This window comes from Carcharhinus amblyrhynchos, unplaced genomic scaffold (genome assembly GCF_965287045.1).
Source record: "Carcharhinus amblyrhynchos unplaced genomic scaffold, sCarAmb.v2.hapA scaffold_538, whole genome shotgun sequence".
Lineage (NCBI taxonomy): Eukaryota > Metazoa > Chordata > Chondrichthyes > Carcharhiniformes > Carcharhinidae > Carcharhinus > Carcharhinus amblyrhynchos.
The window spans coordinates 100-70,994 of record NW_027650278.1 but is presented as its reverse complement, the minus strand read 5'-3'; the positions used below and the strand labels follow the sequence as shown (position 1 = coordinate 70,994).

Genomic DNA, 70,895 nt, shown 5'->3' with positions numbered 1-70,895 from the left:
GGTCGGGAGCTGTGATCCCGATGGAAAGCAGCGTGGGGTTCTGGGTTTAATCGATGTGATCCTGGATGGATTGGGTCTCCCACTCTACTCTACCACTCTGGGCTAATCACTTGTTCATTTTTTTTCCCCCCCTCTCTTTGCTTCTCCTCTGCCTCCCCCCCCCCCGACTTTTCTACCCTCATTCCATCCTCCCTCCACCTCTCCCACTCTCCGCCCCCCCCCCCCCCCCCCCCCCCATGAGTGCCTCCGTGTGTGTGTCTTGCCACGGCCATCTATCGCTCGCTGTCTTTGTCTCTCTCTGCGTGTCCTCTCACCCTCTCTTCCTGCTTATCAGAGGACTGGTTCTCGAGAGGTGAGTTAAGCTGCCTTGTTGCTCTTGGGTCTACTGGGCTCCCCCCTGTTGCTGCGGGGCTTGTGTGTGTGATGTGACTGGGCTGTCTGGCTGGAGAATGCTGTTCACCTGTTGCTGCTCGCTCTCTCTCTCTCTCTCTGTGTTCAGCACTGATCCAGTGGTTAACAACAGGAGGGATATAAATATCACAGCTCCCTCCATTACCCAAAACAAACATGTCTTCCAACATAGGATAAGGTTCCCAAGCACTGAAGGATGTGACATCTCCACATGCAATAACGGAGCTCGAAGAACGAGTTTTTAAATGTCCATCAGTTAGATGGAGATGTTTAGGGAGGGAATTCCAAGCTCAGGGCCACCCCCAGGCAGCTGAAGGTATGGCAGCCAATGATGGAGCGATTATAATTGGGGGATGTTTGAGAGACCAGAATTGGAGGAGCGCAGAGATAGGGAGGGGTGTAGGGGCTGGAGGAGGTTACAGAAATAGGGAGGGGTGTAGGGGCTGGAGGAGGTTAGTGATAGGTTACAGAGAGGCTTTATAAGGATTTAAACACCAGGGCAAGCATGTTTGAGCTGCAAAGCTGATGTATTTCAGCAAGAAAATAGAGTTGGCAAAACCGTGTCAGTAATCCCAATGCATTCCTCAGCAACAGGTACAGCACGGGTTAGATACAGAGTAAAGCTCCCTCTACACTGTCCCCCCATCAAACACTCCCAGGACAGGTGCAGCACAGGGTTAGATACAGACTAAAGCTCCCTCTACACTTTCCCCCATCAAACACTCCCAGGACAGGTACAGCACGGGGTTAGATACAGAGTAAAGCTCCCTCTACACTGTCCCCCCCATCAAACACTCCCAGGACAGGTGCAGCACAGGGTTAGATACAGACTAAAGCTCCCTCTACACTTTCCCCCATCAAACACTCCCAGGACAGGTACAACACGGGGTTAGATACAGAGTAAAGCTCCCTCTACACTGTCCCCCCCATCAAACACTCCCAGGACAGGTACAGCACGGTGTTAGATACAGAGTAAAGCTCCCTCTACACTGTCCCCCCATCAAACACTCCCAGGACAGGTACAGCATGGGGTTAGATACAGAGTAAAGCTCCCTCTACACTGTCCCCCCATCAAACACTCCCAGGACAGGTACAGCACAGGGTTAGATACAGAGTAAAGCTCCCTCTACACTGTCCCCATCAAACACTCCCAGGACAGGTACAACACGGGGTTAGATACAGAGTAAAGCTCCCTCTACACTGTCCCCCATCAAACACTCCCAGGACAGGTACAGCACAGGGTTAGATACAGAGTAAAGCTCCCTCTACACTGTCCCCCCATCAAACACTCCCAGGACAGGTACAGCATGGGGTTAGATACAGAGTAAAGCTCCCTCTACACTGTCCCCCATCAAACACTCCCAGGACAGGTACAGCACGGGGTTAGATACACAGTAAAGCTCCCTCTACACTGTCCCCATCAAACACTCCCAGGACAGGTACAGCACGGGGTTAGATACAGAGTAAAGCTCCCTGTACACTGTCCCCCCATCAAACACTCCCAGGACAGGTACAGCACGGGGTTAGATACAGAGTAAAACTCCCTCTACACTGTCCCCCCATCAAACACTCCCAGGACAGGTACAGCACGGGGTTAGATACAGAGTAAAGCTCCCTCTACACTGTCCCCCCCATCAAACACTCCCAGGACAGGTACAGCACGGGGTTAGATACAGAGTAAAGCTCCCTCTACACTGTCCCCCATTAAACACTCCCAGGACAGGTACAGCACGGGGTTAGATACAGAGTAAAGCTCCCACTACACTGTCCCCATCAAACACTCCCAGGACAGGTACAGCACGGGGTTAGATACAGAGTAAAGCTCCCTCTACACTGTCCCCCCATCAAACACTCCCAGGACAGGTACAGCACGGGGTTAGATACAGAGTAAAGCTCCCTCTACACTGTCCCCCCATCAAACACTCCCAGGACAGGTACAGCACGGGGTTAGATACAGAGTAAAGCTCCCTCTACACTGTCCCCCAATCAAACACTCCCAGGACAGGGACAGCACGGGGTTAGATACAGAGTAAAGCTCCCACTACACTGTCCCCATCAAACACTCCCAGGACAGGTACAGCACGGGGTTAGATACAGAGTAAAGCTCCCTCTACTTTACCCTGGCAGTTCCCCCTCATCTACTTTATAGTCAGGGTCAGCAATTGGCTTTCCCAGGATTCCTTCCAGTCTGGATATTCCCACTGTTCCTGGAGTTAGTTTTGTTGCCGAGAATAGTTTCCAGTCTTGTTTCAGTCTTCTGGTTGAGTTTGCGTGTGGGCCCCTGTAAGTGGTGACCTTTTCTGTACCCCCAGGGTCACTGAGGGTGAAGGGTCAGTTTATGTCTGACCTGCAGTCTTATCTGTCGGCCAACAGGGGGCAGTCTGGCTCCATTCGGCATTGCCCCCTCTTGGTCAGACTGGGGAACTGCTGCACCATTAACCTGTTGGAGGGTGTGGGGCAGTGGCGAGTGAGCGCCCCATTTCTCTGGATACCAGAACGGGGCTAGGGGTCAGCTCAGAGGGGCAGTGACCCCCCCCCCCCTCCCCGATAGCCCTGCCCTGTGTCACTCCCGCTGTGGCACCTGAGCTGTCCCCCTCGTCCAAGGGAAGTGGGGAGATGTTGTTGGCGTGAGGGAGGGAATAGCGATGCTTCTGCTCACATCTGCCTCTTTCTCTGCTGTCCAGGTAGGAAAGGCATCGATGACCCCGGGGTGGATGTGGAAATTCCCAAGAGGGCTACCCCAGCGAAAGGTAAGGAGCCGCTCTGATTGAGCTTGGTCGGGGGTGGGGCGGGGAGAGGAGGGAGAGATTACTATTGTCACGTGGACTGGGATACAGTGACAAGTATTCTGCACTATACAAATAAAGCATATTGTTCGTAAAGTACAGAGGGGCGAAGGAAAAGGATTTGATTTATTATCGTCATGTATTGGGATACAGTGAAAAGTATTGTTTCTTGTGTGCTACACGACAAAGCATACCGTTCGTAGAGAAGCTGAAGGAAATTAGCATCAGTAGAGAAATGGTTTTGGGGAAATTGATGGAATTGAAGGCAGATAAATCTCCAGGTCCTGATAATCTTCATTCCAGAGTACTTAAGGAAGTCACCCTGGAAATAATAGATCATTGGTTGTTTTCCAAAATCACGGCACGATGGCGCAGTGGGTTAGCACTGCTGCCTCTTAGCGCCAGGGAACCGGATTCGGTTCCCAGTCTTGGGTCACTGTCTGTGCGCAGTCTGCACGTTCTCCCCGTGTTTCTGTGGGTTTCCTCCGGGTGCTCTGATTTCCTCCCACAGTCCAAAGATATGCAGATTAGGTGCATTGGCCAGGTGCATTGACAGGTTAGGTGCATTGCCCCTTAGTGTCCTGGAACGCATAGGTTAGCGGGTTTAGCGAGGTACATACAGGATTATGGGGATAGAGCTGAGATGGTATTGTTGTTGGTGCATACTCAATGGACTGAATAGCTCCCTCCTGCACTGTAGGGATTCTGTGGTTTCTAAAATTCTTTGGGCTCTGGAACAGTTCCTGCAGATTGGAGGGTAGGTACTAATATTCTAAAAGGGAGGTAGAGAGAAAACAGGGAACTATAGAGCAGTGAGCCTAACGTCAGTACTGGGGAAATTGCTGGAGTCCGTTATCAGGGATTCCATGACTCAGTATGTGAAAGGCTATAATCAGACAAAGTCACATGGATTTACAAGAGGGACATCCTGCTTGATGAATCTATTGGGATTTTTTGAGGCTGTAACTAGTAGAGTTGACTGAGGAGAACCAGTGGATGTGGTTTATTTAGACTTTCAGAAGGGGCTACTATGCAGAGTTAAATCACGTGGGATTGTGGGGAGTATCTTGAGATGGATAGAAAGCTGATTAGCGGATGGGAAGCAAAGAGTTGGGATAAATGGGTATTTTTCTGATTGGCAGGCAGTGATTACGGGGGTTCTGGGGTCTGTGCTTGGACCCCAACTTATAAAATTCACACAGGATTAGACAGGGTAGATTCAGAAAGAATGTTCCTGATGGTGAGGGGAGTCCAGAACGAGGGGGTCAGAGTTTGAGGATAAGGGGGAAACCTTTTAGAACTGAGGTGAAGGAAATTTCTTCACCCAGAGGGTGGGGAATGTGTGGCGTTCACTCCCACAGAAAATAGTTGAGGCCAAAACGTTGTGTGATTTCAGGAAGAAATTAGATATCGCTCTTGCGGCTAAAGGGATCGAGGGATATGGGGGGGGACGATCAGGATATTGAATTTGATGATCAGCCATGATCAAAATGAATGGTGGGCCAGGCTGGAAGGGCCGAATGGCCTCCTCCTTTTAGTGTCTATGTTTACAGAGGGGAGAAGGAAAGGAGAGGGTGCAGAATGTAGTGTTACAGTCACTGCGAGGGTGTAGAGAAAGATCAATTTAATGTGAGGTCGGTCCATTCAAAAGTCTGACAGCAGCAGGGAAGAAGCTGTTCTTGAGTCGGTCGGTACGGGACCTCAGACTTTTGTACCTTTTTTCCCGACGAAAGAAGGTGAAAGAGAGAATGTCCGGGGTGTGCGGGTTTCCTTAATTATGCCGGCCGCTTCTCCCGAGGCAGCGGGAAGTGTAGACAGAGTCAATGGATGGGAGGCTGGTTTGTGTGATGGATTGGGGGCTACATTCACAACCCTTTGTAGTTCCTTGCGGTCTTGGGCAGAGCAGGAGCCCAGACTGAGCTGTGATAGATCCAGCAAGGATGCTTTCTATGGTGCATCTTTAAAAATTGGTGAGGGTCGTAGCAGGTATGCTGAATTAACCGCCTGAGAAAATAGAGGTGTTGGTGGGCTTCCTTAGCTTCCTTAACTATTGCATCAGCGTGGAGGGACCAGGTTAGGTTGTTGTTGATCTGGTCTCTGGATAGCTGGGCAGAGAAGCAGCAAATGCAGTTTAATCTGCAGAAGTGGGAGCTGCTGTGTTTGGAGAGGGCGACTGAGACAAGGGGATACATCATAAATGATAGAATAAGGAAAAGTGTGGACAAACACAGGCACCTTGGGATGCGTGTCCACAGATCTCTGACACTATCTGGACAGGTTGATGGCAGACGGGATGAATGTTGTGTTCTGGCCAACATTTGGGCAAAGGGGATTGATGGATGGAGCACGTTCACAAGTCAGGGAGGGGGAGGGGAAGAGGGGCTTCCCTTTTGGGTTTTGCTCTGACCGTGTGTCCCCCCCCCTCCCCATGTTGCCGCAGGTTATGAGCTGCTGTACCAGCCTGAAGTAGTGCGTGTTTACCTCTCACTAATGAAGGAGTCGAAGAACGCCGCGGTGCTGGAAGCGGTGGCTGGAGCTCTGCAGAACCTGTGTGCGGGTCGCTGGACGGTGAGTGTGCTGGGATCAGGGGGTGGGGGAACGGGGAAATGAATCCCGCTGTCAGCCTTGCCAAAGAACCTTGACCTCGGTCACCTCAGCCCAGTGAGGGCTGGGCGTGCAGGGTGGGGGGGATGCTGGAGACCCCAAATGGGAAGACTGGGACACAACAGAGCTCTCGGAAGAGGGTGTTGGAAGAAAATGATGGCCTTGTGGTATAACGCCACTAAACTCCTCATTCACAGCCCAGGCTAAAGGCTCAGGGTCAAATTGGCCGGAGGAGTTCAGCTTCCGTTCATAAAATCTGAAATTAAGAGTTAGTCTCGGTGATGGCGAACGTGGAGCCATCATCTGTTCTCGTTTTAAAAACTCATTTGGGTCAATAAATCAGCCACCTTTACTCAGCCTGACCTACGTAGAGGTCTACAGCACGGAGAGGGCATCCACTGATCAAATTCAAACCCCGCAACTTCTAATCCCATATCCCAATCATTGTTGCTTCATAGCCTTGTGGGCTTTGGCATTTCAAGTGCTCATCTAAACACTTCTTGATTGCTGTGAGAGTCAGCACCCCCTCTCTAGCCCTGAGAGCTGCAGACACTCAGTCTCTGGGAATATCAGAGACTGAGATGGAGAGGTTTGTTTTGGATGCCGAGGGTATATAAGAACATAAGAAATAGGAGCAGGAGTAGGCCATCTGGCCCTTCGAGCCTGCCCCGCCATTCAATAAGATCATGGCTGATCTGTCGTGGCTCAGTTCCACATTCCCGCCCTCTCCCCATAACCCTTAATCCCCTCTCTTATCAAAAACCCAACAACCCTCTTCTTAAAAATATTTAGCGAGGCAGCCTCCACCACTTCAACAGGCAGAGAATTCCAGAGATTCGCCACCCTTTCAGTGAAGAAGTTCCTCCTCAACTCCGTTCTAAACTGCCCCCCCTTTATCTTGAGGCTGTGCCCCCTAGTCCTACTGTCCTTTCTGAGCGGGAAGAGTCTCTCCACCTCTATCCTGTCCATCCCATTCATCATCTTATACGTCTCAATGAGATCTCCCCTCATTCTTCTAAACTCTAACGAGTACAAGCCTAGTTTATTCAGCCTCTCTCATAGCTCAACCCCCTCAACTCCGGTATCAGCCTAGTAAACCTCCTCTGCACTCCCTCCAAGGCCAAAATATCCTTGCGTAAGTACGGCGCCCAAAACTGCACACAGTACTCCAGCTGCGGCCTCACCAATGCCCTATACAGCCGCAGCAAGACCTCCCTACTTTTATATTCAATCCCCCTCGCTATGAAGGCCAGCATCCCATTCGCCTTCCTGACCACCTGCTGCACCTGCAGGCTGGGTTTTTGCGACTCATGCACAAGGACCCCGAGGTCCCTCTGCACCGTCGCCTGCTGCAGTTTTTCGCCACATAAGTAATAATCCTTCCTACCATTATTCCTACCAAAGTGGACCACCTCGCACTTGCCAACATTAAATTCCATTTGCCAGTTCCTGGCCCATTCGCCCAGCCTATCTAGATCCTTCTGCAGACTCTCCACACCCTCCGCACAATTTGCCTTTCCACCAATCTTGGTGTCATCAGCAAATTTCGACACCATACACTCGGTTCCCTCCTCCAGATCATCTATATAAATGGTAAATAGCTGAGGCCCCAGCACCGACCCCTGAGGCACTACACTAGTCACCAACCGTCAATCCGAATAGCACCCATTGACCCCCACTCTCTGCCTCCTATTTGACAACCAGTCCTCTATCCACGCTAACACCCTACCCCCAACTCCATGTCCCCTGACCTTCTGCAATAACCTCTTGTGAGGTACCTTGTCAAACGCCTTCTGAAAATCAAGAAAGACCATATCCACCGGCTCTCCTCTATCCACCGCCCTAGACACATCCTCATAGAACTCCAGTAAATTTGTCAGACACGACTTCCCCTTAATGAAACCGTGCTGCGTCTGCTCTATCAAGCAATTCCCCTCAAGATGTCTCGGTATTTCCTCCTTGATGACGGATTCCAACATTTTACCTACAACAGACGTTAAACTAACTGGCCTATAATTCCCCGCCTTTTGCCTGGCACCCTTCTTAAACAACGGCGTAACATTAGCCGCTTTCCAATCTTCCGGCACTTCCCCGGAATCTAGCGACGTCTGGAAAATAACCACCAAGGCATCCACTATCACCTCCGCCATTTCTTTCAGAACCCTTGGATGCATTCCATCCGGTCCTGGGGACTTGTCCACAATCAGCCTCTCCAGTCTGTCGAGCCATGGGATGCGATTACTGTCACTAGAGAGGTAGTGCTTGATAGACTAATGGGACTGAAGGTGAACAAGTCCCCGGGACTGGATGGAATACATCCCAGGGTTCTGAAAGAAATGGCAGAGGTGATAGTGGATGCCTTAGTAATTATTTATCAAAATTCGCTGGATTCCAGGGAAGTACCGGAAGATTGGAAAATGGCTAATGTTACGCTGCTGTTTAAAAAAGGTAGCAGACAAAAGGCAGGGAATTACAGGCCGGTTAGTTTAACGTCTGTAGTTGGAAAAATGCTAGAATCTGTCATCAAAGAAGAAATAGCGAGGCACCAAGAAAAGAATGGTTTGATTGAGCAGACGCAGCACGGATTTGTTAAGGGGAGGTCGTGTTTGACAAATTTATTGGATTTCTATGAGGATGTGACTAGTGCGGTAGACAGAGGGGAACCAGTGGATGTGGTGTTTTTAGATTTCCAAAAGGCGTTTGATAAGGTGCCTCATAAAAGGTTGCTACAGAAGGTTAGGGTGCATGGAGTTGGGGGTAAGGTGTTAGTGTGGATAGAGGATTGGTTGTCTAATAGGAAGCAGAGAGTTGGTATCGATGGGTGCTATTCTGGTTGGCGGTTGGTGACTAGTGGAGTGCCACAGGGATCGGTGCTGGGGCCTCAACTATTTACCATTTATATAGATGATCTAGAGGAGGGGGCTGAGTGTAGGGTGACAGAATTTGCTGATGACATAAAGATGAGGGGAAAAGCAAATTGCGCGGAGGGTGTAGAAAGTCTGCAGAGACATCTGGATAGGCTGAGCGAGTGGGCGAGGACCTGGCAGATTGAGTATAATGTTAGCAAGTGTGAGATTATCCACCTTGGCAGAAATAATAGTAGGAGGGATTACTATTTAAAGGGTGAAAAGCTGCAGCATGCTACGGTGCAGAGGGACCTGGGGGTCCTTGTGCATGAGTCGCAAAAACCCAGTCTGCAGGTGCAGCAGGTGATCAAGAAGGCGAATGGAATGTTGGCCTTTATAGCGAGGGGGATAGAATATAAAAGTAGGGAGGTCTTTCTGCAACTGTACAGGGCATTGGTGAGGCCGCAGCTGGAGTACTGTGTGCAGTTTTGGTCGCTGCACTTGTGAAAGGATATATTGGCCTTGGAGGGAGTGCAGAGGAGGTTCACTAGGCTGATACCGGAGATGAGGGGGTTGGACTATGAAGAGAGACTAAATAGACTGGGTCTGTACTTGTTGGAGTTTAGAAGGATGAGGGGGAATCTTATAGAGATATATAAGCTAATGAAGGGGATGGATAGGGTAGAGGTAGAGAGATTCTTGCCGCTTAGAAAGGACAGCAGGACTAGAAGGCACAGCCTCAAGATAAGTGGGGGGGTGCCGTTTAGATCAGAGTTGGGGAGGAACTTCTTCACTCAAAGAGGGGTGAATCTCTGGAATTCTCTGCCCATTGAAGTGGTGGAGGCTACCTCGCTAAATATATTTGAGTCACGGGTGGATAGGTTTTTGATAGGGGAATTAAGGGTTATGGGGAGAAAGCAGGAAAGTGGAACTGAGCCACTTCAGATCAGCCATGATCTTATTGAATGGCGGGGCAGGCTCGAAGGGCTAGATGGCCTACTCCTGCTCCTATTTCTTATGTTCTTATGGGAAGCGAGCGGGAAAGCTGATTGGAGGTTGAAAATTAGCTGAAGATTGTGTTGGATGGTAGAGCGGGCTCGAGGTTCCGAATGGTTGCTGGTAAGTGTGTGAACGGGGTGCAGAAGCCGGGGACTGGGCTACAGGTCAGGTATGCTGAAATTCCAGCGTGACGGGAAAACGGGTAGGTGGTCACCGCTAGGCTTTTGAGGCGTGTCTTCTGTTCACGTTTTGATGTTTGTCCTCTCTTTCCCACTAGTATGGCCGCTACATCCGATCGATGGTCAGGCAGGAGAAAGGGTTGTCCAGCATCGCTGAGCGTCTCACGCATGAGAATGACCGGGTGGTCAAGGCCGTATCTGGCGCACTGCGGAATCTCTCACTCGATGCACGGAACAAAGAGTTGATAGGTGAGCTCGTCCACCGCATCTCCCGAAACAGGAAGAGAGGTTCATCTTGGAACTGGGACCCAGCCATATAAACACAGTGGCTCCCAGAGCAGGTCAGAGGCTGGGGATCCTGCGGAGAGTAACTCACCTCCTGACTCCCTCCCAAAGCCTGTCCACCATCTACAAGGACACAAGTCAGGAGTGTGATGGAATACTCTCCACTTGCCTGGATGGGTGCGGCTCCTAACAACACTGGAGAAGCTCGACACCATCCAGGACAAAGCAGCCCCGCTCGATCGACACGCTAACCACAAACACTCACTCCCTCCACCCCCGACACACAGTGACAGTCGTGTGTACCATCTACAAGATGCCCTGCAGTGACTCACCAAGGCTCCTTAGGCAGCACCTTCCAAACCCACCACCTACAGGGTGAAGGTAAAGTTGCCACAGTCCCAGATGCCCATACCTTGGGTGAGGGTCAACGTTGAGAGGGAGGGGTCTTCATGAATAACATCGGTCAGTAAATTGAACACAGGCTATTGGCATTGCTCTGCATCACCAACCAACTGAGCTAAACTGAGAAGGAGTAGGGTTCTGGGTGCATTGGAACAGCATCACCTGTAAGCTTCCATCCCAGGTTGTTCACTACCCTGCATTTCAAAAGAGCTGTATCCCTGAGAACTCAAAATTCTAAACTCAGAACTTGTACCTAATCCCTTAACTGTCCCATCGAAGCCCTTCCCTCTAATCCCCTAACTGTCCCATCGAAGCCCTTCCCTCTAATCCCCTAACTGTCCCATCGAAGACCTTCCCTCTAATCCCCTAACTGTCCCATCGAAGACCATCCCTCTAATCCCCTAACTGTCCCATCGAAGACCATCCCTCTAATCCCCTAACTGTCCCATCGAAGCCCTTCCCTCTAATCCCCTAACTGTCCCATCGAAGACCATCCCTCTAATCCCCTAACTGTCCCATCGAAGACCATCCCTCTAATCCCCTAACTGTCCCATCGAAGACCATCCCTCTAATCCCCTAACTGTCCCATCGAAGACCTTCCCTCTAATCCCCTAACTGTCCCATCGAAGACCATCCCTCTAATCCCCTAACTGTCCCATCGAAGACCTTCCCTCTAATCCCCTAACTGTCCCATCGAAGCCCTTCCCTCTAATCCCCTAACTGTCCCATCGAAGACCTTCCCTCTAATCCCCTAACTGTCCCATCGAAGACCTTCCCTCTAATCCCCTAACTGTCCCATCGAAGACCTTCCCTCTAATCCCCTAACTGTCCCATCGAAGACCATCCCTCTAATCCCCTAACTGTCCCATCGAAGACCATCCCTCTAATCCCCTAACTGTCCCATCGAAGACCATCCCTCTAATCCCCTAACTGTCCCATCGAAGACCTTCCCTCCAATCCCCTAACTGTCCCATCGAAGACCGTCCCTCTAATCACCTAACTCTCCATCGGAGATCAAGCCACTAATCCCCTAACTCTCCCATCGAAGACCTTCCCTCTAATCCCCTAACTCTCCCATCGGAGACCATCCCTCTAATCCTATACACTCCATTGATGGTGCTTCATAGCTCTGTCTTATTGGTGTTACCTTACTTTCTGTGTTACCAGGCAAACATGCAATGCCCAATCTAATCATCAATTTGCCTGGGAGCCAGGATTCTGGGCGGACTAGGAATGAGGATACTGTGGTGTCGATTCTCCAAACCATCAATGAGGTTGTCATTGATAATGTGGAGGCCGCAAAGAAGTTGAGGGAGCTACAAGGTGTGGAGAAACTGGTACTGATGAACAAATCCAGGTAAGACTGGGGCATGGCAAGAAACGCACAGGCCCAAATCCCTCCCACTCCCATTGCACCTAAACTCAATTGAATGGCGGCCTCCTCCTGTTCCTGTGTAACAGGCTGGAGAAGGGGCTGAATGGCCTCCACCTGGTACTGCACTGATTTTGGTTTTGACTCTTGTGTTCAGTAGCCGCTCTGAGAGGGAAGTGAAAACAGTGGGGACAGTTCTCCAGACGCTGTGGGGCTACAAGGAGCTGAGGAAACAGCTGGAGAAAGATGGATGGAAGAAAACGGACTTTCAGGTAAAGGTGGTGGATTCGTCTCGATCTGATTTATTGTCATGTGTATTGGGATAGAGTGAAGAGTATTGTTTCTTGAGTGCTATATAGACAAAGCATACCATTTATAGAGTACAGAGGGGAGAAGGAAAGGAGAGGGTGCAGAATGTAGTGTTACAGTCACAGTGAGGGTGTAGAGAAAGATCAGCTTAATGTGAGGTAGGTCCATTCAAAAGTCTGACAGCAGCAGGGAAGAAGCTGTTCTTGAGTCGGTCGGTACGGGACCTCAGACTTTTGTATCTTCTTCCCGATGGAAGAAGGTGGAAGAGAGAATGTCCGGGGTGTGTGGGGGGGTCCTTGATTATACCGGCTGCTTTTCCCCGAGGCAGCGGGAAGTGTAGACAGAGTCAGTGGATGAGAGGCTGGTTTGTGTGACGGATTGGGGGCTACATTCACCACCCTTTGTGGTTCCTTGCGGTCTTGGGCAGAGCAGGAGCCCAGACCGAGCTGTGATACAACCAGAAAGAATGCTTTCTATGATGTGGGTGGGTGGGAAAGGCTCTGATTGGTGAGGGAGGAGATGAGTGGGAGGTTACCAACGGAAGTCCGCCCTCCCCCGCAACGGGGGTTACGACTGTGGTAAGCTGAGGAGCGAGATCGTCCTCCTCGGAGCGGTGAAGGTTAAGGGGGAGATTGAATCGAGGCATTTAGAAATTGGGGAGGGATTTCCATTGAGTGTCTCCAGGGACAGGAGCAGTGGGTAACCAGAGGGGCGCAGATTGAAGAGAGTCAACAAAAGTATCGGCAGGAGAGAGTGGGGGGTGGGGAAATGAGGTGACGTGTTAATATTGAAGTATGGAGCTGTGACCTGGAACACACTGTCTGAAAGGGAACAGATTGAATCAGTTAAACTTTATTATTGTCACAAGTAGTCTTACATTAACACTGCAATGCAGTTACTGTGAAAATCCCCTAGTCGCCACACTCCGGCACAGGCTCGGGTAAATGCACCAAACCAGCCCGCTTTTCAGGCTGTGGGAGGAAACTGGAGCACCCGGAGGAAACTCTCTCAGGGGCGGGAGAAAATGCAGACTCTGCACAGACAGTGACCCAAGCTGGGAATCGAACCCAGGTCCCTGGTGTTGCGAGGCAGCAGAAGTGCTAGGTGCTGTGCCAGTGTGAACACTCAAAATGCGGAATTGGAGAAACATTAGAGAATTATTAGGTGTGGAGGGGAGCACTGTAATGGGCCGAATGGCCGCCTCCTGTCTCTCTACCTGTCTGATGTTACTGTATCTCGGACATAGATGGTGAGCGCGAACCGTGGACCTTCCGGAAACGTTTACGATGACAGCACTCTGCCACTGATCGAGAAAAATCAGCGTGGAGGTAAGGGCCGAGGGGGAAGGAGCTGGGGTCTGAGGTGGTGGGGGGGGGGGTACTTGGGGGGAGAAAGAGAGAGAGAAAGCCAAGGTGGGGTGGGGACAGGAGCCCGGGGGCCGGGGAGGGGGGCTGAGAGCCAGGGCCGGATTGAGGAGATGGGGGTGGGAGGGGGGAGAGCTGGGGTGGGGGGTAATTCAGTGGGAGGTTTGGAGTTAATCTGGGGTTTGAGGGGCTGGGGGGGGATGTCTCATGCTTGGGAGTGGTCTCTGGGTCAGAGGGTCGTACTGGGTCTTTGGGGAGTGGTTGTGCATCAGGGGTCACGCTGGGGGCTGGGGTTTTGGAGTCACGGGGTCACGCTGGGTATTTTGCAGGGGGGGGGTTAAAGGGACACACTGGGGGTCTAGAACATTTTACTCTGTCTCAATCCATGCTTCAATCGTATTCTCATTGAGTTTTTTTGCCCTCTGTAGGGGACAAGAGAGAGATGATTCCAATGGATGATCTGGGACCAGGTTTGTGCTGTTGACTAACCCTTTGCCCTCTGACCAGAGGCTCCCGTCTCTTTCACACACTGACCCTTGCCTTCTGACCCAGAGACTCCCATCTCCCTCACACTGACCCTTACCCTCTGACCCTGAGATTCCCATCTCCCTCACACACTAACCCAGAGATTCCCATCTCCCTCACACTGACCCTTACCCTCAGACCCAGAGACTCTCATCTCCCTCACACACTGTCCCAGAGATTTGCCTGCCTCACACCCTGACCCTTGGTTTTGTGAAGGGGAGGTAGTGTCTTGTGAACTTGATCGCATTTTTCGATGAAGTGACCAAGATGATTGAGGGTAGGGCAGTGGATGTTGTCAACATGGACTTCAGTAAGGCCTTTGACAAGGTTCCTCATGGCAGACTGGTGCAGAAGGTGAAGTCGCATGGGATCAGAGGTGAGCTGGCTAGGTGGATACAAAACTGGCTCGGTCAAAGAAGTCATGATGTGGGTATGCTGGCGTTGGACTGGCGTAAACACAGTAAAAAGTCTGACAACACCAGGTTTTAGTCCAACCTATTTATTTGATAATATACTCACAAGCTTTCGGGTTAGCCCCTTCACCAGGTGAATGGAGGGCTAACCCGAAAGCTTGTGAGTATATTATCAAATAAATAGGTTGGACTAAAACCTGGTGTTGTCAGACTTTTTACTCGGTCAAAGAAGACAGAAGGTAGCAATGGAAGGGTGCATTTCTGAATGAAGGGCTGTGACAAGTGGTGTCCCTCAGGGATCAGTGCTGGGACCTTTGCTGTTTGTAATATATATAAATGATTTGGAGAAAAATGTAACTGGATTGATTAGTAAGTTTGCGGACGACACAAAGGTTGGTGGATTTGCAGATAGCGATGAGGACCATCAGAGGATACAGCAGGATATAGATCAGTTGGAGACTTGGGCAGAGAGATGGCGGATGGAGTTTAATCTGGACAAATGTGAGGTAATGCATTTTGGAAGGTCTAATGGAGGAAATATACAGTAAATGGCAGAATCCTTAGGAGTATTGATCGGCAGAGGGATCTGGGTGTACAGGTACACAGGTCACTGAAAGTGGCAATGAAGGTGGAGAAGGTAGTCAAGAAGGCATACGGCAATGCTTGCCTTCATCGGCCAGGGCACTGAGTTTAAAAATTGACAAGTCATGTTGCAGCTTTATAGAACCTTAGTGAGGCTGCACTTGAATATAGTGTTCAATTCTGGTCGCCACACTACCAGAAGGATGTGGAGGCTTTGGAGAGGGTACAGAAAAGATTTACCAGGATGTTGCCCTGGTACGGAGGGCATTAGCTATGAGGAGAGGTTGGAGAAACTTGGTTTGTTCTCACTGGAGCAACAGAGGTTGAGGGGCAACCTGATAGAAGTCTACAAGATTGAGGGGCATGGACAGAGTGGATAGTCAGAAGCCTTTTTCCCAGGGTGGAAGAGTCAATTACTAGGGGACACAGGTTTAAGGTGCGAGGGGCAAGGTTTAAAGGAGATGTACGAGGCAAATTTTTTACACAGAGGATGGTGGGTGTCTGGAACTCACTGCCAGGGAAGGGAGTGGAAGCAGATACGATAGTGACTTTTAAGGGGCATCTGGACAAGTACCTGAATGAGATGGGAATAGAGGGATATGGTCCCCGAAAGCATAGAGGGTTTTATTTCAGTCGGGCAGCATGGTCGGTGCAGGCTCAGAGGGCCAAAGGGCCTGTTCCTGTGCTGGAATTTTCTTTGTTCTTACCCTCTGACCCAGAGGCTCCTGCTTCCCTCACACACTGACCCTTACCCTCTGACCCAGAGGCTTCCACCTCCCTCACATGCTAATCCTCTCTCTCCCTCTCCCTCTCTCTAGATGCTTATTCCACACTCGATCACCGGGAGCGTAATCGTACTCTGGATCGCACTCTCGACCGATCGGGGGAATATTCGGAGCGGGAACCACTAAAGGTGAGTGCCCCTCCACCCCTCCACTCACGCTTCTGCATTTCCAGCTGTATATGAGGGGGAGGGGAGAGGAGGGGGCATGGCATGGCAGATCCCAGCTGTCACGCTCTGCCCTGAGGCTGCAATGACCCTTAGTGGTAGACTGTGGGTAGAAAAGTTCACAGGGCCATGTTTGACTCTTGTCCTCCGCCGTGCATCCCTATTGCAAGTTGTCACCTGCTAATCGTTGTGTGGGGCATGCTGACCTTCTGCTAGAGTAGTATCGTTCTTGTCTGCCTCACCTGCCCAGTGTTGGCACTTGCTGTGAACAGGTGACCTTACCAAAGCTGCATACTGATAGACTCTTCACCCTGTGGCTCCCAGAGCAGGTCAGAGGCTGGGAATCCTGCAGAGAGTAACTCACCTCCTGACTCCCTCCCAAAGCCTGTCCACCATCTACAAGGACGCAAGTCAGGAGTGTGATGAATACTCTCCACTTGCCTGGATGGGTGCAGCTCCCAACAACACTCGAAGTTCGACATCATCCAGGACAAAGCAGCCCTGCTCAATCGACATGCTAACCACAAACACTCACTCCCTCCACCACCGATACACAGTGACAGCCGTGTGTACCATCTACAAGATGCCCCGCAGTGACTCACCAAGGCTCCTTAGGCAGCACCTTCCAAACCACCTCTACCATCTAGAAGGACAAGGGCAGCAGATACCTGGGAACACCTCCACCTGGAGGTTCCCCTCTGAGTCACTCACCATCCTGACTTGGAAATATATCAGCTGTTCCTTCACTGTCACTGGGTCAAAATCCTGGAACTCCCTCCCTAACAGCACTGTGGGTGTACCTACACCTTGGGGACTGCCACGGGTTTGAGAAGGCAGCTCACCACCACCACCTTAGGGGGCAATTAGAGATGGGCAATAAATGCTGGTCTAGTCAGCGACACCCATGTCTCAAGAATCAATTAAAAAAGGCCTTTGGATAACTCTCCTAAAGTCTTAGATTTCAGAATCCCTACAGTGCAGAAGGAGGCCATTCTGCCCATCGAGCCTGCACCCACAACAATCCCACGCAGGCCCTGTAACCTTAACATATTTACCCCGCTAATCCCCCTGACAATTCAGCATGGCCAATCCACCTAACCACACATCTTTGGATTGTGGGAATCTATGTTCTGTGTAGTATTTTATTTCCAGAACTCCTGGGAATTTTGGAAAAAGGGGAGCAATGGAGACGATCCTGCCAAGGGGTCAGCACTTATGTGATGGGATGAATGACCTATCACCTTAAGTTGGAGCCACATAGGGAGATATTAAGACAGGACCAAAAGCTCAGCCAACGAGGGCAGTGTCTCGAAGGAGCGACGGAAAGGTTTAGGGACAGAATTCCAGATTTCAGACCCCACCCCCTCACCCCCTCAGATGCTCAAGAGGCTAGAATTGGAGGAACCTGAGATCTGAGGCTGGTAGAAGGTTACAGAGATGGGGAGGGATGTTCAGGCTGGAGGAGGTTACAGAGATAAAGTACCGGGAGGGGCACAACTCTGTCAGGGTAATGTAGAGGGAGCTTTACTCTGTATCTAACCCCGTGCTGTACCTGTCCTGGGAGTGTTTGATGGGGGGACAGTGTAGAGGGAGCTTTACTCTGTATCTAACCCCGTGCTGTACCTGTCCTGGGAGTGTTTGATGGGGGGACAGTGTAGAGGGAGCTTTACTCTGTATCTAACCCCGTGCTGTACCTGTCCTGGGAGTGTTTGATGGGGGGACAGTGTAGAGGGAGCTTTACCCTGTATCTAACCCCGTGCTGTACCTGTCCTGGGAGTGTTTGATGGGGGGACAGTGTAGAGGGAGCTTTACTCTGTATCTAACCCCGTGCTGTACCTGTCCTGGGAGTGTTTGATGGGGGGACAGTGTAGAGGGAGCTTTACTCTGTATCTAACCCCATGCTGTGCCTGTCCTGGGAGCGTTTGATGGGGACAGTGTAGAGAGAGCTTTACTCTGTATCTAACCCCATGCTGTGCCTGTCCTGGGAGTGTTTGATGGGGGGACAGTGTAGAGGGAGCTTTACTCTGTATCTAACCCCGTGCTGTACCTGTCCTGGGAGTGTTTGATGGGGGGACAGTGTAGAGGGAGCTTTACTCTGTATCTAACCCCATGCTGTGCCTGTCCTGGGAGTGTTTGATGGGGGGACAGTGTAGAGGGAGCTTTACTCTGTATCTAACCCCGTGCTGTACCTGTCCTGGGAGTGTTTGATGGGGGGACAGTGTAGAGGGAGCTTTACTCTGTATCTAACCCCATGCTGTACCTGTCCTGGGAGTGTTTGATGGGGACAGTGTAGAGGGAGCTTTACTCTGTATCTAACCCTGTGCTGTACCTGTCCTGGGAGTGTTTGATGGGGGGACAGTGTAGAGGGAGCTTTACTCTGTATCTAACCCTGTGCTGTACCTCTCCTGGGAGTGTTTGATGGGGACAGTGTAGAGGGAGCTTTACTCTGTATCTAACCCCATGCTGTACCTGTCCTGGGAGTGTTAGATGCTAGTGCTGGGTCTTTTGTGGACAGGCAGTTGGGAGAAGGGGTTCACATCCTGCATGTGCTATTGTATTTAATGGTGTGATCAGTCTAACCAAGTGTTTAAATCACTAATTCTGCATGTCTGCACTCACAGGGAGACCCTTACCCAATCAATACTAACATGGACAGCAGGGGCAGTCTTGAGCTCCTTGCCGCTTACCAGGATTAAGTCACTAACAAAAAGCATGTGCCTGGTACGTTGTGCGCGCAAAAGTCTGACCTCCACAGATTAACGCTATACGGTCCTTTGGTTGGGATAGACCTATTTGTGTTAGCAACGGAGTTACAGTCCAGTAACATAACCCCTGTACTACTGTATCGTAATCCCTAAACTACCGTACCCTGGATTATTAATCCAGTAACGTGACCCCGACACTACCGTACCCTGGATTATTAATCCAGTAACATGACCCCTACACTAATGTACCCCGGATTATTAATCCAGTAACGTAACCCCTACACTACCGTACCCCGGATTATTAATCCAGTAACGTGACCCCTACACTACCGTACCCTGGATTATTAATCCAGTAACGTGACCCCGACACTACCGTACCCTGGATTATTAATCCAGTAACATGACCCCTACACTAATGTACCCCGGATTATTAATCCAGTAACGTAACCCCTACACTACCGTACCCTGGATTATTAATCCAGTAACGTGACCCCTACACTACCGTACCCCGGATTATTAATCCAGTAACGTGACCCCTACACTACCGTACCCTGGATTATTAATCCGGTAACGTATCCCCTACACTACCGTACCCTGGATTATTAATCCAGTAACGTGACCCCTACACTACCGTACCCTGGATTATTAATCCAGTAACACGACCCCTACACTACCGTACCCTGGATTATTAATCCAGTAATGTGACCCCTACACTACCGTACCCTGGATTATTAATCCAGTAATGTGACCCCTACACTACCGTACCCCGGATTATTAATCCAGTAACGTGACCCCTACACTACCGTACCCTGGATTATTAATCCAGTAACGTGACCCCTACACTACCGTACCCTGGATTATTAATCCAGTAACGTGACCCCTACACTACCGTACCCTGGATTATTAATCCAGTAACGTGACCCCTACACTACCGTACCCTGGATTATTAATCCAGTAACGTGACCCCTACACTACCGTACCCTGGATTATTAATCCAGTAACGTGACCCCTACACTACCGTACCCTGGATTATTAATCCAGTAACGTGACCCCGACACTACCGTACCCCGGATTATTAATCCAGTAACGTGACCCCGACACTACCGTACCCTGGATTATTAATCCAGTAACGTCACCCCGACACTACCGTACCCTGGATTATTAATCCAGTAACGTGACCCCTACACTACCGTACCCTGGATTATTAATCCAGTAACGTGACTCCTACACTACTGTACCCCGGATTATTAATCCAGTAACGTAACCCCTACACTACCGTACCCTGGATTATTAATTCAGTAACACAGACCCCTGCACGTGAGCTGAATGAACAGTGGCAGACCAAGGGGAAAAGGGACATGTCCGCTCTCTGTTCCAGCCCAGATACCCAGATGATTTTATATTACCTGTGTCCTCCCTGCAATGGAGTGTAATGCTAATTATGTTTTTGTTTATTTGCAGAATGAATAAACCATCTCTCAACTGACTAATTGGTGCAGATGCCACTGCCTATTCTGATTTTTTTTTTAGCTGATATATATATGTATGTAAAGTATATATATATAAAAATATATAGAACTGATGGAGTTGGTGGCAGGAGTCAAAGAACTGAATCTTCTGTGTAAGCATCTCAAAATACCCCGTTGAATGACAGCCTCTCTTTCTACTTAACAATTACACCTTTTTTAAAAGAAATATAAATATTATATCTGGGGGAAGCTGGGATTGATGGCGTGTGTATGTGTGGAGAGGGGGGGACTGCTGTGGTTCTGGCTGTTAAACAAGTTGCTAAGTTTCTTCTGTTTCCTTGCCCCTCCCACCCCCTCTCTCTCCCCCACCCCTCCTTGCCTCCCTGTTTGGAATGGGTGCGGGGTCTGTCTTTGGGAGGGGCGAGAGGGAGAAGATTGTTAATTTTTAAATTCACTTTCTGTTTTGTAAAAAAAAAGTTCCTTTTGACATTCCCCCCGCCACCCCAACCTGAGTGTCCTCTCTCTGCCATTTGAGGCCCATGTCTGGGGTTGGGAGGGGACAATTTGTAAACAAAAAAAATCTGGTTTAAACCCACGCTCCCCCCCCAGCACCCATTTGCACTCCCCTTACCACCGTTCGTTTGTCAGGGGGTGGGGTGTTTATAAAGTACTCCCCGGGAGAGATGCTTCAGGGAAGAGGGAGGGTTGCCTTTACTTCCCGATTAAGTCCCTGACTAGACTCTGAACTCTGGGCGGTTGATGTTTGCAATCTTTGCCATGGTGCTGGGTGTTCCCTGCGGTTTTAGTGATTCCCCCCTCCACCCCTCGCACCTTCGCCAACTCTTCTCTAGGGAGGGTGGATCTTGCTTTCAGTATCGGTTCTCCTTACTAACTGGGGGAGACATGTGTATCCAAACCCCCTGCCCCCTCTCTCTCTCCCCCTCTCAAGAGCCCTTCCTGCAAAATTGCCACCCATACTTCCCTTCATGGAGAGATTGCTGTCAGGAACCTGCACCTTGGCACACTGGGGACTGAGATGGGTCTTTTCTGTGCCCATTGCCTCCCAGAGGGGTAGAGCAGAGGGGAGGGGGCATGCATGTCAGCTTGTGTTTTTCCCACATTGTGTCTCAGACGGACAGAGAGGGGAGAGTCAGAGACATGACTTATAACACTAAAAAATCGCGGGGACCGGAGTTCCCCACTGCACTTTTGAGGGGAGGGCGATTAAATTTTGTTAAAGTTTGCTCGATTTCTCCCCCCCCCCCCCCACTCTTTGGAAATGGGAACAGGGTGGGGGGGAGGGGGAACTGAACTGGTGGCAATGGGGGTGGGGTTAAACTATTTCAGAGTCTTCAATGCAGATTTGAACAGTGAATTGGGGGGAAAGAAAGAGATGGAGAGCACGAGGTGTATCCCGGGGCAGAGGCTTTCCGGTTGGACCCCGGGAATTGCCCGTATCTTCCTGTTTCTTTATTGTTCTCTCCCTGTTTTGATCCCCGGGCGTAAGATGGAGAGTAAATGGCAGTGGGGGGATCGTTTGCTGAATTGGTGAGAGATGGGGGATTAGGCCCCTTTTGAAGGCTTCTCACTCCTCAGGAGGAGGGGTAGGCCCTATTGCTGTCCACCAACATCCCTCTTCGTCTTGAGAACCCCTGGAGAGTGGAAAAGGGTGTCCTACCCCCCGGGACAGGAAAGGAGCCAATGATACGACCCTCACTCGAATGGAGAGATTGGGCGCTGCTTTTGCCAAAGGTTGACTGGGATCCTGCTCTACTTGGTGCTATAGTCTTTGGTTGACGCACAGGGGAGGAATTAAGGGACAGGGTGGATGGACGTGAAAGTAGTGGTTGGTTGGAGGAGGGGGTGGGGGGGAGAGATACTGAACGTACACTCTCCCTCCCCCTCATACTGAGTAACTTGCATTGTTGAGACTGTAACTGCATTATCCTATCTCCCCAACCTTCCCCACCTTTTAGTTTAATCTGCATTCCCCCCCCCCCACCTCTTCCAGCCCACAAATAAGAAGTTTATTGCTGCGGAAAATCGAGAATCAATCAACCACTACAAATAACACTTTCCTTTTTCCTTTTTTTTGTAAATCTCGAACGTAATTATCTTTCGCTATTTGATTCTGGCTTTTTTTTAAGAAACGTATGTGTGTTATTTTTTAAGAAAAAATACAAATGAATAAAGGCTGTGCTCTGGAGGAAGATGCTTACGGCAAGATTTGTCGATGTGGGGAAGCGGGCAAGTCGTCTGATCCCCAACTCTCTCTTTGTCTCTCTCTCTCTGTCTCTCGTGGCAAAAACAAGTGTGTGAACCTTTCAGATGCTTCCCTGAGGCAATATGTAAGCAGAATCAGTGCAGACAGGCCTCTACTCTGCTGGCCAGCCTGAGTGAGGCCCTTGGATTTTGTAGTCAGGGAGCAGGACAGGAAAGGCCCCAGGTCTTTGGGCCTCTTGTTCTGAGCCTGGATCTCGCTCCCCCCAGGATGTGTGTACGTGGGCTGGAGGTGCAGAGCAGGGGAAGGTCCCTGGATCTCGCTCCCCCCAGGATGTGTGTACGTGGGCTGGAGGTGCAGAGCAGGGGAAGGTCCCTGGATCTCGCTCCCCCCAGGATGTGTGTACGTGGGCTGGAGGTGCAGAGCAGGGGAAGGTCCCTGGATCTTGCTGCCCCCAGGATGTGTGTACGTGGGCTGGAGGTGCAGAGCAGGGGAAGGTCCCTGGATCTCGCTCCCCCCAGGATGTGTGTACGTGGGCTGGAGGTGCAGAGCAGGGGAAGGTCCCTGGCTCCTGAGCACTGGAAAAGGGGGCCATTAACCGCACAGTGGTTAGCACTGCTGCCTCACAGCGCCAGAGACCCGAGTTCAATTCTCGGCTTGGGTCACGGTGCAGAGTTTGCACGTTCTCCCCATGTCTGTGTGGGTTTCCTCCAGTTTCCTCCCACAGTCCAAAAGACATACTGGTTCGGCACGTTGGCTGTGCTAAATTCTCCCTCAGTGTACCCAAGCAGGCACTGGAGTTTGGCGACTGGGAGATTTTCACTAACTTCATCATAGTGTTCATGTAAGCCTACTTGTGACACTAACAAAAAAAAATTAAAGCCCTCCCTGTCTCTGTAACCTCCTCCAGCCCCTACACCCCCTCCCTATCTCTGTAACCTCCTCCAGCCCCTACACCCCCTCCCTATCTCTGTAACCTCCTCCAGCCCCTACACCCCTCCCTATCTCTGTAACCTCTTCCAATCTCTACACCCCCTCCCTATCTCTGTAACCTCCTCCAGCCCCTACACCCCCTCCCTATCTCTGTAACTTCCTTCAGCCCCCTGCACCCCCTCCCTATCTCTGTAACTTCCTTCAGCCCCTACACCCCCTCCCTATCTCTGTAACCTCCTTCAGCCCCTACACCCCCTCCCTATCTCTGTAACTTCCTCCAGCCCCTACACCCCCTCCCTATCTCTGTAACTTCCTTCAGCCCCCCTACACCCCCTCCCTATCTCTGTAACTTCCTTCAGCCCCTACACCCCCTCCCTATCTCTGTAACCCGCTACAACCCTCTGAGATTTCTGCACTCCACTAATTCTGGTCTCTTGAGCATCCCACAATTTGAATTACTCCGGGTGCTCCGGTTTTATCCCAGAGTCTGAAAGACGTGCTGGTTAGGGTGCATTGGCTGTGCTAAATTCTCCCTCAGTGTACCCAAACAGGAGCCGGAGTGTGGCGAGTAGGGGATTTTCACAGTAACTTAATTGCAGTGTTAGTGTAAGCCGACTTGTGACAAAATAAAAAAGACTTTAAATCTTAATTAACCTGTCTGCACCCCACAAGTTAGAACATAAGAACATAAGAAATAGGAGCAGGAGTAGGCCATCTAGCCCTTCGAGCCTGCCCTGCCATTCAATAAGATCATGGCTGATCTGTCGTGGCTCAGTTCCACTTTCCCACCCTCTCCCCATAACCCTTAATCCCCTCTCTTATCAAAAACCCATCAACCCGCGTCTTAAAAATATTTAGCGAGGCAGCCTCCACCACTTCAACGGGCAGAGAATTCCAGAGATTCACCACCCTTTGAGTGAAGAAGTTCCTCCTCAACTCCGTTCTAAACCGCCCCCCCTTTATCTTGAGGCTGTGCCCCCTAGTCCTACTGTCTTTTTTGAGCGGGAAGAGTCTCTCCACCTCTATCCTATCCATCCCATTCATCATCTTATACGTCTCAATGAGATCTCCCCTCATTCTTCTAAACTCTAACGAGTACAAGCCTAGTTTATTCAGCCTCTCCTCATAGCTCAACCCCCTCAACTCCGGTATCAGCCTAGTAAACCTCCTCTGCACTCCCTCCAAGGCCAAAATATCTTTGCGCAGGTGCGGCGCCCAAACCTGCACACAGTACTCCAGCTGCGGCCTCACCAATGCCCTATACAGCTGCAGCAAGACCTCCCTACTTTTATATTCAATCCCCCTCGCGATGAAGGCCAGCATCCCATTCGCCTTCCTGACCACCTGCTGCACCTGCAAGCTGGGTTTTTGCGACTCATGCACAAGGACCCCGAGGTCCCTCTGCACCGTCGCCTGCTGCAGTTTTTCGCCACGTAAGTAATAATCCTTCCTACCATTCTTCCTACCAAAGTGGACCACCTCACACTTGCCAACATTAAATTCCATTTGCCAGTTCCTGGCCCATTCGCCCAGCCTATCTAGATCCTTCTGCAGACTCTCCACACCCTCCGCACAATTTGCCTTTCCACCAATCTTGGTGTCATCAGCAAATTTCAACACCCTACACTCGGTTCCCTCCTCCAGATCATCTATATAAATGGTAACCTTGTTCCATATTTGCCTTTTGGGGAGATGGTGGCCAATATACAGGATCACTGGCCAAGTAATCCAGGGACCTCGGGTCATTATCTGCAGACCTGGGTTTGAATCCAGCCACGACAGATGGTGAAATTTGAATTAATGTAGAAGCGAGAAGCAGGAGGTGGCCATTCGGCCCTTCCAGCCTTGCCCTTCCATTCATTTTGTTCATGGCTGATCGTATTCAATGTCTTGACCCCCACCTTCTCTCCCACCCCCTTCCTCCCCCACCATCACCACCACCACCTCCCTCCATATCCTTCCCAAGTGATACATGACCATATGACATAGGAATGGAATTAGGCCACTCATAAGAACATAAGAAATAGGAGCAGGAGTAGGCCATCCAGCCCTTCAAGCCTGCCCCGCCATTCAATAAGATCATGGCTGATCTGTCGCTGCTCAGTTCCACTTTCCCGCTTTCTCCCCATAACCCTTAATCCCCTCTCTTATCAAAAACCCATCAACTCAGCCCATTGAGTCTGCTCTACCCTTCAATTATGACTGATACTTCTCTCATCCCCATTCTCCTGCCTTTTCCCCATGACCCCTGATCCCTTTGTTAATCAAGAACCTATCTATCTCTGTCTCAAAGACACTCAATGACCCGGCCGCCTCTGTGGTAAAGAGTTCCACACATTCCCCACTCTCTGGCTGAAGAAATTCCTCCTCATCTCTGTTTTAAAGGATTGTCCCTTTAGTCTGTGGTTGTGTATCTAACCGCTTCTTGAAAACATTCAATGTTTTGGCCTCAACTACTTTCTGTGATAGTGAATTCCACACATTCACCACCCTGTCTGGACTGTCATACATGGAGAGACTAAGTGGGTTAGGATTATATTCACTGGAATTTAGAAGAGTGAGAGGGGATCTGATAGAAACTTATAAAATTCTAAGAGGGTTAGATTCAGAAAGAATGTTCCCGATGGTGGGGGGAGTCCAGAACTAGGGGTCAGAGTTTGAGGATAAGGGGGAAACCTTTTAGAACTGAGGTGAGGGGAAATTTCTTCACCCAGAGGGTGGGGAATGTGTGGAATTCACTCCCACAGAAAGTAGTTGAGGCCAAAATGTTGTGTGATTTCAGGAAGAAATTAGATATTGCTCTTGGGGCTAAAGGGATCGAGGGATATGGGGGGGGGGGGGGGGGGGGGCGGGAATCAGGATATTGAATTTGATGATCAGCCTTGAACATAATGAATGGAGGAGCAGGCTGGAAGGACCGAATGGCCTCCTCCTGCTTCTAGTTTTTGTGTATGGTGAGGGTGTAAAGAGAATTGAGCCACGCAGTGCTGTTTGAAATGAACAAGAGTTAATGTCCAAGTTGGGAATTGCAAACATACAAATTGGGAGCAGGAGTAAGGCCACTCTGCCCCTTGAGCCTGCTATCCCATTCGGTAAGATTTTAGCTGATCTGATTGTAACCCTTGACCCTGCATTCCCATCTCCCCCTTGTTCAGGAATCTATCTCACTCTGCCTTGGAAATATTTGCAGATTCTGCTCCTTTAGAGGAAGAACGTTTTGGAGACTCTGCACCTTCTGAGAGAAAACATTTCTCCCCCTCTCCGTCTGTAATGGGCCGCCCCTTATTTTTAAACAGTGACCCCCCCGCATCCCAAATCTCCCACAAGGGGAAACATCTCTCCACATCCACCCTGTCCAGACCCCCTCAAGATCTGACAGGTTTCAATCAATCGCCTCTCACTCCTCTAAACTCCACTGGATACAATCCCAACCTCTCCAACCTTTCCCTGCAGACACTCTGCCCTTTCCTGGTGTTAGACTGGGAAACCTTCTGTGAACCCCTTCCAACATGTTCACATCTATCCTTCAATAAGGAGACCAACACACCCAGGTTTGATTCCCAGCTTCAGTCAGAGTCTCCACGTTCTCCCTTGTCTGCGTGGGTTTCCTCCGGGTGCTCTGGTTTCCTCCCACAGTCTAAAGATGTGCATGTTAGGTGAATTGGCTGTGCTAAAATTGACCCTAGTGTCACGGGGATTAGCAGGGTCAATACGCATGGTTAAGGAGTAGGGGCTAGGTGGCATTGTAGCTGGTACAGACTTGGACCAAGTGGCCTCCTTCTGTAATGTAGGGATTCTATGAATACTTTACACAATATTCCAGATGTGGTCTCACCAACGCCCTGTATAACTGAAGCAGAACCTCCCTAATATTCAATTCCCCTCCTAATAAATGATGACATTCTATTCACTTTCCTTTACTCATTGTTCCATTTGTGATTCATGCACTCAGATATCCAGATCCCTCTGCGTCTCAATGTTTCACTGTTTAGATAACGTTTTTTTGTATTCTTCCTACCAGAATGGACAATTTCCCACTTTCCCACGTTATACTCTGTCTGCCAGATATTTGGTCACTTAACTACCTGTGTCTCTTTGTAGCCTCCTCCTGTCTTCCTCACAATACACTCTCCTACCCATCTTTGTATCTTCAGTAAGTTTAACAAACAAACAAACCTTCCGTCCCTTCACCCAAATCATTACATCAATTGTAAAAAGCTGAAATCCTGGCACTGATTCCTGTGTGACACCACTCAGTGAATCTGGACAGCTAGGAAAACGCAGTGCAGAAGAGGCCCTTTGGCCCAACGAGTCCATACTCCAGCACACTCAAAATACTTGACTTCCCCGCAATCCCATTCCCAGCCCAAAGCCCTGAATGTGATGATGTATGTGCTAAGTGCGCATCCAGATACTTTTTAAACAATGTGAGGCATCCTGCCTCCTCCACCTTCCCAGGCAGTGCATTGTCGACCTTCATCACCCTCTGACTTTCCCTCACATTTCTCTCCCCCCCCGCCCCCCCACTAGCTTCCTGCTCCTCACCTTGAACCTATGTCCCCTCGTGACTGACGCTTCAACTAAAGGGAACAGCTGCCCCCTATCCACTCTGTCCATGTTCCTCATAATCTTAAACACCTTGCTCAGGTTGCCCCTCAATCTTCTCTGCTCCAATGAAAACAACCCAAGCCTATCCAACCTCTTCATAACTTAAACCCTCCATCCCAGGCAGCAGCCAGGTGTTTCCTCTGCATCCCCTCCAGTGCAATCACATCCTTCCTATAATGAATGAAGCCCAATCCATCACGCAAACCAGCCTCCCACCCACTGACTCTGTCTACACTCCCCGCTGCCTTGGGGAAAAGCAGCCAGCAAAATCAAAGACTCCCATGCACCCCAGACATTCTCTTTTCCACCTTCTTCCATCAGGTAAAACGTACAAAAGTCTGAGGTCACGTACCAACCGACTCAAGAACAGCTTCCCTGCTGCTGTCAGGCTTTTGAATGGACTTGCCTCACGTTAAGTTGATCTTTCTCTACACCCTAGCTATGACTGTAACACTACATTCTGCACCCTCTCCTCTATGAACGGTATGCTTTGTCTGTATAGCGTGCAAGAAACAATACTTTTGGTGAATACACGTGACGATAATAAATTAAATTCGCAGGTTCCCCCTCTGCACCGCATGTGTGACTCCTGCAAAGAACTCCAGGAAATTAATTACACAAGATTTCTCTTTTCACTAAACCATGTGGACTTTGCCTGCTTGCCTTGATTGTTTCCAATTATCCCTGTTGTAACATCTAACTTCTTCCCTCTGACAGATCTTCAGCCTGTAGTTTCTGGAATTATACTCCCTCTCTGTTGAATAAAGGAATTTATATTTGTAGTTTTTCAAAGCACAATCCTGGGTTGTATCTAAGGATGTACTGGCCTTGGCAAGGGTCCAGAAGAGTACACGAGATCCTGGGAATCAAAGACTTGACTCAAATCCTCCTCACTATGAAGGCCAACATACCATTTGCCTTTTTTACTGCCTGCTGTACCTGCGCGCTTACTTTCAGCAACTGATGCATGAGGACTCCAAGGTCTCGCTGAGTATCCACCTCTACCCATTCAAATAATAATCCATCTTCATATTATTGCTAATGAGTCTCTAAGCGCTGCTGAGAACGTGGGGGGATATCGCTAATTTTGAATACAAGAGGAGGGATGGACTTCTGAGGCTGTATAAGCCTCTGGTCAGACCCCATTTGGAGTATTGTGAGCAGTTTTGTGCCCCGTATCTAAGGAAGGATGCAGCAGCCTTGGAAAGGATCCAGAGGAGGTTCACAAGAATGATCCCTGAAATTAAGAGCTTATCATATGAGGAACGGGTTGAGGAGTCTGGGTCTGCACATGTTGGAGTTTAGCGGGATGGGAGGGAGTGGGATCTTATTAAAACAGGAAAACTGCAAGGCCTGGATAGAGCGGACATGGAGAGGGTGTTTCCATTAGTGGGAGAGACTCAGATCCGGGGACACAGTAGAGTGAAGGGATGACCCTTTAAAAGAGGTGAGGAGGGTCTAATTCTGTTCCTGTATCTTGTGTTATGGTTTAATTTCCCAGAATTTAGCAGGTAAAGGACTGATTTGATCAAGTGTTTCGAGTATCAGGGGAGCAGAGAGGCAAGAGACTATTTTTACTCGTTGGTGAGTCAAGAATATACATACGACAGGAGTCCATTCAGCCCCTTATCATTTGTGTCCTGATCTGTGTTCTAACTCCGTTTACCTGCATTCTCCCCGTGTCCCTGGATATTTTTGGATAAGAAACCCTCTCACTCTGGGTGGAACCTTAACAATCGATCCAGCTTCCATTGTCGTCTGTGGGAGAGAGTTTCCAAACTGCTCCTCCCTTTGTGTGGAGATGTTTTCCTAATATCCCTCCGGGAAGGACTGCCTCCAATTTTCAGACTCTGAAGCCCTCTCATACCCCCACACCCCCCTCCTTCCCTCAACACTGTCCAGTCTCCAGACTGCCCCAACCAACAGGAATAGTTTGTCTCTGTCAGTCTCTATCTGTTCCCCTTAATCTCAGAAACATCGATCGAACTGCTTCTTAATCTAAATCCCAGGGACATCAACCCTACTTAATGTAATATCTCCTTGTAATTTAACCCCTGCAGTTCTACTGAACTTGCTAGGATGAGGGGATGCAACACACCCATTGTTCCATTTCACCAAAAGAGAAAACGCTGGAAAATCTCAGCAGCAGCTGGAAGGAGAGAGAAGAGCTGATGTTTCGAGTCTACATGACCCTTTGTCAAAGCTAAAAGGCAGAGAAAATGGGAGATATTTATACTGCAGGGTGTGGGAATGAAAGAGAAACCAGGGGAAAGGCTGCTAATGGCAGCTCGTAAAGAGAATAAAGGGTGTGAATGGCCAAGTGGCACAGGAGCTGTGAAATGAAGATGTTGGGGGGGGGGGGGGGGGAGGTGGATGGGAGAGAGGTAAAATTGAGAACACGGGGGAGAAAAGTTAAGGAAAGAGGGACCTGGGTGTCCTTGTGCAACAATCGCAAGGAGTTGGTTTGCGGGTGCAACAGATAATGAAGAAGGCAAATGGGATTTTGTCCTTCATTGCCAGAGGGATGGAGTTTAAAAACAGTGAGGTTATGTTGCAGCTGTATAAGGTGCTGGTGAGGCCACACCTGGAGCACTGTGTACAGTTTTGGTCTCCTTACTTGAGAAAGGATATACTGGCACTGGAGGGGGTGCAGAGGAGATTCACTAGGTTGATTCCGGAGTTGAGAGGGTTGGCTTATGAGGAGAGACTGAGTAGACTGGGGCTATACTCATTGGAATTCAGAAGAATGAGGGGAGATCTTATAGAAACATAAGATTATGAAGGGAATAGATAAGGAAGTTGTTTCCACTGGTGGGTGAAACTAGAACTAGGGGGCATAGCCTCAAAATAAGGGGGAGCAGATTTAGGACTGAGTTGGGGAGGAACTTTTTCACACAAAGGATTGTGAATTGGCGGAATTCCCTGTCCAGTGAAGCAGTTGAGGCTGCCTCATTGAATGTTTTTTAAGGCAAGGAATAGATAGATTTTTGAACAGTAAAGAAATTATGGTGAGTGGGTGGGTAAGTGGAGCTGAGTCCACAAAAAGATCAGCCATGATCTTATTGAATGGCGGAGCAGGCTGAAGGAGCCAGATGGCCCACTCCTGCTCTTAGTTCTTATGTTCAAAAGGATGGGGGTAGGGTTGAGCGAATCATCTGGAGTTGCTGAATTTGATGTTGAGACTGGAAGGCTGTAAAGTGCCTAACCGGAAGATGAGATGCTGTTCTTCCAGTTTGCGTTGAGCTTCACTGGATCATTGCAGCAGGCCAAGGACAGACACGTGAGCATGGGAGCAGGATCATGTGTTAAAATGGTAAGCATTCGGAAGGTCAGGGTCCTGATCACGCACAGATAGAAGGTGCTCAGCAAAGCGATCTCCCAGTCTACACTTGGTCTTTCCAATACAGGGGAGACTGCATTGGGAGTAGCGAATGCAATATACCAAATTGAAAGAGGTACAGGTGAAACGCTGCTTAACCTGGATAATAACCATGAAGACCATACGACTGGGAACAGAATTAGGCCACTTGGCCCATAGACTCTGCTCCACCTTTTTTTCTCATCCCCATTCTCCTGCCTTTTCCCCATAACCCCTTATCAATTGAGAACCTATCTATCTCTGTCTTAAAGACACTCAGTGACCCGGCCTCCTCTGTTGCATTGAATTCCACAGATTCCCCACTCTCTGGCTGAAGAAATTCCTCCTCATCTCTGTTTTAAAGGATCGTCCCTTTAGCCTGAGGTTGTGCCTCTGGTTCTAGTTTTTCCCACTAGTGGAAACATCCTCTCCACGTCCACTCTATCCAGGGCCTCGCAGTATCCTGTAAGTTTCGATAAGATCCCACCCCCTCATCCTTCTAAACTCCATCGAGTACTCAACCCATTCCTCATACAAGAGGTAAAGGGACAGGTGTTACACCTTCTGCGATTGCATTGGAAGGTGCCAGAATGACAGGAAAGGTGTATGTTAATAGTGGAGGAGTGGACAAGGTTATCTCAGAGGGAATGGTCTCTGTGGAATGCTGACAGAGGGAGCTAAGGGAAGATGTGTTTGATGGTGGCATCATGCTGAAGTTGGTGAAAATGGCAGAGGATTATGCTTTGCATGAATTTGATCCATTTTATCTGACACACACACAAATGCAGATCCACACACATTCACTGAAATATAAATCACAAATTTCCTCATTAGCATAGTGGTTCGTATCCCTGCCTTCACACGGGACACCGGGGTTCAATTCCCCAATGCACGCTGGTGGGGGGTGGCACAGTGCATTGGCACTGTCTCCTCACTGTGCCAGGAACCCAGGTTTGAATCAGGAGTAGGCCATTCCGTCCTCTGTGCCTGCTCCACCATTCAATATGATCGTGGCTGATCACGCACTTTCAGTACCCCTTTCTCTCCATATCCCTTGATCTCTTTAACAACAAGGGCCACATCCAGCTCCCTCTTGAACATATCTAACAAACTGGCCCCAAAAGCTTTCTGATGGACAGAATTCCCCAGGTTCACAACTTTGAGTGAAGAGTTTTTCCTTATCTCAGTCCTGAGTGGCTTACCCTTTATGCTCAGACCCCTAGTTCCCCAACATCAGAGACATTCTTCCCGGACAGAGTCACAGAAGTTTACAGCATGGAAACAGACCCTTCGGCCCATCTTGTCCATGCTGCCCTTTTTTAACACTAAGCTAATCCCAATTGCCCACATTTGGCCCATATCCCTCTATATCCATCATACCCATTTAACTGTCTAAATGCTTTTTAAAAGACAAAATTGTACCTGTCTCTACTACTGCCTCTGGCAGTTTGTTCCAGACACTCACCACCCTCTGTGTGAAAAAATTGCCCCTCTGGACCCTTTTGTATCTCTCCCCTCTCACCTTAAACCTATGCCCTCTAGTTTTAGACTCCCCTACCTTTGGGAAAAGATATTGACTATCTACCTGTACCCTTCATTATTTTATAGATCTCTAAGAAGGTCACCCCTCAGCCTCCTACGCTCCAGAGAAAAAAGTCCCAGTCTATCCAGCCTCTCCTTATAACTCAATCCATCAAGTCCTGGTAGCATCCTAGTAAATCTTTTCTGCACTCTTTCTAGTTTAATAATATCCTTTCTATAATAGGATGGCCAGAACTGTACACAGTATTCCAAGTGTGGCCTTACCAATGTCTTGTACAACTTCAACAAGACGTCCCAACTCCTGTATTCAATGTTCTGACTGATGAAACCAAGCATGCCGAATACCTTCTTCACCACTCTGTCCACCTGTGACTCCACTTTCAAGGAGCTATGAACCTGTACCCTTCGATCTCTTTGTTCTGTAACACTCCCCAACGCCCTACCATTAACTGAGTAAGTCCTGCCCTGGTTCAATCGACCAAAATGCATCAGCTTCACATTTATCTAATTTATTTATTAAACTCCATCTGCTATTCATCAGCCCACTGGCCCAATTGATCAAGATCCCATTGCAATTGGAGATAACTTTCTTCATAAGAAATAGGAGCAGGAGTAGGCCATCCAGCCCTTCGAGCCTGCCCCGCCATTCAATAAGATCATGGCTGATCTGTCGCTGCTCAGTTCCACTTTCCCACCCTCTCCCCATAACCCTTAATCCCCTCTCCTATCAAAAACCCATCAACCCGCGTCTTAAAAATATTTAGCGAGGCAGCCTCCACCACTTCAACGGGCAGAGAATTCCAGAGATTCACCACCCTTTGAGTGAAGAAGTTCCTCCTCAACTCCGTTCTAAACCGCCCCCCTTTTATCTTGAGGCTGTGCCCCCTAGTCCTACTGTCTTTTTTGAGCGGGAAGAGTCTTTCCACCTCTATCCTATCCATCCCATTCATCATCTTATACGTCTCAATGAGATCTCCCCTCATTCTTCTAAACTCTAACGAGTACAAGCCCAGTTTATTCAGCCTCTCCTCATAGCTCAACCCCCTCAACTCCGGTATCAGCCTAGTAAACCTCCTCTGCACTCCCTCCAAGGCCAAAATATCTTTGCGCAGGTGCGGCGCCCAAAACTGCACTATGCCACCAATCTTAGTGTCATCTGCAAACTTAATAATCATGCCCCCTAAATTTTCATCCAAATCATTAATATGAATAACAAATAACAGTGGGCCCAGCACTGATCCCTGAGGCACACCGCTGGTCACAGGTCTCCAGTTTGGAAACTGCCTCGGGGCATCTAGCCTGTCCAGTCCCATCAGGATTTTATACATTTCCATGAGATCCCCTCTCATTCTTCTACATTCCAGTGAGTACAAGCCCAGTTGATCCAGTCTCTCTTTGTACGTCAGTCCTGTTATTCTGGGAATCAGTCTGGTGAACCTTCACTGGACTCCCTCAATAGCAAGGATGTTCTTCCACAGAGTAGGAGACCAAATCTGGACACAATACTAAAGGTGTAGCTTCACCAAGGCCCTGTACAAATGCATCAAGCTTGAGTCACTGTGTGGAATCTGCAGGTTCTCCCCGTGTCTACATGGGTTTCTTCTGGGTGTTCTGGTTTCCTCCCACAATCTGAAAGACGTGCTGGTTAGGATGCATTGGCCGTGCTAAATTCTCCCTCAGTGTACCCGAACAGGCGGCGGAGTGTGGCGACTAGGGGACACAGTAACTTTATTGCAGTGTGAATGTAAGCCTACTTGTGTCACTAATAAATAAACTACACTAGCCCCTACACCCCTCCCTATCTCTGTAGCCTCCTCCAGCCCCTACACCCCTCCCTATCTCTGTAACCTCCTCCAGCCCCTACACCCCTCCCTATCTCTGTAACCTCCTCCAGCCCCTACACCCCTCCCTATCTCTGAAACCTTCTCCAGCCCGTACATCCCTCCCTATCTCTGTAACCTCCTCTAGCCCCTACTCCTCTCCCTTTTTTGGAAACCTCCTCCAGCCCCTATACCCCTCCCTATCTCTGAACCTCCTCCAGCCCCTACACCCCTCCCTACATCTGTTACCTTCTCTAGCCCCTACAAGCCTTCATATCGCTGTAGTCTCCAACATCTCTCCCTATCTCTACAACCTCCTACAACCCTCCAAGATCTCTGTGCTCTTCCAATTCCAAACTCTTGAGCATCCCCCGATTTTAATCACTCCGTCATTGGCGGCCGTGCCTTCAGCTGCCTGGGGGGGGGGGGGGGTGGCATTGGGGCCCCTAAGTTAAGGAGCACATCACAGCAGTGCAGACGGAGGACAATATGGAGAAGTTAGGGATTGAGTCGCTGTGGGTGGAGTTGAGGAATAGGAAGGGAGCGATTACTATGCTAGGGGTGTACTATAGGCCACCCAACAGCCCAAGGGCAGTGGAAGAAGGCATATGTAAAGACATTTTAGATAGGTGCAGAAAGAATAAGGTTGTTGTAGTGGGTGACTTTAATCTTCCTGGAGTGGATTGGAAGGTGCCTAGAGCTGGGGGTTTTCGGATGGGGAGGAATTTGTAAAATGTGTGATGGAAGGGTCCTTGGAGCAGTACGTAACTAGCCCGACTAGGGAGGGGGATATACTGGATTTAGTTTTGGGTAATGAGCCGGTGGTTGAGGTTGCAGTAGGCGAACATGTGGCTAACAGTGACCACAAGTCTGTCTACTTTAGGATAAAAATGGAAAGGGATGAGTGCTGCCCTAAGGGGAGGGTGCTGAACTGGGGGAAGGCAAGCTATAGCCGGATTAGGAAGGAGCTGATGGACACTGATTGGGAGAGGTTGTTAGCGGGTAAGTCCACGGTTGGCAAGTGGGAGGCTTTCAAGGGAAAACTGAAAAGGTTGCAGGAAAGACATGTGCAGGTTAAGAGGAAGGATGGGAAAGGCAGGATTAGAGAGCCGTGGATTACAGAGAATATTGAAGACTTGGTCAGGAAGAAGAGAGAGGCATATGTTAGGTCTAGGCAACTGGGAACAGAGAGAGCACTGGAGGAATATAGAGACAGCAGGAGGGAGCTCAAAAGGGGAGTTTGAAGGGCAAAAAGGGGGCATGAAATGTCTTTGGCTGATAGGATTAAGGAAAATCCAAAGGCATTTTACTCTTATATTAGGAACAAAAGGGTTGTTAGAGGGAAAATCTGTCCTCTTAGGGACAAAGGAGGGGAGCTATACATCGAGTCTGAGGGAATGGGGGAGATCCTGAATGAATACTTTGCATCGGTATTCACGAAGGAAAGGGGCTTGGTGTCTTGTAATGTCTTGGATGGAGCTGTAGACCAGTTGAAGGAAATATCCATTACGTGGGAGGAAGTGTTAGGGTTTTTAGGTAGCATAAAAACTGATAAAGCTCCGGGGCCTGATGACATTTATCCTAGGCTGCTTAGGGAGGTGAGAGATGAAATTGCTGGGCCTCTGACGCAAATCTTTGTCTCTTCTTTGGACACATGTGAGGTCCCAGAGGACTGGAGGATAGCTAATGTGGTACCGCTATTTAAAAAGGGCAGTAGGGATAACACTGGTAACTATAGGCTGGTGAGTTTGACGTCAGTGGTAGGAAAGTTGTTGGAAAAAATTCTTAGGGATAGGATGTATGACCATTTGGAGCGTTGCGATCTGATTAGGGATACGCAACATGGCTTTGTTCAGGGAAGGTCTTGCCTTACAAATCTGGTAGAATTTTTTGAGGAGGTGACAAAAACAGTTGACGATGGGCGAGCCGTTGATGTCGTCTATATGGATTTCAGTAAGGCGTTGGACAAAGTCCCTCACGGTAGGCTGGTAGAAAAGGTTAAGGCTCAGGGGATACAAGGACAGGTATCTAGATGGATTGAAAACTGGCTGGGCAACAGGAGACAGAGAGTAGTAGTGGAAGGGTCCTTTTCTAGCTGGAAGTCTGTCACCAGTGGTGTGCCGCCAGGCTCAGTACTGGGACCTCTTCTATTCGTAATATATATAAACGACTTGGAAGAGGGCGTACGTGGTGTGATCAGCAAGTTTGCAGATGACACAAAGATGGCAGGATTGGCGGATAGTGAGGAGGAGTGTCAGGTGACACAGCAGGATATAGATAGGTTGGTATATTGGGCAGATAAATGGCAGATGGAATTTAATCCTGACAAATGCGAGGTGATGCATTTTGGAAGGAATAATGTAGGGAGGAGTTACATGATAAAGGGTAGACCTATTAAGAGTATAGAAATGCAGAGGGACCTGGGAGTGAACATAAGAACATAAGAAATAGGAGCAGGAGTAGGCCATCTAGCCCTTCGAGCCTGCCCCGCCATTCAATAAGATCATGGCTGATCTGTCGTGGCTCAGTTCCACATTCCCGCCCTCTCCCCATAACCCTTAATCCCCTCTCTTATCAAAAACCCATCAACCCGCGTCTTAAAAATATTTAGCGAGGCAGCCTCCACCACTTCAACGGGCAGAGAATTCCAGAGATTCACCACAAGTCTCTGAAGGTGGCAACCCAGGTGGAGAAGGTTGCGAAGAAAGCTTACAGAATACTAGCCTTTATAGGAAGGGGTATAGAGTATAAGAGCTGGCGTCTAATGCTACAGTTGTACAGAACGTTGGTTAGGCCGCATTTGGAGTACTGCGTCCAGTTCTGGTCATTTTACTACTGGAAGGACGTGGAGACCCTGGAGAGGGTGCAGAGGAGGTTTACCAGGATGCTGCCTGGTATGGAAGGACTGGGTTATGAGGAAAGATTGGGTAAACTGGGGCTCTTTTCCTTAGAAAGATGGAGATTAAGGGGGGAATCTGATAGAGATGTATAAAATAATGAAGGGTATAGATAAACAGTGGCAGGCTTTTTCCTAGATTGGAGACAAATATCACGAGGGGTCACAAGCTTAGGGTGAGGGGGAAGAAGTATAATTTGGATACTAGAGGGAGGTTTTTCACACAGAGGGTCGTGGGGGTATGGAATGCGCTACCAAGTAAGGTGGTGGAGGCAGGCACGCTGGACTTGTTTAAGGTTTACTTAGATAGACACATAAGTGAAACAAGGATGGAGGGTTACAGGAGACGGTTTTAAATAAGGGTCAGAGCCTCGGGACGTTCCTGGAAATGTAATGCTACATGCGTTGATGTTTTGTCTCTTTTACTCCGCAGGTGTGTTGGTCCACCTTGTTGTCCAACGAGGGGCATGCACACGGTGGGTCATGCATGGGCCGCTCTTAGATGTTTCATAAGAACATAAGAACATAAGAAATAGGAACAGGAGTAGGCCATCTGGCCCTTCGAGCCTGCCCCGCCATTCAATAAGATCATGGCTGATCTGTTGTGGCTCAGTTCCACATTCCCACCCTCTCCCCATAACCCTTAATCCCCTCTCTTAGCAAGGCCAATGCACCTAACCAGTATGTCTTTTGGACTGTGGCATAAGAACATAAGAACTAGGAGCAGGAGTAGGCCTTCTGGCCTTGAGCCTGCTCCGCCATTCAATAAGATCATGGCTGATCTTTTAGTGGACTCAGCTCCACTTACCCGTCCACTCACCATCACCCTTAATTCCTTTTCTGTTCAAAAATGTATCTATCCTTGCCTTAAAAACATTCAATGAGGTAGCCTCAACTGCTTCACTGGGCAGGGAATTCCACAGATTCAAAATCCTTTGTGTGAGGAAGTTCCTCCTCAACTCGCTCCTAAATCTGCTACCCCTTATTTTGAGGCTATGCCCCCTGGTTCTAGTTCCACCAGCCTGTGGAAACAACTTCCCTGCTTCTATCTTATCTATTCCCCTCATAATCGTATATGCTTCTATAAGATCTCCCCTCATTCTTCTGAATTCTAATAAGTATAGCCCCAGTCTACTCAGTCTCTCTAGTGAATCTTCTCTACACCCCCTCCAGTGCCAATATATCCTTTCTCAAGTAAGCAATTCGAGAGTGGCCTAGTACTTCACGTTGTTTGTGTATGCTTAAACCTGGACCAGCAGATGGGCACCACAACAGCTCAGTGACTATCACTGATTGCTGTGCAGATACATGGAATTGGGCCAGTGTCTGTGGGAGTTTGCACATTCTCCCTGTGGTTGCGTGGGTTTACTCCAGGTGATCCGGTTTCCTCCCACACCCCAAAGATGTGCTCTTAAGCTGATTGGCGTAACAAATTGTCCCTAAATTATTCTCCCCTGAATCTAGTTTCCAATGGGGGTACCAAATGCATACACATGGGTCATGGTAGGTGTATGAAAAATACATTGTTAAGATGGCGGCGCGGGCTCGTTGGGCCGAAGGGCCTGTTTCCCGTGCTGTGTTGTTCTTTGTTCTTTGTTCTAAGTTCTGGAATTCCCTCCCTAAACCTCTCTTTTTACATGTTTTTGGAGTTGCAGAGATTTGCAATGTCCCTGTGAATCGCCTTGTGCAAACCTGTTCCCTGAAAGGCAGGAGGAGATACATAAAAGTTGTAGTTTTCTCTGTCTTTAATCAGTCCTGGTACTTTTAAGGTTAACCGTTGCCCGAGATACCGCCCCCCCCCCCCCCACCCCCACCGGCCCCCTCCCCCTCCAACTTGTTCCTCACTCTCTGTGTGAGTTGAGTCTCTCTTTGCCTCCTGTCAGAATGTACACTCTGGTGCCCAGAGGCCTGGAGGCAGTTAGTTATGGACAGGGCTTGTGGATGTGGTCTGTCATCGCGATCTCATCGCTTTTATTAAGCGCTGGAGATGACGGAGAGATGGAAGAAGATGGATTATCCTTTTCCCCCATCCATCTAACACGTACCCTGGGGAGAATTCCGGCCTGACTGAACTCGGGTGAAGCACTGTTTTACTAATGAGGTGATGAAGGATTTACCTGTCTGTGGGAGCACCGGACGCTGTCAGGCGACTTCAGAAACTGCTGGGCGGTGGGAAACAGGTCCTGCGGATCATCGCACAGTAAGATCCACAACACACAGCGAGGCGATAAAGACCAGATAACTTGTTTACTTTTGTCAGTTGAGGGGTAACTGTTGGCTGGGACACTGGGGTAAGCCCCGCTCTCCACACCTGCTCCTTGCCCTCCTTTGAAAGGGCAGTCTCGGGTCGGGTCACAAACAATGACAAGACAGAGTGCAGGAGAGAGAGAGAATCTGGACAACTGGTGTAGTGACAATAATCTTTCCTGCAATGTCAGTAACATTAGTATGTGGAGGGAATAGTGGGATACACACTAAGTAAGAGCAGAAGGTTTCTTGTTGAAAAGCAAATGACTGCAGATGCTGAAATCTGAAACCAAAGGAGAAAATGCTGGAAAATCTCAGCAGGTGTAAAGAGAGAAAAGAGCTGACATTTTGAGTCCAGATGACCCTTTGTCAAAGCTAAAAGACTTAGGAAATGGGAGATATTTATACTGCAGGGGGAGGGAATGAAAGGTGAGTCATAGCCACAGACACCAGGGGAAAAGGCTGCTAATGGCAGTCCATGGAGAGAATAAAGGGTATGAATGACCAAACGGCAGAGAAATCAGAGGGTAAACCGTGACAGATGAAAATGTGGGCGGGGGGATTTTTTTAGATTAGTTTGGGCATCATGATTGGTTTGGAGGGCCGAAGGGCCTGTTCCTGTGCTGTATTTGTTTAAAACAAAAGAGATGGTCATCGAGGTGTAGTGGGGAATGTGGCCCTGTCTACATCAACGGGGACAAAGTGGAAATGGTCGAGAGCTTCAAGTTTTTAGATGTCCAGATCACCAACAACCTGTCCTGGTCCCCCCCCACGCTGACACTATAGTTAAGAAAGCCCCACCAACGCCTCTACTTTCTCAGAAGACTAAAGAAATTTGGCATGTCCGCTACAACTCTCACCAACTTTTACAGATGCCCTACAGAAAGCATTCTTTCTGGTTGTATCACAGCTTGATCTGGGCTCCTGCTCTGCCCAAGACCGCAAGGAACTACAAAAGGGTGGTGAACGTAGCCCCCAATCCATCACACAAACCAGCCTCCCATCCATTGACTCTGTCTACACTTCCCACTGCCTCGGGGAAAAGCAGCCGGTATAATCAAGGACCCCCCCCCACACACCCCGGACATTCTCTCTTCCACCTTCTTCCATCGGGAAAAAGATACAGAAGTCTGAGGTCCCGTACCGACCGACTCAAGAACAGCTTCTTCCCTGCTGCTGTCAGGCTTTTGAATGGACCTACCTCACATTAAGCTGATCTTTCTCTACACCCTTGCTGTGACTATAACACTACATTCTGCACCCTCTCATTTCCTTGTCCCTCTATGAACGGTATGCCTTGTCTCTACTTTTCACTGTATCCCAATACACGTGACGATAATAAACTATAATTAAAAGTGATTGAGAAACTGCCTGAATTGTGTCAGGAGTACAAGTTGGTTATGTTGAGAATGTGGCCTGTCCCTTTAAGGGAAATTGCGAGATATTGAACTCAGTTGTAAATAGACCTTTTCACGGCAATTTGTAACTGCAGATCAATTTCAGATGGTACCCCATCGCTGAATCCCCTCCCCTACCAAAGAATCTGATCTGGGCTTCAGCAAGAAATAACAAGTAACATCTGCACCAGTGCCAGGCACTGACCGTCACCAACAAGGGAAATTCTAACCATCTCACCTTGATATTGGTATAACCATCGTTGAATCCCCTCCCCCTCTATCAACATCCTGGGGGTTACCATTGACCAGAAACTGAACTGGACCCAGCCATATAAACACAGTGGTTCCCAGAGCAGGTCAGAGGCTGGGAATCCTGCGGAGAGTAACTCACCTCCTGACTCCCTCCCAAAGCCTGTCCACCATCTACAAGGACACAAGTCAGGAGTGTGATGGAATACTCTCCACTTGCCTGGATGGGTGCGTCTCCCAACAACACTCGAGAAGCTCGACACCATCCAGGACAAAGGAGCCCCCCTCGATCGACACGCTAACCACAAACACTCACTCCCTCCACCACCGACACACAGTGACAGCCGTGTGTACTATCTACAAGATGCACTGCAGGAACGGTGGTACACTGTTTAGCATTGATGTCTCATAGCGCCAGAGACCTGGGTTCAGTTCTGGCCTCGGGTCACTGTCTGTGTGGAGGCTGCACATTCTCCCCGTGTCTGTGTGGGTTTCCTCCGGGTGCTCCGGTTTCCTACCACAGTCCAAAGATGTGCAGGCTAGATGGATTGGCCGTGCTTAATTGCCCCTTAGTGTCAGGGGGATTAGCAGTGTGTGATTACGGGGGGTAGGGCCTGGTTGGGATTGTTGTCGGTGCAGACTTGATGGGCTGAATGGCCTCCTGTAGGGATTCCATGAACTCGCCAAGGCTCCTTAGGCAGCACCTTCCAAACCCACCACCTCTACCGTCTAGAAGGACAAGGGCAGCAGATACCTGGGAACACCCCCACCTGGAGGTTCCCCTCCAAGTCACTCACCATCCCGACTTGGAAATATATCGGCCGTTCCTTCACTGTTGCTGGGGCCCGCTGATTCTCTCTGTAAAAGCGCTGTGGGCGTACGTACACCTCATGGACTGCAGTGATTCAAGATGGCGACTCATCCACCACCTTTTCAAGGGGAAATTAGGGATGTTGTGTTACTTTTGGCGACTCCTTAAAAGTGGCAACAGTGCATTAAATATTGTATATCTCCCCTCACACTGCTCTTAGTCATGCCTTTGCCATCTCTCTGAGAGAACCATCCAATTAGCCTGTTCCCCATCCATTTTGCCTTCCTATCCTTGCTATTTAACCCCGTCCAGTTCCCTATTTTAAGTGATTCCTATTCAATCTGTTCCCTCATGGACAATGCGTTGCGGATTACAACCACTCACCGCATCAATATAAAACACTTTCCCCGCATTTCCCCCGTCCCTCCCTCTGCTACTTCTCCCAATTCTCTTCAATCCGTGTATAGCAGGTAGTAAAGAAGGCAAAAGGTATGTTGGCCTTCACAGCGAGAGGATTTGAGTAGAGGGATAGGAATGTTTTGCTGCAATTGTACAGGGCCTTGGTGAGGCCACTCCTGGAGTACTGTGCGTAGTTTTGGTCTCCTTATCTGAGGAAGGATGTCCTTGCTGTAGAGGGAGCACAGCGAAGGTTTACCAGGCTGATTCCTGGGATGGCAGGTCTGTCATATGAGGAGAGACTAAGTCGGTTAGGATTATATTCACTGGAGTTTAGAAGAATGAGAGGGGATCTGATAGAAACTTATAAAATTCTAACAGGGTTAGACAGGGTAGATTCAGAAAGAATGTTCCCAATGGTGAGGGGAGTCCAGAACTAGGGGGTCAGAGTTTGAGGATAAGGGGTAAACCTTTTAGGACTGAGGTGAGGGGAAATTTCTTCACCCAGAGGGTGGGGAATGTGTGGAATTCACTCCTACAGAAAGTAGTTGAGGCCAAAACATTGTGTGATTTCAGGAAGAAATTAGATATTGCTGTTGGGGCTAAAGGGATCGAAGGATATGGTGGCAGCATGGTGGCACAGTGGTTAGCACTGCTGCCTCGCAGCGCCAGGGACCTGGGTTTGATTCCTGATTTGGGTCACTGTCTGTGTGGAGTTTGCACATTCTCCCCGTGTCTGCATGGGTTTCTTCCAGGTGCTCCAGTTTCCTGCCACAGTCCAAAGATGGGCAGGGTTAGGTTGATTGGACACGCTAAATTGCCCCTAGAGTGGCGGGGGGGGTGCAGTTAGCTAAAATAACTGTGTGGGGTTACGGGGATGGGACCTGGGTAGCGATCGGTGCTGACTCGATGGGCCAAATGGCCCCCTTCTACACTTTAGGGAATCTATGATATGGGAGGAAATGGGGAATCAGGATATTGAATTTGATGATCAGCCATGATCAAAATGAATGGCAAAGGAGGCTCAAAAGGCTGAATGACTGCCTCCTGCACTACGTTCAATGTTTCTATGTTTAAACCCCCCCTTAAGCTGCACCGCTCTAAGGAGCACAATCCCAGCCTCTCCAGGTAATCAAAGGCTGTCACCTTTGACTGCCATTGTTCATTCCCCATCACGACTGCCCCATTCTCGCTGCCATCAATTGTCCCATCGAATGACTGTCGTTTGCTGGTGTGTCGGTTGATGGATGTGCAAGGGTTGGTTCGACTGCTGGGTGAGGGTTGGGTCGACGGATGGGTGAGGGTTGGGTCTGGCCTCGGGATGGGTGAGGGTTGGGTCGACGGATGGGTGAGGGTTGGGTCGACGGATGGGTGAGGGTTGGGTCGACGGATGGGTGAGGGTTGGGTCGACGGATGGGTGAGGGTTGGGTCTGGCCTCGGGATGGGTGAGGGTTGGGTCTGGCCTCAGGATGGGTGAGGGTTGGGTCTGGCCTCGGGATGGGTGAGGGTTGGGTCGACAGATGGGTGAGGGTTGGGTCGACGGATGGGTGAGAGTTGGGTCTACTGCTGGGTGAGGGTTGGGTCTGGCCTCGGGATGGGTGAGGGTTGGGTCTGGCCTCGGGATGGGTGAGGGTTGGGTCGACTGCTGGGTGAGGGTTGGGTCTGGCCTCGGGATGGGTGAGGGTTGGGTCTGGCCTCGGGTTGGGTCGACTGCTGGGTGAGGGTTGGGTCTGGCCTCGGGATGGGTGAAGGTTCGGGATGGGTGAAGGTTGAGTCTGGCCTCGGGTTGGGTCGACTGCTGGGTGAGGGTTGGGTCTGGCCTCAGGATGGGTGAGGGTTGGGTCTGGCCTCGGGATGGGTGAGGGTTGGGTCGACTGCTGGTTGAGGGTTGGGTCCGGCCTCGGGATGAGTGAGGGTTGGGTCGACTGCTGGGTGAGGGTTGGGTCTGGCCTCGGGATGGGTGAGGGTTGGGTCCGGCCTCGGGATGGGTGAGGGTTGGGTCCGGCCTCGGGTTGGGTCTGGCCTCGGGATGGGTGAGGGTTGGGTCCGGCCTCGGGTTGGGTCGACTGCTGGGTGAGGGTTGGGTCCGGCCTCGGGATGGGTGAGGGTTGGGTCTGGCCTCGGGTTGGGTCGACTGCTGGGTGAGGGTTGGGTCCGGCCTCGGGATGGGTGAGGGTTGGGTCTGGCCTCGGGATGAGTGAGGGTTGGGTCTGGCCTCGGGATGGGTGAGGGTTGGGTCTGGCCTCGGGATGGGTGAGGGTTGGGTCCGGCCTTGGGTTGGGTCTGGCCTCGGGATGGGTGAGGGTTGGGTCTGGCCTCGGGATGGGTGAGGGTTGGGTCCGGCCTCGGGATGGGTGAGGGTTGGGTCCGGCCTCGGGATGGGTGAGGGTTGGGTCCGGCCTCGGGATGGGTGAGGGTTGGGTCCGGCCTCGGGTTGGGTCTGGCCTCGGGTTGGGTCTGGCCTCGGGATGGGTGAGGGTTGGGTCCGGCCTCGGGTTGGGTCTGGCCTCGGGATGGGTCTGGCCTTGGGATGGGTGAGGGTTGGGTCGACGGATGGGTGAGGGTTGGGTCCGGCCTCGGGATGGGTGAGGGTTGGGTCGACGGATGGGTGAGGGTTGGGTCCGGCCTTGGGTTGGGTCTGGCCTCGGGATGGGTGAGGGTTGGGTCTGGCCTCGGGATGGGTGAGGGTTGGGTCCGGCCTCGGGTTGGGTCCGGCCTTGGGTTGGGTGAGGGTTGGGTCCGGCCTCGGGTTGGGTCCGGCCTTGGGTTGGGTGAGGGTTGGGTCCGGCCTTGGGTTGGGTCTGGCCTCGGGTTGGGTGAGGGTTGGGTCTGGCCTCGGGACAGGTGGGCGTTCCGTTGACAGCCTGGGGACAGGTGAGGGGGTGCGCGGTGGAGAGTTGTGGGCGGCGAGGGCAGGGTTTCCAGCAGCTTGGCAGCGGCCGCCCATTCTGGGGATTGGACAAGATGGCCGCCACGGAGAAAACAGTCAACCCCCAGATAAGGGTCAACACCGCCCCTGGGGTCAGCAAGCTCAGTAGGAGGAGTGGGCATGGGGGAGGGAGGCAGAAAGGGAGGCCACATCAAACTGAAGAGGAATGAAGGGAGGGAAGAGATTGTCCAGCTGCCATCTTACTCATGGCCTTGCTCAATCAGACAGGGCTACTGCGCACGCGCGCCGCTCTGGGCGCCGTGGCCGCGAGCGCTGACCGTTAGTGGGGGGGGCGGGGCAGACCGGCGCTGACCGTTAGTGGGGGGGCGGGGCAGGCCGGGGCTGACCGCGCCTGCGCCACCTGGCCAGGGTGCAGTGAGCGCACGGTGGGTGTGACCACTCGCCCGGGGATGAAGTCACAAGCCAGATGGGCGTGGCCCCAGCCGCAGGTGGTGACGTTCTGCGCCGCCGACGGAAGACGCAGAATGGGCGGGGCCTGTAGCACGCCGGCGACGTGTAGCGCAAGGCCGGCGGGGAGAAGCTCGAGCCGTGACGTGTTCGACCCGGTCCGCCCCTCGTGCCGGTGACATAAACACAAGGTGGGCGGGGAAACGCTGAAAGGGGCGGTACCGTGACGCCCTACGTGGGCCGCGGTGACGTGAGGGCACGCCGTGATGACGTAGAGCGCAGGCCTGGCCTTCTCCATGTGGCTACCCCAGCCCTGACTGAGAGAGGGAGATGGGGAAGAAACTGAAGGTGGGCAAGTCCCGCAGGGACAAATTCTACCATCTGGCCAAGGAGACAGGTAAACCCGTGGGTCAGGGGGCACTGGGGCTGAGGGGGTGAGGGTCAGAGGGCAGCGGGGGTGAGGATGGGGCTAAGGGTCAGAGGGTGATGAGGGAGAGGATAAGGGTCAGAGGGCAGTGGGGTGAGGTTGGGGTAAGGGTCAAGGGGTGAGAATGGGGGTAAAGGTCAGGGGGCAGTGGGGGTGGGATGGGGGTGAGGGGCAGCGGGAGTGAGGGGTGAGGGTGAGGGGCAGCAGGAGTGAGGGGCAGCGGGGGTGAGGGTGGGGGTGAGGGGCGGTGGGGGTGAGGGTGGGGGTGAGGGGCAGCAGGGGTGAGGGGCAGCGGGGGTGAGGGTGGCGGTGAGGGGCAGCGGGGGTGAGGGTGGCGGTGAGGGGCAGCGGGGGTGAGGGGCAGCAGGGGTGAGGGGCAGCAGGGGTGAGGGTGGGGGTGAGGTGCGGTGGGGGTGGGGGTGAGGGGCAGCGGGGGTGAGGATGGCGGTGAGGGGCAGCGGGGGTGAGGATGGCGGTGAGGGGCGGCGGGGGTGAGGTGCGGCGGGGGTGGGGGTGAGGTGCGGCGGGGGTGGGATGAGGGGCGGCGGGGGTGAGGGTGGCGGTGAGGGGCAGCGGGGGTGAGGGTGGGGGTAAAGGGTAGGAGGTGAGGATGGGGGTAAAGGTCAGGGGGCAGCGGGGGTGAGGATGGGGGTAAAGGGTAGGAGGTGAGGATGGGAGTAAAGGTCAGGGGGCAGCGGGGGTGAGGATGGGGGTAAGGGTCAGAGGGCAATGGGGATAAGGGGGAGGGTTAGAGTCAAAGGGCAGTGGGAGGGGTAATTGTGGGGGTGGTGACACAGTGTTTAGACAGTTTATTGAGTGGTTTTGAGTTAATGTCCAGGTTTAACAGTCCCATTTGGGGCAAGGTCTGCTTTTGTTATCAGAGCAGCTGGACAGAGTTTGCTCCAGAATTCACCAAAATCATTATTCGGTTACTCATTCACGGATATGGGCCAGGCCTCGTAGGGAGGGTGGTATAGGTACACCTACCGTGCAGTTAGGGAGGGAGTTCCAGGATTGTTATTGGACATCAGTCAGTCCCCGTTTGGTGTAGGTACACCCACAGTGCTGTTAGGGAGGGAGTTCCAGGATTGTTATTGGACATCAGTCAGTCCCCGTGTGGTGTAGGTACACCCACAGTGCTGTTAGGGAGGGAGTTCCAGGATTGTTATTGGACATCAGTCAGTCCCCGTGTGGTGTAGGTACACCCACAGTGCTGTTAGGGAGGGAGTTCCGGGATTGTTACTGGACATCAGTCAGTCCCCGTGTGGTGTAGGTACACCCACAGTGCTGTTAGGGAGGGAGTTCCAGGATTTTGACCCAGTGACAGTGAAGGAACGGCCGATATATTTCCAAGTCGGGATGGTGAGTGACTCGGAGGGGAACCTCCAGGCGGGGGTGTTCCCAGGTTTCTGCTGCCCTTGTCCTTCTAGATGGTAGAGGTGACGGGTTTGGAAGGTGCTGCCGAAGGAGCCTTGGTGAGTCACTGCGGGGCATCTTGTAGATGGTACACACGGCTGTCACCGTGCCTCAGTGGTGGAGGGAGTGAGTGTTTGTGGTTAGCGTGTCGATCGAGGGGGGCTGCTTTGTCCTGGATGGTGTCGAGCTTCTCGAGTGTTGTTGGGAGCCTCACCCATCCAGGCAAGTGGAGAGTATTCCATCACACTCCTGACTTGTGTCCTTGTAGATGGTGGACAGGCTTTGGGAGGGAGTCAGGAGGTGAGTTACTCTCCGCAGGATTCCCAGCCTCCGACCTGCTCTGGGAGCCACTATATGGCTGGGTCCAGTTCAGTTTCTGGTCAATGGTAACCCCCAGGATGTTGATAGAGGGGGAGGGGATTCAGCAATGGTTTCCCATTGAATATCGAGGGAGAGGGTTAGATTGTCTCTTGTTGGAGATGGTCAGTGTCTGGCACTTGTGTGGCACGAATGTTATCTGCCACTTGTCATTCCAAGCCTAGATATTGTCCAGGTCTTCCTGCATCTGGACACGGACTGCTTCAGTATGTGAGGAGTGGTGAATGGTGCTAAGCATTGTGTAGTCACCATTGACTAGAGTTTGGATCTGACCCATTGGTATCACTTGTATCTTGTGCTTCTGGCATGTGCGTGTTGAAGTTTCACCAGGTTGGCACCTCTGGATGGGCAGGGTCAGAGGCCTGTACCTGTTAGAAGAGTTTGGGAGAATGAGAGATGATCTCATTGGAACATAGCATGGCATATTATCGTTTACTATAAGAATGTAAAACACTATATTTTGATTTGATTTATTATTCTCACATGTATTGGGATAGAGTGAAAAGTATTGTTTCTTGCGCGCTATACAGACAAAGCATACTGTTCATAGAATACAGAGGGGAGAAGAAAAGGAGAGGGTGCAGAATGTAGTGTTACAGTCACAGCGAGGGTGTAGAGAAAGATCAGCTTAATGTGAGGTCGGTCCATTCAAAAGTCTGACAGCAGCAGGGAAGAAGCTGTTCTTGAGTCGGTCGGTACGGGACCTCAGACTTTTGTATCTTTTTCCCCGACGGAAGAAGGTGGAAGAGAGAATGTCCGGGGTGCGTTGGGGGGGGTCCTTGATTATACCGGCTGCTTTTCCCCGAGGCAGCGGGAAGTGTAGACAGAGTCAATGGATGGGAGGCTGGTTTGTGTTATGAACTGGGCTATGTTCACAATGCTTTATAGTTCCTTGTGGTCTTGGGCAGAGCCGTGATACATCGGGAAAGAATGCTTTGTATGATGCATGGTTAAAAATTGGTGAGAGTCGTAGCGGACATGCCAAATTTCCTTAGTCTTCTGAGAAAGTAGAGGCTTTCTTAACCGTAGTGTCGGCATGGGGGCGACCAGGACAGGTAGTTGGTGATCTGGACGCCGAAAAACTTGAAGCTCTCGACCATTTCCACTTAGTCCCCGTTGATGTAGACAGAGACATGCTCCCCTTTACACTTCCTGAAGTCGATGAGAATCTCCTTGGTTTTGTTGACATTGAGGGAGAGGTTATTGTCGCCACACCACTTCACCAGATTCTCTATCTCATTCCTGTACTCGATCTCATTACCAATGGAGAAATAGAGAGACGTCTTTCTTCAGATGAGGAGACCAAAACTACACACAATACTCCAGGTGTGGCCTCACCAACATAGAACATTACAGCGCAGAACAGGCCCTTCGGCCCACGATGTTGCGCCGACCAGTTAAAAAGAAAACAACAACAATGACCCACTAACCTAAACCAATCCCTTTTCATCCATAAACCTATCCACGGATCTCTTAAACGCCCCCAAACTAGGCGCATTTACAACTGCAGCAGGCAGGGCATTCCAATCCCTCACCACCCTCTGGGTAAAGAACCTACCCCTGATATCCGTCCTGTAACTACCCCCCCTTAATTTAAAGCCATGCCCCCTCGTGCTAGATTTTTCCATCAGAGGAAAAAGGCTATCACTATCCACCCTATCTAAACCTCTAATCATCTTATATGTTTCAATAAGATCCCCTCTTAGCCGCCTTCTTTCCAGCGAAAACAACCCCAAATCCCTCAGCCTCTCCTCATAGGACCTCCCCTCCATACCAGGCAACATCCTGGTAAACCTCCTCTGCACCCTCTCCAAAGCCTCCACATCCTTCCTGTAATGTGGGGACCAGAACTGCACACAATACTCCAAGTGCGGCCGCACTAGAGTTGTGTACAGTTGCAACATAACGCTACGACTCCTAAATTCAATCCCCCTACCAATAAACGCCAAGACACTGTATGCCTTCTTAACAACCCTGTAACAACATCCTGTAAAATTGCAGTAAAACATCCCTATCCCTATACTCAAATCCTGAAGGTGTGAGTGCGTTAGAGAAGGTTCAGAGGAGGTTTACGAGGTGGATACCAGGCATGGGCGCGTTGTCTCCTGAGAGAGGGTTGTACAGACTGGGCTGGTGTCCACTGGAGTTTAGAAGAGTGAGGTGGGGGGGGTGGGGTTGATTTGCTTGAAGGATAATGAGATCCTGAACGATCTTGACCAGATAGACGTGGGAAGGGATGTTTCTCCTTGTGGGTGAGTCTGGAACCAAGGCAGGGGGTCGCCGTTTACTCATGAGGACTCCCCCCTTCTGGGACAGAGATGAGGAGAGTTTTAATTCTCTGAGGGGTGAACGTGAGTGATTCCAGAACTGGGTGCCGCTGCGGAGGGTGAGGTGGGGTGTAATTCGAAACACAAACAGGTGGGCCATCGCACGGCGGAGCAGGCCCCGGGTGGGGCCGAATGGCCTCCCAATTCGAACGTCAAGTCCGGATGGGGAAGTGGGGGGGGCTCTTGGGGAATGGTTTCCAGCTGTGTCGGGGAGGGGGGTTGTGGGGAGGGAGCGTGTGTGCTTGCTAACGGAGACTCGTAACGGCCCCCCCCGCTCTGTCTCTGCTCCTCCCCCCTCCCCCCCCCAGGGTACCGTTCACGATCTGCCTTCAAATTAATTCAGCTAAATCGCAAGTTCCAGTTCCTGCAGAAAGCCCGGGCGCTCGTGGATCTGTGTGCAGCCCCTGGAGGATGGTGAGTTTTTCTTTCATTGATTCCTGGGACACGGGGGTCACTGGCTGGGTCAGTATTTATTGCCCATCCCTAATTGCCCCCTTGGAGGGTGGTTGAGAGTCACCCACATTGCTGTGTCTCTGGAGTCCCATGTAGGCCAGACCGGGGTAAGGACGGCAGATTTCCTTCCCTAAAGGGAACCAGATGGGTTTTTCCCACAATGGGCCATCAGTAGATTCTTAATCCCAGATATTTTTTATTGAATTCAAATTCCACCATTTGCCGTGGTGGGACTCGAACCCGGGTCCCCCAGAACATTAGCTGAGTTTCTGGATTAATAGTCTAGCGATAATACCACTGGGTCATAACCCCCTAAGCGAGTGAGCTGGAGGGGTGCCAAGGTCCTGGCAGTAATGACAGGACTCGATTTCACACCCGCCGACTACCCGTCCTGTGTCTGTCAGCCCGAACTTTTCCCTCTGACAGTGCGGCACTCCCTCAGCACTGACCCTCTGACAGTGCGGCGCTCCCTCAGCACTGACCCTCTGACAGTGCGGCACTCCCTCAGCACTGACCCTCTGACAGTGCGGCGCTCCCTCAGCACTGACCCTCTGACAGTGCGGCGCTCCCTCAGCACTGACCCTCTGACAGTGCGGCACTCCCTCAGCACTGACCCTCTGACAGTGCGGCACTCCCTCAGCACTGACCCTCTGACAGTGCGGCGCTCCCTCAGCACTGACCCTCTGACAGTGCGGTGCTTTTCCCAGTCTCTTGATTTCTCCGTTTCTTGTTACAGGTTACAGGTTGCAGCGAACTTCATGCCCGTTTCCAGCCTTGTGATTGGTGAGTACATCGCAGATTTATTACCCTGATTATTAACTGTGTTTTGCTTCATTTTATGTTTGCTCTGCATAGTGTCCCCATCAAACACTCCCAGGACAGGTACAGCACGGGGTTAGATACAGAGTAAAGCTCCCTCTACACTGTCCCCATCAAACACTCCCAGGACAGGTACAGCACGGGGTTAGATACAGAGTAAAGCTCCCTCTACACTGTCCCCATCAAACACTCCCAGGACGGGGACAGCACGGGGTTAGATACAGAGAAAAGCTCCCTCGACACTGTCCCCATCAAACACTCCCAGGACAGGTACAGGACGGGGTTAGATACAGAGTAAAGCTCCCTCTACACTCCCCTATCAAACACTCCCAGGACAGGTACAGCACGGGGTTAGATACAGAGTAAAGCTCCCTCTACATTTCCTGACAGTTTGTTGTTCCCCACTGTGCTCCAATTTATACCCAGTGTCAGCATTGTATGCTCTTTGGACAGTTAAACATTTCCTGTTTCTTTTCCAGGAGTGGACCTCGTTCCGATTAGAGCAATTCCCAACGTTGTGACCCTTCAGGAGGACATCACCACGGAGAAATGTCGCCAGGTAAACACTAGAATATTAATCTTGTAACACAACTCCTCCACTACCGTACCCTGGATTATTACTCCAGTAACGTGACCCCTACACTACCGTACCCTGGATTATTAATCCAGTAACATGACCCCTACACTACCGTACCCTGGATTATTAATCCAGTAACGTGACCCCTACACTACCGTACCCTGGATTATTACTCCAGTAACGTGACCCCTACACTACCGTACCCTGGATTATTAATCCAGTAACATGACCCCTACACTACCGTACCCTGGATTATTAATCCGGTAACGTGACCCCTACACTACTGTACCCTGGATTATTAATCCAGTAACGTGACCCCTACACTACCGTACCCTGGATTATTAATCCAGTAACGTGACCCCTACACTACCGTACCCTGGATTATTAATCCAGTAACGTGACCCCTACACTACCGTACCCTGGATTATTAATCCAGTAACGTAACCCCTACACTACCGTACCCTGGATTATTAATCCAGTAACGTATCCCCTACACTACCGTACCCTGGATTATTAATCCAGTAACGTGACCCCTACACTACCGTACCCTGGATTATTAATCCTGCAATGTGTGGATACTCTGGCAGTAACTGATGTTGAGAGTGAAGCGTTTGGGGAGTGTGCTGGGGTCCGTTAACAGTCCGTTGTTGCTATCCTTCCTTCTCAGTGCTGTCCTCTCTCCTCCCCAGGCCCTGCGGAAGGAGCTCCAGACTTGGAAGGTGGATGTTGTCCTGAACGACGGCGCCCCCAATGTGGGGTCTAACTGGCTGCATGATGCCTTCTCCCAGGGTACGTAGTGACCTGGGCCTGGATGTGGTGGTCTCCCCATTCTCTCCCCCTCGGGGGCACCAAATGAACCACTGGACATCACCATCCCACCCAAACAACAAAGAAAATTCCAGCACAGGAACAGGCCCTTCGGCCCGCCAAGCCTGCACCGACCATGCTGCCCCCCGACTGAACTAAAACCCCTTACCCTTCCGGGGACCTTATCCCTCCATTCCCATCCTATTGATGTATTTGTCAAGATGCCCCTTAAAACTCACTACCGTATCCACTTCCACTCCCTCCCCCGGCAGCGAGTTCCAGCCAAACATAATGTCCCTCATAATCTTGTAGACTTCTATCAAGTCGCCCCTCAACCTCCGTCGCTCCAGTGAGAACAAACCAAGTTTCTCCAACCTCTCCTCATAGCTAATGCCCTCCGTACCAGGCAACATCCTGTTCAATCTTTTCTGTACCCTTTCCAAAGCCTCCACATCCTTCTGGGAGTGTGGTGACCAGAATTGAACGCTATATTTCCAAGTGCGGCCTCACTAAGGTTCTATAAAGCTGCAACGTGACTTGCCAATTTTTAAACTCTATTCTCCTCCCCCCTATTAGCATCTGGGCACGAAGGGAGTGGGTTTCTCCTTGCGTCCTGTTGCCTCTCCAATCTTTTTTTCCCCCCACTTCTCCGTAAATATCCAGGAGTATGTTGGGGGTCATGGTACCCCCATCTTGTACTGTCATCAGAATTGTGGCTTGTTTGCCAGGAATGCTCGTCGGGGAGGCGGTGGCCTAGTGGTGTTATCGCTAGACTGTTAATCCAGAAACTCAGCTAATGTTCTGGGGGACCCGGGTTCGAATCCCACCCACGGCAGACGGTGGAATTTGAATTCAATAAAAAAAATCTGGGATTAAGAATCTACTGATGACCCATTGTGGGAAAAACCCATCTGGTTCCCTTTAGGGAGGGAAATCTGCCGTCCTTACCCCGGTCTGGCCTACATGTGACTCCAGAGATACAGTAATGTGGGTGACTCTCAACTGCCCTCCAAGGGTAACTGGGGATGGGCAATAAATACTGACCCAGCCAGTGACACGCCCGACTGAACAAAGATCATAGCTGTATTTCGGGTCTGTAATCTGTCATCCTCCAATGTCTCGACAAACCCACTCCCTTCCAGCTCTCGTTTGCCCCTTGAAGCTGAGACCAGTGATGGCCCCCAAACCCAGGGTGACCCATCACTGTGGAGCTGGTGCAGCGAGTGCGTTTAAAATGGCGTCTTGATTGCAAGAGGGTCGGGTGTGAACAAGAATGTTACATTTCTACTTTCTAATTGGAAGGGTTCCCAAAGCACCATGAGATATTGAATCTTCATTCACTTCTTTCAAAACTGAACCGGGTCTGCCACAGCTCCCTGGAATTCAATTTCTCCTCAGTATTCCAGCTATTTTCCGAGTTTGGAGATTTCATTGGGATCCTATCATTCGCGTCTGACTGGGTGACTTTTCCAACTTATGTTCTCTTCACAATTCCGTGACTCTGGACTTCCCAACTGGCCTCAAGCTTCCTGGTCCTGGCTTTGGCCAGTCACAGATTGCTGTCTCCCAGAGTTCTTGCTAGATTTCTTTCTCCGTCACTTTCCAAGGGGTCTGCTGGACCTGCCTGTTCCTGGGAGCAATTACACACGGAGAAAAACAAATTAATCCTCAAACCTTCATGGCAATGTGGCAGACATGGGATGCTCCCAAACAGAAATGTAAATTGATCTCCTTTTCCCCTCCAGGACTTTCTAGAGTTTCCTCCGGGTGCTCCGGTTTCCTCCCACAGTTCAAAGATGTGCAGGTTAGGTGGATTGGCCGTGCTAAATTGCCCCTTAGTGACAGGGGGATTGGCAGGGTAAATACATGAGGTTCTGGGGGTAGGGCCTCTCTAGGATTGTGGTGTGTGCAGACTCGATGGGCTGAAGGGCCTCCTTCCGCCCTGCAGGATTTTATGATTAAAACAATGTATCTTGATCTCCCTCTTCTCCCTCTCCCCCTCCTACCTCTCCTACAGCACACCTCACACTGATGGCTCTGAAGTTGGCGTGCGAGTTTCTGAATAAAGGTGGCTGGTTCATCACCAAGGTTTTCCGTTCCAAGGATTACCAGCCGCTGCTCTGGATCCTGCAGCAGTTCTTCCGGAAAGTTCAGGCCACCAAACCCCAGGCTTCCAGGAACGAGTCCGCTGAGATTTTTGTCGTGTGTCAGGGTGAGTCGGCCATCTTGTCCTCGGCCCCTGACCGGCCGTCTCCACTTCCTGTCTCATCAACCTCACCCCCCCTCGCTATGGTGTAGAGTGCAGAATGCAGTGTTAGAGTCACAGTGAGGGTGTAGAGAAAGATCAACTTAATATGAGGTAGGTCCATTCAGAAGTCTGACAGCAGCAGGGAAGAAGCTGTTCTTGAGTCGGTCGGTACGGGACCTCAGACTTTTGTATCTTTTCCCCGATGGAAGAAGGTGGAAGAGAGAATGTCCGGGGTGTGTGTGGGGGGGTCCTTGATTATGCCGGCTGCTTTTCCCCGAGGCAGCGGGAAGTGTAGACAGAGTCAATGGATGGGAGGCTGGTTTGTGTGATGGATTGGGGCTACATTCGCAACCCTTTTGTAGTTCCTTGCGGTCTTGGGCAGAGCAGGAGCCCAGACCAAGCTGTGATACAACCAGAGAGAATGCTTTCTATGGGGCATCTGTAAAAGTTGGTGAGAGTCGTAGCGGAAATGCGAGATTTTCTTCGTTTCCTGAGAAAGTAGAGGCGTTGGTGGGGCTTTCTTAACTATAGTGTCAGCATGGGGGGGACCAGGACAGGTTGTTGGTGATCTGGACACGTAAAAACGTGAAGCTCTCGACCATTCCCACTTTGTCCCCGTTGACAGGGGCGTGTTCTCCGCTACACTTCCTGAAGTCGATGACTTTGGTTAAACCTGGTGTGGACATTATTAACTGTTTCTCCCCCACCCCCATCCCCTGCCCCGTCTCCACAGGCTACGTCGCACCGGATAAAATCGACAACAAGTTCTTTGATCCCAAACATGCGTTCAAAGAGGTGGAAGTTCAGGCCAAGACCATCCGCGATCTGGTCGCTGCCAAGAAGCCCAAGGTAAGCAGCAGAGTGCGCTGTGGGGCGACCTTCCATAGTCCTGTCCAGCAGCCCATCCTCACCTCCTTTAGACTGTGAAAATGATGAAACAGGAGATGTTCTGCAGCAGCCAAATTAAATTCGGGGAGTTGTGGCTTTTTAAGAAATATCTCTGATCTGCACGCGTGGATAGATTAAATCTAACACTGTGGGTTTAATGTAGAACCTCTTGCCTGTATGAAGTACAAACTGAGACTACAAAAGCAATGGCCCAGTGATATTATCCCCAGACTATTAATCCAGAAACTCAACTAATGTCCTGAGGGACCCGGGTTCGAATCCCACCACGGCAGATGGTGGAATGTCAATCCAATAAAAAATATCTGGGATTAAGAATCTACTGATGACCCATTGTGGGAACGTAAGAACATAAGAAATAGGAACAGGAGTAGGCCATCTAGCCCTTCGAGCCTGCCCCGCCATTCAATAAGATCATGGCTGATCTGTCGTGTCTCAGTTCCACATTCCCGCCCTCTCCCCATAACCCTTAATCCCCTCTCTTATCAAAAACCCGTCAACCCGCGTCTTAAAAATATTTAGCGAGGCAGCCTCCACCACTTCAACGGGCAGAGAATTCCAGAGATTCACCAGCCTTTGAGTGAAGAAGTTCCTCCTCAACTCCGTTCTAAACCGCACCCCCTTTATCTTGAGGCTGTGCCCCATAGTCCTACTGTCCTTTCTGAGCGGGAAGAGTCTCTCCACCTCTATCCTATCCATCCCATTCATCATCTTATACGTCTCAAATGAGATCTCCCCTCATTCTTCTAAACTCTAACGAGTACAAGCCTAGTTTATTCAGCCTCTCCTCATAGCTCAACCCCCTCAACTCCGGTATCAGCCTAGTAAACCTCCTCTGCACTCCCTCCAAGGCCAAAATATCCTTGCGTAAGTGCGGCGCCCAAAACTGCACACAGTACTCCAGTTGTGGCCTCACCAATGCCCTATACAGCCGCAGCAAGACCTCCCTACTTTTATATTCAATCCCCCTCGCGATGAAGGCCAGCATCCCATTCGCCTTCCTGACCACCTGCTGCACCTGCAGGCTGGGTTTTTGCGACTCATGCACAAGGACCCCCAGGTCCCTCTGCACCGTCGCCTGCTGCAGTTTTTCGCCACGTAAGTAATAGTCCTTCCTACCATTCTTCCTACCAAAGTGGACCACCTCACACTTCCCATCTGGTTCCCTTTAGGGAAGGAAATCTGCCGTCCTTACCCTGGTCTGGCCTACATGGGACTCCAGAGGCACAGCAATGTGGGTGACTCTCAACTGTCCCTCCAAGGGGTAACTGGGGAAGGGGGGAGCGGGGTGAGACGGGGTTGGGGGGAGGGGGGTGAGACGGGGTTGGGGGGAGGGGGGTGAGACGGGGTTGGGGGGGGGGTGTGTGACGGGGTTGGGGGGGGGGTGAGACGGGGTTGGGGGGAGGGGGGTGAGACGGGGTTGGGGGGAGGCGTGTGACGGGGTTGGGGGGAGGCGTGTGACGGGGTGGGGGGGTGACGGGTGACGGGGTGGGGGGTGTGACGGGGTGGGGGGGGTGACGGGTGCGGGTGGGGACCAGTGGGGCTGTGTTTTAGATCCTTTGACCGATAAGTAGGGAGCTTTGTAAGAGGAATCTTAGAGGAGAGGGAAAGACGGAGAAGTTTGGGGCAGGAATTCCAGAGCTCAGGCTCCCCACTGCTGCTGCCAGGCAGCTGAAGGCACGGCTGCCCATGACGGAGCGATTAAAATCAGGGGATGCTCGAGAGTCCCGTATCAGAGGAACGCAGAGAACTCAGAAGTTACAGAGATAAGGAGGGGGTGTAGGGGCTGGAGGAGGTTACAGAGATAGGGAGGGGGTGTAGGGGGATTGGAGGAGGTTACAGAGATAGGGAGGGGGTGTAGGGGGATTGGAGGAGGTTACAGAGATAGGGAGGGGGTGTAGGGGCTGGACAGGGTTACAGAGATAGGGAGGGGGTGTAGGGGGATTGGAGGAGGTTACAGAGATAGGGAGGGGGGTGTAGAGGCTGGAGGAGGTTACAGTGATAGGGAGGGGGTGTAGGGACTGGAGGAGGTTACAGAGATAGGGAGGGGGTGTAGGGGCTGGAGGAGGTTACAGTGATAGGGAGGGGGTGTAGGGACTGGAGGAGGTTACAGAGATAGGGAGGGGGTGTAGGGGCTGGACGGGGTTACAGAGATAGGGAGGGGGTGTAGGGGCTGGAGGAGGTTACAGAGATAGGGAGGGGGTGTAGGGGGCTGGGGGAGGTCACAGAGATAGGGAGGGGTGTAGGGGGATTGGAGGAGGTTACAGAGATAGGGAGGAGGTGTAGGGGCTGGACGACGTTACAGAGATAGGGAGAGGGGTGTAGGGGCTGGAGAAGGTCACAGAGATAGGGAGGGGTGTAGGGGCTGGAGGAGGTCACAGAGATAGGGAGGGGTGTAGGGGCTGGGAGAGGTTACAGAGATAAGGAGGGGGTGTAGGGGGCTGGAGGAGGTTACAGAGATAGGGAGGGGGTGTAGGGGGCTGGAGGAGGTTACAGAGATAGGGAGGGGGTGTAGGGACTGGAGGAGGTTACAGAGATAGGGAGGGGTATATGGGCTGGAGGAGGTTACAGAGATAGGGAAGGGGTGTAGGGGGCTGGAGGAGGTTACAGAGATAGGGAGGGGGTGTAGAGGCTGGAGGAGGTTACAGAGATAGGGAGGAGGTGTAGGGGCTGGACAGGGTTACAGAGATAGGGAGAGGGGTGTAGGGGCTGGAGGAGGTTACAGAGATAAGGAGGGGTGTAGGGGCTGGGGGAGGTCACAGAGATAGGGAGGGGTGTAGGGGCTGGGAGAGGTTACAGAGATGAGGGGGTGTAGGGGGCTGGAGGAGGTTACAGAGATAGGGAGGGGGTGTAGGGGGCTGGAGGAGGGTTACAGAGATAGGGAGGGGGTGTAGGGGGATTGGAGGAGGTTACAGAGATAGGGAAGGGTGTAGGGGCTGGGAGAGGTTACAGAGATAGGGAGGGGGTGTAGGGGGCTGGAGGAGGGTTACAGAGATAGGGAGGGGATGTAGGGGCTGGAGGAGGTTACAGAGATAGGGAGGAGGTGTAGGGGCTGGAGGGGGTTACAGAGATAGGGAGAGGGGTGTAGGGGGCTGGAGGAGGTTACAGAGATAGGGAGGGATTTGTAAGCGAGGGTAAGAATTTTCAATCTGAGGTGCTGTTCATCGGGGAGTCAGTGTGGGACAGCGAGCACGGGGTGGGAAAGTGTTTTGGGTGGGGTGAACGTTACGGAGGTGGGAGTGCGGGATGGAGAGTGACTAGGAATGGTGGAGTCTGGAGTGACTGGGCGAGGGCTTCCACATTCTTTGAGCAGAGAGGGGTTGGGGTGGATGTATACGGAGGTGGGTGCGGGACAGATGATGAGCGGCAGTGATGAGGGGGTGTGTTTGATGCAGGAGGGACGGTGCCAGCCCTGAATCAGGAGTTGTCCCGACTCCCCGCTGATGTGTGGGCCTATTTCCTCTAGGCGGAAGGATACACAGAGGGCGACTACACGCTGTACCACCGCTTCACGCTGACAGAGTTCGTCAAGGCCCAGAATCCCGTCGACTTCCTGGACAAAGCCAGCGAGGTGAGTGGCCTTGTGGGTGCCTGAGCTGACCTTTCACCCCAGGGCACTGCTGGGTCAAAGGTGGCTCCCGGCATTGGGATGGGGAATTGAACCTTCAACGGGGACACTTGCACTGTCAGAAGCTAAAGCTCTGTACCGCCATGAGTAGGTAAGAAGTCTCTCAACGCCAGGTTCGGAATGAAAGCGCTCCGAAAGCTAGTGGTGTTTACTACCAAATAAACCTGTTGGACTTTAACCTGGTGTTGTGAGACTTCTTACTGTGTTTACCCCAGTCCAACGCCGGCATCTCCACATTGTGACTGCCATGATTACACATCTTTGGACGCTAAGGGGCAATTTAGCATGGCCAATCCACCCTAACCTACACATCTTTGGACACTAAGGGACAATTTAGCATGGCCAATCCACCCTAACCTACACATCTTTGGACACTAAGGGGCAATTTAGCATGGCCAGTCCACCCTAACCTGCACATCTTTGGACACTAAGGGACAATTTAGCATGGCCAATCCACCCTAACCTACACATCTTTGGACACTAAGGGACAATTTAGCATGGCCAACCCACCCTAACCTACACATCTTTGGACACTAAGGGACAATTTAGCATGGCCAATCCACCCTAACCTACAAATCTTTGGACAGTAAGGGACAATTTAGCATGGCCAACCCACCCTAACCTACAAATCTTCGGACACTAAGGGACAATTTAGCATGGCCAACCCACCTAACCTGCACATCTTTGGACACTAAGGGACAGTTTAGCATGGCCAATCCACCCTAACCTGCACATCTTTGGACACTAAGGGGCAATTTAGCATGGCCAATCCACCTAACCTACACATCTTTGGACACTAAGGGGCAATTTAGCATGGCCAATCCACCTAACCTACACATCTTTGGACACTAAGGGGCAATTTAGCATGGCCAATCCACCTAACCTACACATCTTTGGACACTAAGGGGCAATTTAGCATGGCCAATCCACTTCGATGCCTTCTCTTTCTGACAGACTGCACCTGAGCCCTGGTCGTCAGGCTGAAACCTGAGCCCTTCAACTTAGCGAGGCCAAACCACCTAACCAGTTCTATACTGCCATGACTACACATCTTTGGACACTAAGGGGCAATTTAACATGACTCTCCCTTTTGTCTGCAGATTACCTTTGATGATCCAGAGCTGGAAAACCATTCGGCCACCACCCCGGAGATCCGGGAATGTTGCAAGGATATCCGGGTGCTGGGTCGCAAGGAGCTGAGGCAAGTGGGAGTTCCCCGTCTCAAAGTGGCGGTGCTCTGTACTGAGTGATTCCCAATTTGGGAGTTGGGGGTTGGGCGTTACCTTTACCAGGAAAGGCTGCTCGTGTTCGGAGTCGCAGTCTGAGGATTCAGGGTAGACCATTTAGGATGGAGGTGAGGAGACATTTCTTCACCTGGTGAGCCTGTGGAATTCATTCCCAGAGGAAGTTGTTGATGCCAAAACATTGAATGTGTTGAGGAGGCGGCTGGATACAGCGCTTGGGGTGAACTTGATCGAAGGTTATGGGGGGAAGGCAGGGACTTGGGAATCCTTGTTCAGGATTCTGTTGAGGTTAACGTGTAGGTGCAGTCAGCAGTTAGGGAGGGATTTTGACCCGGTGACAGTGACGGAACGGCCATTTGGGAACTGTTGATGTACCTGGGAGCCCTCGTGTATCGGTCGCTGAAAGTAAGCGCACAGGTACAGCAAGCAGTTAGGAAGGCAAATGGTATGTTGGCCTTCATTGTAAGAGCGTGTTAGTCCAGGAGCAAGGACGTCTCACCGCAGCTGTCCAGAGCCTCGGTGAGGCCACAGCTGGAATATTGTGAGCGGTTCTGGTCTCTTCATGTAAGAAAGGACACACTCACAGGCAGCACAGTGGTTAGCACTGCTGCCTCACGGTGTCAGGGACCCAGATTTAATTCCCAGCTTGGGTCACTGCCTGTGCAGAGTCTGCACGTTCTCCCCGTGTCTGCATGGGTTTCCTCCGGTTTCGCAGATGTGCAGGTTCGGTGGATTGGCCATGCTAAATTGTCCCTTAGTGTCCAAAGATGTGTAGGTTAGGGTGGATTGGCCATGCTAAATTGTCCCTTAGTGTCCAAAGATGTGTAGGTTAGGTGGATTGGCCGTGCTAAATTGTCCCTTAGTGTCCAAAGATGTGTAGGTTAGGGTGGATTGGCCATGCTAAATTGTCCCTTAGTGTCCAAAGATGTGTAGGTTAGGGTGGATTGGCCATGCTAAATTTCCCCTTAGTGTCCAAAGATGTGCAGGTTAGGGCAGATTGGCCATGCTAAATTGTCCCTTAGTGTCCAAAGATGTGTAGGTTACGTGGATTGGCCATGCTAAATTGTCCCTTAGTGTCCAAAGATGTGCAGGTTAGGGGGATTGGCCATGCTAAATTGCCCCTTAGTGTCCAAAGATGTGCAGGTTAGGGTGGATTGGCCGTGCTAAATTGTCCCTTAGTGTCCAAAGATGTGCAGGTTAGGGTGGATTGGCCATGCTAAATTGTCCCTTAGTGTCCAAAGATGTGCAGGTTAGGGAGATTGGCCATGCTAAATTGTCCCTTAGTGTCCAAAGATGTGCAGGTTAGGGGGATTGGCCATGCTAAATTGTCCCTTAGTGTCCAAAGATGTGTAGGTTAGGGGGATTGGCCATGCTAAATTGTCCCTTAGTGTCCAAAGATGTGCAGGTTAGGGCAGATTGGCCATGCTAAATTGTCCCTTAGTGTCCAAAGATGTGCAGGTTAGGGGGATTGGCCATGCTAAATTGCCCCTTAGTGTCCAAAGATGTGCAGGTTAGGGTGGATTGGCCATGCTAAATTGTCCCTTAGTGTCCAAAGATGTGCAGGTTAGGGTGGATTGGCCGTGCTAAATTGTCCCTTAGTGTCCAAAGATGTGTAGGTTAGGGAGATTGGCCGTGCTAAATTGTCCCTTAGTGTCCAAAGATGTGTAGGTTAGGGGGATTGGCCATGCTAAATTGTCCCTTAGTGTCCAAAGATGTGTAGGTTAGGGGGATTGGCCATGCTAAATTGTCCCTTAGTGTCAGGGGGATTACTCAGGTAAATACATGAGGTTAGGGGGTTAAGACCTGGGTGGGATTGTGGTCAGTGCAGGCTCAATGGGCAGAATGGCCTCCTGCGCTATAGGGTTCTATGATTCTATAGCCGCAGAGGGAGTGCAGCGAATGTTCGCCAGGCTGGTTCCTGGAATGGCGGGATTGTCACTCGAGGAGAGATTGAGGGCGACCGGGCCTGGATTCACCGACGTTCCAGAGAATGAGAAGGGATCTGATCGGAACGTGTAACATTCTGGCAGAGCTGGACAGACTGGATACAGGGATATTGTTTCCTCTGGATGACGGGGTCCCGGACACAGGATTCGGGAGAGATCATTTTGGACGGAGATGAGGAGAGATATCTTGACTCAGAGGCTGGTGAAGCTGTGGAACTCTCTCCCACAGAAAACCTTGAGGGACTGAGTCACTGAATCTGTTTACACAGGAAATAGAGAGATTTCATCGACGCTAAAAGAGTGACGGGGAGAGAGGGGGGCAGTGTGGAGTGAGATAGAGGATTAGCCAATGATCGTAACGACTGGTGGGAGCGGGCTCTAGGTTCTGTGTTTCTACAGACGGGATGGTGAGTGACTCAGAGGGGAATCTCCAGGTGGAAGGTGTCCCCAGGCATGGCAGACTGGTGCAGAAGGTGAAGTCGCATGGGATCAGAGGTGAGCTGGCAAGGTGGATACAAAACTGGCTCGGTCACAGAAGACAGAGGGTAGCAATGGAAGGGTGCATTTCTGAATGGAGGGCTGTGACGAGTGGTGTCCCTCAGGGATCAGTGCTGGGACCTTTGCTGATATTACATGGGAAAATGTAACTGGATTGATTAGTAAGTTTGTGGCTGACACAAAGGTTGGTGGATTTGTGGATAGCGATGAGGACCATCAGAGGATACAGCAGGATATAGATCGGTTGGAGACTTGGGCGGAGAGATGGCGGATGGAGTTTAATCTGGATAAATGTGAGGGAATGTATTTTGGAAGGTCTAATACAGATAGGAAATATACAGTAAATGGCAGAACCCTTAAGAGTATTGATAGGCAGAGGGATCTGGGTGTACAGGTACACCGATCACTGAAAGTGGCAATGCAGGTGGGGAAGGTAGCCAAGAAGGCATACGGCATGCTTGCCTTCATCTGCCGGGGCATTGAGTTTAAAAATTGGCAAGTCATGTTGCAGCTTTATAGAACCCTAGTGAGGCTGCACTTGGAATGTAGTGTTCAATTCTGGTCGCTCACACTACCAGAAGGATGTGGAGGCTTTGGAGAGGGTACAGAAAAGATTTACCAGGATGTTGCCTGGTACGGAGGGCATTAGCTATGAGGAGAGGTTGGAGAAACTTGGTTTGTTCTCATTGGAGCGATGGAGGTTGAGGGGAGACCTGATAGAAGTCTACAAGATTATGAGGGGCATGGACAGAGTGGATAGTCAGAAGCTTTTTCCCAGGGTGGAAGGGTCAATTACTAGGGGGACACAGGTTTAAGGTGAGAGGGGCAAGGTTTAAAGGGAATGTATGAGGAAGGTTTTTTATACAGAGGATGGAACTTGTTGCCGGGGAGGTAGTGGAAGCGGATACGATATTGAGTTTTAAGGGGTGTCTTGACAAATACATGAATAGGTTGAGAATAGAGTGATATGGTCCCTGGAAGAGTAGGGGGTTTTAGTTCAGTGGGGCAGCATGGTCGGTGCAGGCTTGGAGGGCCGAAGGGCCTGTTCCTGTGCTGTAATTTTCTTTGTTCTTTGTATCTGCTGCCCTTGTCCTTCTAGATGGTAGAGGTGGTGGGCTTGGAAGGTGCTGCCTAAGGAGCCTCGGTGAGTCGCTGCGGGGCATCTTGTAGATGGTACACACGGCTGTCACTGTGTGTCAGGGGTGGAGGGAGGGAGTGTTTGTGGTTAGTGTGTCGATCGAGCGGGGCTGCTTTGTCCTGGATGGTGTCGAGCTTCTCGAGTGTTGTTGGGAGCCGCTCCCATCCAGGCAAGTGGAGAGTATTCCATCACACTCCTGACTTGTGTCCTTGTAGATGGTGGACAGGCTTTGGGAGGGAGTCAGGAGGTGAGTTACTCTCCGCAGGATTCCCAGCCTCTGACCTGCTCTGGGAGCCACTGTGTTTATATGGCTGGGTCCAGTTCAGTTTCTGGTCAATGGTAACCCCCAGGATGTTGATAATGGGGGAAGGGATTCAGCGATGGTTATACCATTGAATGTCACTTTGATCTCCTTAGCTAAGGAAAGATGTACCGGCGTTAGAGGCAGTTCAGAGAAGATTCACTAGGTTGACCCCGGGGAGGGAGGGATTTTCTCACCATGGTAGGCTTCTGCAGAAAATGCAGATGTATGGGATTGGTGGTAATTTAGGTACTTGGATCAGGAATTGGTTAGCAGATAGGAGACAGAGGGTGGTGGTTGATGGTAATTATTCATCATGGAGTTCGGTTACGAGTGGTGTGCCTCAGGGATCTGTTTTGGGGCCACTGCTGTTTGTAATCTTTATTAATGATCTGGATGAGGGTATAGTTGGGTGGATTAGTAAGTTTGCTGATGACACCAAAGTCGGAGGTGTGGTAGATTGTGAGGAAGGGTGTCGAAGTTTGCAGGGTGACTTGGACAGGTTGCAGAGCTGGGCCGCGAGGTGGCGGATGGAGTTTAATGCGGAGAAGTGTGAGGTAATCCATTTCGGTAGGAATAACAGATGTGTTGAGTATAGGGCTAACGGTAGGACTCTGAATAGTGTGGATGAGCAGAGGGATCTAGGTGTATGTGTACATAGATCCCTGAAAGTTGGGAATCAAGTAGATAAGGTTGTTAAGAAGGCGTACGGTGTCTTGGCGTTTATTGGTAGGGGGATTGAATTTAGGAGTCGCAGCGTCATGTTGCAACTGTACACAACTCTGGTGCGGCCGCACTTGGAGTACTGTGTGCAGTTCTGGTCCCCACATTACAGGAAGGATGTGGAGGCTTTGGAGAGGGTGCAGAGGAGGTTTACCAGGATGTTGCCTGGTATGCAGGGGAGGTCCTATGAGGAGAGACTGAGGAATTTGGGGTTGTTTTCACTGGAAAGAAGGCGGCTAAGAGGGGATCTTATAGAAACATATAAGATGATTAGAGGTTTAGACAGGGTGGATGGTGATAGCCTGTTTCCTCGGATGGAGAAAGCTAGCACGAGGGGGCATGGCTTTAAATTAAGGGGGGGTAGTTATAGGACGGATGTCAGGGGCAGGTTCTTTACCCAGAGGGTGGTGAGGGACTGGAATGCCCTGCCTGCTGCAGTTGTAAATGCGCCTAGTTTGGGGGCGTTTAAGAGATTGGTGGATAGGTTTATGGACGAAAAGGGACTGGTTTAGATTAGTGGGTCATTGTTTTTTTTTAAAAATAAGACTGGTCGGCGCAACATTGTGGGCCGAAGGGCCTGTTCCGCGCTGTAATGTTCTATGTTCTATGTTCTATGAGGGGTTGAGTCAGTTGGATCTGTACTCGATGGAGTTTAGAAGATTGAGAGGAGACCTTATTGAGACGTATCGGGCTGTGGAGACTGGGTCACTAAGTCTGTTCCAGGCTGAGACAGAGAGAGATTGTTAATCAGTGAGGGAATCGAGGGGATAAGGTGGGAAAGTGGGAGAGGAGGACTATCACATCAGATCAGCCATTGAACAGAGCAGACTCGATGGGCCGAATGGCCTATTTCTGCGTCTAAGTCTTGTGGTCTTATGTGCGATGATTTGAACCCTTCCTGTTGGAGCTGGTCGTTGGCTGCCACTTGTGTGTATGGCCCTCACCGCTACTCCAAGTGACAGTAGTATGGTCTCCTTCCCCCCCCCCACAGGTCAATGCTGAACTGGAGGAACAAACTGAGACGACACCTAGCCAAGAAGCTGAAGGAGCAGGCCAAGAGTCTGGACGGAGATATCAGGTGAGTCCTCGGCACCCCACTGTATCAGCGGGAAGTGAGTCGGCAGCGAGGGGTGGGTCGGTGTGTTACCACGCGGCTCAGAAACTCCGGGGTGTTTTACGAAATCCTAAACTTTGCCCTTTGAATTTGGTTAGGGTGGGTGTAAGATATTTCACTCTGGGTCTGATTCTCACTAGGAAGGGGTGATACATGGGAAAACGGTACGCACTGCTCCCTCACAGCACCAGGAACCCGGCTTGGGTCACTGTCTGTGTGGAGTCTGCACATTCTCCCCGTGTCTGCATGGGTTTCCTCCGGGTGCTGCGGTTTCCTCCCACAGTCCAAAAGTAGTGCTGGTTAGGTGCATGCTAAATTCTCCCTCAGTGTACCTGAACAGGTGCCGGAGTGTGGCGACTGGGGGATTTTCACAGTAACTTCATTGCGATGTTAATGTAAGCTTACTTGTGACAATAATAAATAACAAAAAAAACTCTTGATGATTGAAGTTTAAGAGTACAGTTAACGTATAATAAAGATTTATCGTAATTTTTACCAATTCCAAAAAAGCAATTATATTGTGTAAACCTTTACAGCCAGCTCTCTCTGTTGTTCCAAGTCAAACAGCATCCTACACCCTTCTCCAGACTTGCACACAAAGTAAGTACACTCACATGATGCTGTGTTTTGCAGCATTTTAACACCCCCTGGGAGTTGGCTCTTTGAATGTTGGATTAAATCTCTGTGTGGAGTTCTCAACACTCCTCTAGAGAGAGACAGAGACACTGCTTTCTTCCAGCAGCTTCTAGCTAGCCATTACACTGAGACCAGTGGACTAAAACCTGTCCCCCTGCTGTTGGCAACCCCCATGCCGCAAGCATAACCCCATAAGATATAGGAGCAGAATTAGGCCACTCGGCCCATCGAGTCTGCTTCTCCGTTCAATCATGGCTGATATTTTTCTCATCCCCCATTCTCCTGCCTTTTCTCCATAACCCCTGATCCCCTTATTAATCAGGAACCGATCTATCTCTGTCTTAAAGACACTCAGTGACCCGGCCTCCTCTGTGGCAAAGAGTTCCACACATTCCCCACTCTCTGGCTGAAGAAATTCCTCCTCATCTCTGTTTTAAAGGATCGTCCCTTTAGCCTGAGGTTGTTCCCTCTGGTTCTAGTTTTTCCTACTGGTGGAAACGCCCTCTCCACGTCCACTCTATCCAGGGCCTCGCAGTATCCTGTAAGTTTCAATAAGATCCCCCCTCCCCCATCCTTCTAAACTCCATCGAGTACAGACCCAGAGCCCTCAACCCGTTCCTCATACAACAAGCTCTTCGTTCCAGGGATCATTCTTGTGAACCTCCTCTGGACCCTTTCCAAGGCCGACACATCCTTCCTTAGATACGGGGCCCAAAACTGCTCACAATACTCCAAATGGGGTCTGACCGGAGTCTTATACGACCTCAGAAGTCCATCCCTGCCCTTGTATTCTAGCCCTCTCGACATGAATGCTAACGCTTGTTCTGGGTCAGGTTAGAAACTCAAAAGCGTTTTACAAAGCCCATATGAATCATAAGTTTTGCATCTTGAATGTGGCTGGAATAAGCATGAGATATCCCACTTCAGGTGTTGATTCAGAAGACCCACTCGGGAGCTTTTACTAAACAAAGTTTATTTAAGAATACAGTTAACGTGTTTTGTAAGAAATTAGCAAGAACTTTTAACACAAGCAAAACATTCACTATAACTCTTCATGATTATATCTAATGTGTTCCAATTAAAGCCAAAATCCATACACAACAAAACAACCCTTTTTCACAGGTTTAACATAGCACAGACTAATGCTCACGAGATACTAGATAGTGAGTCCTTGGTTGAAGTCTGCAGTTCTCTGGATTCATTCCAAACACTTTGAAGACAAGACAGGTTCCCAGAACACCAGAGAGAGAGGCTCTGGTCCAGCCCCCAACAACAGCAGCTAACCACCCTTCAGGAAAACAACAGAGAGAGAAGGAAAACATCTCTTTTTAACTTGCTAACCTTCTGAAATGAAAAACACAAACCTGCAGCTCCAAACCAAAATGAAATCACCTGATCTGCCCACAGTTTATTTCTCCTCCCAACAATGATGTCACCTCGGGGTGTGAGCATGAATTTTAAAAAAATCCTTAAAGGAACACTAACATCAAATACTGCATTTGCCTTCCTAACTACAACTCAACTTAGAATGGAGCGAATAATTACTCGATCAATCCAGTGTTATAAATTTGGTGTTTATAAAATTGTAAAAAAAAATTGAGGTGAAAGGTAGCATCTTTTAAAGAGTTTAAAAAGAAAAGCAGGTGCATATTGAGTACACAGACTGAAACAAAATCCAAACAGTAGTGTTGCCAAGACAACAGGCAGTTTTTGAATTTGAGCCAATCAGTTTAAATTAGGCACTTAGCTCTCAGCAACCAATCAGATTTGAAATTGACGTTTTGGTAACCTGAGGGCCAATCCAGTTGTGGGAAATATTGATATGTCAATGGGGGTATAAGAGACGAGGGTAATGGCGCAACTGGAAGAGAGCACCTGTCACCGCTCACACCTCGAGACAGACTTGCTGGCTCTGGTGGCTACATTTATGTCTTAAAAGAAAACCTCATCTAGATAGCAAAAGAAGACAGAAGATCCCAAATGATGTCAGACCTGACTGTAATTTCGGGAGTAACTAAAAGTCAATTTTTTTTTTGTTAGAGTGGGAATTGTATTTATGTAAACTGCATTCCACTAGAATAGTGTTTTATCCGGTTTGTTAATAGTTCAGTTAACCTGTTCATTGTTAGTCAGATAACTGGAGTGTTACTTGTTGATTTTACAGAGTGTGTGTTGGGGAGTTACTTTGATTTGACCACCCAGTGTTGCTGATGAGCCGATCACATCACCTCACACACTCTAACAGATTATGAGGTGAGAGACTCCTCATTGAGTGGTTAGGAGTGAGTTGACAGAGGGGGGGGGGGGAATCCCCCTCTGCTTCATAACACCAGGGTTCGCTAAAATCCCAAAACCCTGCATTAGCTCAGTTTAATCTTAAATGTTGTCCATTCTCCTACTTAATTAATAACGTTGACACGGGTTGCAGACGACACGGCACCGATTAAACCACCAGGACCTGCGTGAAACACCCTGCGGAGAAAAATACACTATCATCGCAGGGTGAGGGCCAGTGAGAGCTGACCAGGTTTATAGAAGGCGGACGACTGGTTTGGTAACATCCAGTTTGATTGTGCGATGGCTGCTGCAGTCAAACAGTCGATACTGGGGGTTTTTTTTTCCCCCGTTGGGGAAGTGTCCACATTGGATTGGCAATTTCACTGGGCACCCAGGCTTAGGATAGGAGAGGGCGCGCGTACCCACAGCGTTAACTAACATTCCCCCACCCCTTTCAGCCTGAGTTCGGAGAGTGAGAGCGAAGAGGAGAGGGAGGCCCCAGAGGCCCCCGAGCAGCAGGACGAGGAGGCCCAGGAAGAGGAGCAGTTGGAACACCAGCTGGCTACGCTGAAGGCAGAGGAGTTGGCGGAGTTAAAGAGGTAATTCCTGCGGGCGAGCGCTGATCAAGACCGGGGGGGGTGGGGGGGGGTGCGGAAGAGGAACGCACAACCGAGTCTCACTCACTGTCGAACTGTCACCTTCCCAAACACCACGAGGATCCTGTCTGCAGGGGGCTGGGGGAGGTTGCAGAGATAGGGAGGGGGTGTAGGGGGGGCTGGAGGAGGTTACAGAGATAGGGAGGGGGTGTAGGGGCTGGGGGAGGTTACAGAGATAGGGAGGGGGTGTAGGGGCTGGAGGAGGTTACAGAGATAGGGAGGGAGTGTAGGGGGGGCTGGAGGAGGTTACAGAGATAGGGAGGGGGTGTAGGGGGGGCTGGAGGAGGTTACAGAGATAGGGAGGGGGTGTAGGGGGTGGAGGAGGTTACAGAGATAGGGGTGTAGGGGCTGGAGGGGGTTA

General features: G+C 50.6%; 2 protein-coding genes across 6 annotated transcripts in view; both read left to right on the top strand.

Annotated features, from left to right (window-relative positions):
- ctnnd1 (catenin (cadherin-associated protein), delta 1) overlaps positions 1 to 22,406 on the top strand; it is a 42,767-nt gene extending 20,361 nt beyond the window's left edge. The window contains exons 10-20 of one of the 5 annotated variants that reach the window (XM_080184055.1): positions 335 to 352; positions 3,096 to 3,161; positions 5,638 to 5,765; positions 9,924 to 10,074; positions 11,680 to 11,869; positions 12,045 to 12,156; positions 13,440 to 13,521; positions 13,986 to 14,027; positions 15,896 to 15,990; positions 18,648 to 18,747; positions 20,193 to 22,406. In XM_080184055.1, the coding sequence (XP_080040181.1) occupies positions 335 to 352; positions 3,096 to 3,161; positions 5,638 to 5,765; positions 9,924 to 10,074; positions 11,680 to 11,869; positions 12,045 to 12,156; positions 13,440 to 13,521; positions 13,986 to 14,027; positions 15,896 to 15,990; positions 18,648 to 18,722 (959 nt within the window). In that variant the 3' untranslated portion in view covers positions 18,723 to 18,747; positions 20,193 to 22,406. Of the gene's footprint in view, positions 1 to 334; positions 353 to 3,095; positions 3,162 to 5,637; positions 5,766 to 9,923; positions 10,075 to 11,679; positions 11,870 to 12,041; positions 12,157 to 13,439; positions 13,522 to 13,985; positions 14,028 to 15,895; positions 15,991 to 18,647; positions 18,748 to 20,192 lie in introns of all 5 variants that reach the window. The other 4 variants (XM_080184054.1, XM_080184057.1, XM_080184056.1 and 1 more) reach the window with 4 other exon arrangements.
- Positions 22,407 to 46,270: 23,864 nt separating this feature from the next.
- Positions 46,271 to 70,477, top strand: LOC145339564 (pre-rRNA 2'-O-ribose RNA methyltransferase FTSJ3-like; the record flags this gene model as incomplete). Its single annotated transcript, XM_080184053.1, has 11 exons — positions 46,271 to 46,412; positions 50,872 to 50,977; positions 51,753 to 51,799; positions 52,315 to 52,394; positions 53,102 to 53,201; positions 55,237 to 55,431; positions 56,201 to 56,316; positions 59,840 to 59,944; positions 61,102 to 61,202; positions 66,843 to 66,929; positions 70,337 to 70,477. Coding segments are annotated over exons 1-11 (1,145 nt in total), but the record flags the coding sequence as incomplete, so codon positions are not given.
- Positions 70,478 to 70,895: the final 418 nt, after the last annotated feature.